Source organism: Mycena indigotica (assembly GCF_014461135.1).
Source record: "Mycena indigotica strain 171206Taipei chromosome Unknown Mind.scaff0004, whole genome shotgun sequence".
Taxonomy (NCBI): domain Eukaryota; kingdom Fungi; phylum Basidiomycota; class Agaricomycetes; order Agaricales; family Mycenaceae; genus Mycena; species Mycena indigotica.
The window spans coordinates 1,220,410-1,275,201 of NW_023503003.1; the positions used below are offsets into that span (position 1 = coordinate 1,220,410).

The window sequence follows — 54,792 nt, forward strand, 5'->3', positions numbered from 1 at the left end:
TATGTCTATTTGCAATTAAGCTACTTAGCTAATATTCTATAGACTGCAGATGCATATTATGGTTGCCAGGCTAGGCTTCTTGTCAACCTCAGATGGACCTCCTATCATTCACAAGCTCAACTTTGCAGAATACAAGGGTCAGCTTCTCAATCATGTTCTCCTTTTTGAAGGAAGCCCTGCCAATGTATATCCATGTGTTATACTGGATCAGAATATTCTGGATGCCTTTGGAGTGTCACCAGATCATATCACCAAGATTCATGGTAGGCAATTGCTTTTATTTAGATTATTTTACTCATAATTAAAGATTTAACAAAATCACAACCAAGCAATCCATATGAGCCATCTTATTATGTCAGAATGGAAAGTTTGCTTGAAAATCTGCAAAAAGAGGATCATCAAATATTCTATTCTGGAGATGTTCCTATTAAGACTCCAGATATTATCCCAAGCCCAAGTCTAGAATTCTGGTATGTGTTAGATACACTTTATAACAAGATACTAATTATAAATATAGGAAACTCAATACCAGTAATGCTGCTAGGCGCAATACCTTGTCAAGCTCTGGCTGCCAGATAATGGATCTGCAGGCATTGGACAATTATCTTAGCTCTGGCATCATTTATGCTGCAAAATCTTTCACCCCTATTTTCTGCAGTCCAATGGCTATATATATGTCAATCATCAAGGGTGGTCTTATCTGCTATGTAGGCCGAGACACCCAGGATAGGCTACAGACATTGGATGGGCTGGAAGCCTTTCAGGCAGCCCTGCCATCTTCCAATTTAACATGGAGAGTAGAACAGTTAACAACTGGAGATATTATGTAAGCTTTCTTCCTGTCTTTATACTTTAAGACTGACAGTTTTAGGATTCTACCTCCCTTCACATTTATGGCAGTTATAGCCACCCACAATACTATGGTGTCCAAGCAGCTTATGCTTACAAGAGCAACTCTGGACCAAAGCATCTTCACATGCATTCATGAAAGTCTCAGTGGCCACAAGTTCAACAACAATCAGTTTCAAGATACTGGGATTATGTTTATGCAAATTGCTCGTCTTTGGCTTGATAATCTTAACCGCTTTATCCATGGTATTTCTCTCTCTCTCTTATTGGTTAAAATAGGTTTTGATCTTCCTTCTAGGCAAAGAAATTGGCATGTTTACACAGTCTCATATACCAGAGTTTGATACATGGCATGGCATTTATGCAATGCTGAAACTCTGTGTTTATATCAGCTTCATGGAGGCCTTAGATGGAAGATGGTATCAAGAGAGACCCTCAACTGAAGAGCGACAACGACGCAACCTTTTTCCATGCACAGTATCAAGCTGCAGTTGGTGTATTTGCCAGCTTTCATCAAGTTATTGCCCAGAACTTCACTGTCAAGCCAGTTAATATTAGTCTGAGCATTGACATATTCTATGTAAGGACCTTATATAGACTTATTTGCTTATTAATGGGTTTTAGGAATGCATGGTTCACTTTGGTGCTATGCTGGTCAAGTATAACTCTAGAACCAAAGTGTTCAACCCAAAAAACTTTAAACAAGAGGTGGTAAGGGTGATTGTGCTTACCTGTGAGCATTGGGGAGAAGAATATCCTGCTGTGGATCTTCAAGCAAAGGTGAAACAACTAGAGGAAAAAAAAGAGCAGTGTTTCTTTCCTTTTGCCTTAGATGCAAAGACAGTAGAACCAGCTATATAATATAGCCTTGTATTGACATGTATGTATATTTATCTGTATCATGATGATCCATCAATTTCTAGTTGACCCAAACTACCATCATGAGCCATATTTCAACAGCACCCCAGGTCAAGTTAATCAAAACAATCAAGGGTTATGAAGGAGATAGTATCAATACTCTTACAATCTCTCCTGATGGAAAACACTGCGCTTCAGGAGGTGATGAGGGTGTATTGCATGTTTGGAACATGATGACATGGAATCTTACCAAAACCTTCCTTTTCAAAACACAAGAAATTCGAGCAATTGTTTGGAATGACAATCATATCCTTACTGTAGGGTTAAATACAGGACACATTATAACATTTAATATATGGGTAATTTACTAAGCTCTACATTTTATTTGTTCTGAAATTTTTATAGAATGATGACTCTAAATCTTATTATGAATATACAGTTGAAGGCATTATTCACTGTCTGGCATTCCTGCAGAGCTCCAAGCATATTGCAGTTGGATTTGATGACCGTGTTTTACTTGCAAAACGGAAACAAATTGGTTTGTTTATTTCACCTTTGGAAACTCATAAAACCTATATATATTTCATGGATAGATTTGTGGTCAGGACAACGAACTCTTCCTCGGGCAGGATTAGGTCCTGGAGGAGATCGTGATACAGTCCATACTGTGCTGTTCAACACCAACAACAATACTGTGATTGTAGGCTATACCTATAATGGAATCTTGTAAGTAATGAAGCTATGCATTCTGATCATATTTTAAGAATGTCTAGTGCCTATAAGGTCAACAATGATTACCCAGGTACAGCAGAATGGCATATTCCACTAAGCCAACCATGGTATGTTGAGATGTAAGAAGAATACTTATACTAATAATTATATCCAGTGGAGGACTTGGGCTTTCACCATCTGGACAAGTTCTTGCAGCAACAGTAATGTTTACTGGAGTTGCATGGTATGATACTGCACATCAGAAACTTCTCGCAACTACACCACAACCTCTGGAGCCAGAACTTAATCTTGAGCTTCCAATCATCCTGATCAACTCCAACTTGGCGATCCTTGGCTCCTCTATTGGACAAGTAACTATTGTCAATCGACAGAGAACAGTTTTTCAAGTAGATCATCATCAGGATGGCGAGAACTGTAAGGCTCTTCCTAATTAGCAGAATTCATCTAACTTTTTGAAGCTTCAATTATTCAAGCATTGGTACAATCTCCTTCATTAATGACATAGTCAGCTCAGTCATTTGCTAGGCATATTTCTATAACCCACAAGATCACAGTCATATATTGATTACAGGAAGTTCTGAGGAACATGAAGCTACCAAGATTTTTGTTTGGGCAACCAGAAGGCAAAAATCTTTCAAGGTAAGCAACTAATTATTTTAATAATTATGCTCAAACTCTCTGCATTTTAGATGTGGTATTTGCTGCTTTGTATAGGAGTTTTGTTCATTGGGCTATTGGTAATTGATTTGGATAAGCTCAGATACCATGGACAACAAATATGGTTACAATATAAAGTATAGAGGGATCCAAACGCAGCAGATCTACTAGCTACAGATGATTTGTAGTTATTAAATTAGTTCTTTCTTTCTATATAATGATCAGTGTATTGTGTCACATCAGTCTCTCTCTCTCTATCATGTCATCATTCTTTTCACTGGGGAAAAGTCAATCTCCAAAGCGAATCATTACTACAACTCTTCCTGGAGTTATCTCTCAAGGGGAGAAGATGCAGAATAATGTATGTAGATGGTGGATAGATATCATTTGGGTACTAAATAATAGATAGCCTCGAAGACATCGCTTTAGCAAGCAACACAATGACTTCATGTCTGGTGAATCCATTTCTAGTCATACTACAAGGTGAGCTCAATATTTAGTTTCTTCATCCTATTCATAGTTCTAGTCATACTCCAGCAAGGTATTTTCAGTACTTGAAAAAGGTATACATGACTAAGATAAAATTAAGGGAGGATCAAGACAGGCTTCTCAATGCACAGCTTGAAGTATTGAAAGAGCAACTTAGGGGTTTATTGACTCAGCATCTCGATACTGCAAAAACAATTGAGCAAGCAGTTGATATGTTTGTTGCAGCAGCTAAGCAGCCAATCACAATGGAGCATATGGTTTTCTCTGTCTTGGATATATTTTTCAACAACATGGACACCGAAATCAAAACTGGTCTTCACAAAGATATTACACAACGAATCATGGTTTATCAGCTTGCGTTGTAGGTTATTTTCCACTAATTATAAAACATGAACCTAAAAATGTAATTATAGGGAGACAATACAAACTGCAAGAGTCCCCAATACTGCTGGAGCTTCCTCCTCTGCTAGCCAAACTCCTTCAACCCCCCCAAAGTCATCTCAGCCTCGCTCTGCCAAGAAGAAGAAAGCTGATTTCTCTCAACTATATACAAAGTTTGAGTGGAACTTCAGTAACAGATATCCAGCCATGGGATCTCTCAAGGTTTTCAAGACTAGTGAGCCAATGATAGAGCCTCCCAGTGAGCTGAAGGAAATATCACCTGGAGATATCTTCATTTCTTATGATTCCCCCAAACAAGATAAGGAGAAGGAGGTGTGGTATGTGGACAAAGCTCAGAAATGGGTGAATATCACACAACTATGGACCAAAAAAGAGAAGCTTGTACACCCAACCAATCCAAACCGAGTCCTATCTATCCATACTTCACATCCTAACTGGATTCTCTGGGAAACTATGGTCAAGAAGAGTAAAACTAGTCAAAAGGACAAGGGAAAAAAGGCTTCTTCATCTGCAAATGTAGACAGAGAAGAAAAAGAGGATGAACATGAGCAGGACGGTTGATATGTAGTATTTTTTTTACCCATCAATGTTTGAATCAATCACCCTTTGTCAAAGCAATCATGTCCTGGAGAACCAATGAACCTAGATGTGATTGTAAAGTGAACTGTAATCACCAAAAGCCTCTTATTACACTCTCTACTCGCTTTAATCATCGAAGAGATGACCGAATTGCTAATATCCAGCAGGTTTGGAAAAATAATGCTCAAGGTCCAGAGATGAGAGATATACCTGCAGCCGCCTCCCAGCAGCCATTTTCATCATCTCAAGAGTACCAATACTTTCCATCTAGAAGTGTTCCAAGTCAAAATCAGCCAGGCTCCTCCCAGCAGCCATTTTCATCATCTCAAGAGCACCAACACTTTCCATCTAGAGGTGTTCCAAATCAAAATCAGCAACAGACCTTCCATGAACAGCCTCCATTAAGACAACCTTCTATTATTCAATCAGATCCTCATGGTAGATTTACTATTAAATTAATGTTTTCTTATCTGATCTATAGTTTCAGAAGAGCCACAGGACTCTAATAGTATGATATACTCTTATTATCATACTCAACCATTAACAACTTATTTATAGCGGAACATCCTCCACAAAGCACACCAAGTAGGCTAGACTTACAATATTGTATTACTCCAACTAATATCTAAAGTTGACTATACAGGAGTTCAAGGAATTGCAGAGCAAATTGAATCTGAGCTCAATATTCGAACTTACTTGGCAACAACTTCCTTGGCAACACCTCTAGTCTTTGCAAAAGATCCTCAGTTCAATGGGGAGTTTAGTGAAGATAGAATTAATCCAGCTCCAAATATTGGACTATTCCGGCTAAACCCTAAAAAGAGAGTCAACACAATATTCCTTGAACAGGAAAACCGGTTGCATGAGCTGCTAGGACAAGCTCATTTTCTTCCTCCATATTCTGGCAAGGTTAAATTGGAAGATAGAATTATCCAAGAGCTGCACCGCTGTAAAGAAGAAAAGAAGCTTCACTAGAATTTACAGCCACTCCATATTGTATCTGGCAAGGTAGTATTCAATAATGGTTAGATTCTTTTTTTCAAGATTGAAGGTATGACTGATATAAGCATCCAGATGTTCACTTTGCAAGAGTTAAAAACTGGCCAGCTCCTGTTCTAGCTGCAACCATCACCACATTGATGATGACAAAGTTCTTCCGAGTAACACGAGTAGGAAGTGCTGTACTTCTTGCTGGGTTTAGGGACCTGCTTAATATTTTCCCTGACCTTCAGCATTATGCACATATCATCCCTAAAGATCCTCGAACCATTGTCAAACAGTTAAATCTAGACCCTCAAACTGAGCGCTATGTGTGCTGTCAACAGTGTTGGTCTCTGACACCCTACATACAGCCACAGAAAAACCTTCCTCCAGCCCAGTTGACTTGTACTGAAAAAGCTGCTTCCAATTCTGCTCCTTGTGGAAATCTACTGTGGACACAGGATAATGGGAAGTACAAACCCAACCAGATCTATCTTCATCAGGTGCTGAAGAACTGGATTGGTCGTCTACTATCTCGACCTGGAGTTGAGGAAATCTTAATCAACTATCCCAAGGCTGCAGCATAGGAAACAGGTAGAGTGACTTAACATATGGTCCTCTCCGGAGCTCAAGTCATTGGGAAACTTTATAAATGCTCCAGAAAATGAGCACAGACTAGTGTTTGGTTTGGCAGGAGATGGATTCAATCCATTCTATAATAAGACAGCTAAACAAGTTACCACTTCAACTGGATGGTAGCTTTATGTGCTGAATTTCCCTCCCTCAATGCAATACCAATTTGAAAATGTATGTCTCCTTGGGACTATTCCTGATGGACCTACTGTGGACCGGTATGGCCACTTTCTTCGGCTGATTGTCAATAGTCTTCTGGAGTTCTGGGAGCCTGGGGTGCTATACTCTTGCACCTTCAAGTTTGCAATGACTTGTCTTGTGAAGGGCTTGCTTATACCATTTATTGCTGATATGGGCGCTTTACGGGCATTTCTAGGCTTGACATCTCCTACATCTGCACACTTCTTGTCACGGATAAGACCCGGCCCGTCTGCTCCGGCGCTGGTGTCGGGCCATTGCGGGCCCGTAACACGCAGCACGTGACGACGGGGAACATGCGCCCCAGTAGGAGGAACGCACACGTGGGAAGCACGTGACCGAGAACGACGCGTCGAGCCGTCGCCGAGCCCAACTCGACACCAGGGGAATGGGGAGGAGTGCTAGGAGGTCAGGAGTAGCGCCTGGCCCGCAAGGGATGTGCAATCGTCCCCTCTGCGGCCAGGAACGGGAGCAAGGAGGAGGAGGAGAGGCCAGGGTGTCCGATCACCCCTTTGCGGGCCCGCGTATATAAGGCGCGATAGTGTACCCTGTACTCTATCGCTTAGATCGTCTGAAGAACTACCTTACTCCGTGCGAGGAAACACTATCGACTCATCGGGCCCGACACGACCCGATTCGAACCTTCGACCACCGACTACGGCAAGGGACCGAGTTCACGGGCCCTTTCGGTTTCAATCTACCCCGCCCGCCATACTTGCGGGCCCGACTATCCGTCTGTTCTGTTCCGGGCGCGCGCTCTTAGGAGAAGTCCTCGCACGGCCCGACCCGCAGTCTGAGAGAATCTAAGCGATCCCCTTACGCCCGCACAACAGAACACACGAGAAGGCGACACGGTTCATTGCAAAAGTCCAAAACAAAAAGTACAAAAATAATAAAATACAAAAAAAAAACCCCTCCGACTACGCCCAGCCTTTTCCCTTTCGACCCGACGAAGGACCCGATGGAGGTGAACGTCGCGACCCCGACCCAGGCCGAGTACCCCCAGCAACGGGGCTCGAGCGACCGGCCTGGCGACGGTCCGCGGCGGCCCTTTGCTCCCACAAATCCAGCCGAGTCGACCCCGAGTTGTCGACGGCCCCAAAGACGCCCCGCACCCGAGTGTACAACTCCACCATTTGGGCCGCAGAGAACCGGTGCCCCAGGTAATCCATCAGTTCAAAATCCGCCGGCTGCATCAACATGCGAGTCTCGGATCGGAGCGAACGCAGGATGCCGGTGGACAGGGGGCTATCCTGGGGACGGGTCAGCAGCTGATGCAGCAGCGTCACCCCTACGGCGGAAAACCGGGCACGACTGGATCACATCCGGGTCGTCCAACAACCGGTGCGCCTCGGCGGTGGCCCGAACTGGCGACGGCTCGCCGAACCAAAGCGTCACGTCCGGGTAACCCTCCGGGCGGAAAGACATGTTCCCCATCGCCGAGGGGCCCGCACGGCCGGAACTGGTTCCAGCTTTGGAACGGCCCGCGTCCCTACGCGGCCCGGTGGGTGGGGGGCGGATCGGGGTGACCGGTGCGGAACGAGGGGGCGCGGGAGATCGCACGCGAGGAGGGGGCGCTGGCCGACGGACCGCAGAGGCCGATCGCCGAGAAGAAGGAGAGCGGGAGCGCCGACGCGACGGCCCAGTTCGGGGACCCCGTGACCGAGTCCGGGGGCGTCGCGGAGACGGTTGGCGGCCCGCATGCCGGTTCAGAACGTTGGGACGGGAAGAGTGTCCCTTGTCCTCCGAACGACGCCGATGTTGCGCCCGCAAGGTATTGGAGCGAGGCAGGAAACGGAAGCAGAAGCGCCGGCAGAGGAAATTCTCCGACACCGCTTGAAGGTCCGCGAACCGCGAATCCATCTCCAATAGAGCATACACGTCCTCCTCGTCCGTGCACTCCCAGAATTCGAACCGCCACGGAGACTCGCGCAAGTCCTTGGCCTCGTAAGCGGCCGCGAACGGGCCCCACGAATTGCAACGATGGTGCGAGAGACTGCACCAGTCGCAAGCACGCCGAACGTTGGCCGGGAGTTTGGACGCGAGGTCGCCGGGCTGGCCCCAGACGGTGCAAAGCCGCCCCATCCACCCATATACCCTGTCTTTCAGGAAAGATGTGGATAATTGTCCACAGCTGTAATGCAAAAGATGTGGACAGTTGTCCAGAAGTCACAAGCCTAGAAAGTAAATGTTAAATTAAAGAGCCAAATTGATAGATATGACTAAGCTAATACCATATATGGCAATAGAAATCACCTTTTCTTCAGGTCAATGATTCGTATTATAGTTTGGAACAGTCTGTAATACAGGGCAAGGGAATTGATGTAATCACATGTCACATTGATGTAACACCATCCAATCATCAAAACAATTGATCTCCATCAAAAATGGTTCCACATTGCAAATAATATATAAAAGGCAATGATCCCATCACCAACAGGGCCCTACAAGCCTCTCAAATAATTAATTAGTCCTTTTAAAAAGGTGACAACCATGACCTAGGAGCAGTTATCCACATCTTTCACATTACACCTATGGACAATTGTCCACATCTTTCGTGTAGAAGTAGCTATACCAGCTGCCCCATCTGCGCGCAAAAAGAGCAACGCGGCGTAATGGTCCAGACCACTTCGCCGAGGCGGCGCAACGGTTCACCCGGGAAACGCTCTGTCGCGCCCGTACGACTCAAGGCCGGGGCTGAGGGGCACGTAACCGTCGGTGTCTTCCACGGTCAGCCGCGATACCCGGTTCGACGGGGAGGTGGGGGGCGGCGTGGCGGCGGGGATCACGGGGATAGGCGGGGGGTCATCGTCCGAGATCTCGATCACTGATGCCTCGCGGATCGGAGGAGGGGGCCGGGCAACACTTCCAAACCCGGCGAGGAGGCGCGAAGGTCCCATCGACACATCGTCGGAGTCATCGACGCCGAGCATAATGACGCCGGGCGCCAGGGGCGAGGGACGGGGACGGAAGGAGAGGGTCGGAGCCCAGACGCCGTCCTCAGGCAAACCGACCGGGGCCCGATGTCGGATCACCCCCCGGCCCGGGTGGCAGTAGCCCGGCACCAACCACAGACTCCAACTCCTCAACGACTGACGGATCCGGGAAAACCATTTCGGGAACGTCCCGACGAATGACCAGGGGCGGGGAAGGCTCCGTGCCAGGATCCAACCACTCCGCCCAACGCTCCGCCACACCCAGGAAAGAGAAAGTGGTCCCCAGTTCCGCCTCTTGAAGATTACGGGCGCCCGCAAACGTCGCAGCATCGCGAGGGTCGGGACCTTCCCAGAATCGCACCCCAAACTCCAGTACCGGGTCCCAAGCGAAGTAGTGAGGAACGAGCAAAGGGCGGGGCTGTTGCAAATGATGAAGGAGTGGCTCGGGACCGGCGCGGGACGATGAAGGGAACACGCGACCCACGCAGTCGAGGGCCAGATTCCAGAGGCCGCGGGACAAGAAGACGGGGAGGCCCGCCAAAGACAACGAGAGAATAAAACGAATGACCTCGCGCGCTGCCGAAGGGTTTAGTGAACACAAAAGGAGAGCGGCGGCCGATTACGCACGAGGATGGGCCACAGATCCTCGAACGCCTCTCGGTTCGCCCCGTCCTCCTCACACGGCGCCAAAGCAACGACGAGCTGACGAGCGAGGCCGCCCAAGTACTCGCGCAGGTCAGAAGGACCGCCAGACCCGCGACCAGGGTAGTTCCAATGGCAAGACAAGTCGTAGAGCCATAGGTGTTATATTTTTACAAATGCAACTAGCTACAGCTAGCATAACGGTTGTCAAATACACTGAGCAGGGCTTTTTGTCACATATGTCACATTCCTTCAAAGGCTTATTTTATTTATTTAACACTACTATTATGGTAATTGATGATGGAATTGATGGCATCTAGATAATGTTATCAATGTGGAAACATTTTTGATTGCCATCAAAAGTTTTGATGATTGTAACCAGCTACATCATTTCTGCCCAAATTGGGATTATTAATTATTTTCTATATATATAGTCTTCCAAATTATATAACGGGTCTTCGGCCTGAAGAAAAGGAACTTAACATTCGTTTTATTATATTAATACTGATGTTATATCAAAGTTTGATCAGTCTTATAGGGGAACAGAAGACAAATGGACTAACTGCACTCAGGCCTCAGTGGAGCTAGTGGATTTGACACCAGGTTGACTCAGTGCACTCAGTGCAGTTGTCAAATGTGCACAACTACAGGTGAGTCGTAAGCATCAAAAAGGACGCCGAAGAAACGGTCTTGAGGACCGAACACGGACGGGCGCCAGAGAGCAGCCGCCATGGCCGCGTCAAACGACGCCTGTAGCCAATCCCAGAGGCTGGTGCTGGGAGGGCGGACGAGGGGAGGGCGATGCAGGCGGGAAAATCGGTATGCAGGATCCCGAAAGTACCCACGGGAGAAGCGGGGGGCATGGGAATGGTGGAAACGAGGGCGACGCGTGAAGTGAGTCCGGACAAAAACACGCGACAGGTCAACCCCATGCACGGGGAGGCGGATGACCTGACGAGCGGGGAGGTCTGCCAAATCGGCAAGGCCCGACTGTTGGACGGGGAACAAAGAATGGTTGGGGTCGCTGGTCGGGGCGAACGACGGGAAGGCCAGGGTGTCCAGAAAACAGAAGTGCTCCAGGAGGAAACCAGGCGTTACCCGTAACGGCGGGACAGCGCTGGTGTACGGCGGCAGCGTTTCGTCGACAAGGATATAGTGGGGGGCCATGACGGGGGAAACGACGAAAGACGAAGGGGAAAGGAGAATCGACGCAGCCTATATATGGCCCGAAACAGGGAATATTCCATATGGAAACCCTCGCAAAAAAGGAGAGCGAAGTGAGACGCCCCGAGGGCGCCCGAAATAGCAAGAAGAAGACAAAAGACGCGAAATATATTGCCAACACGAAACGCTGTACCGCACGTGACCGCGGTGAAACACTTGATGGACAGGAAGAATCGATCTGCGGACGCCACGAGGCGACAGAAGCCGCGGGAGATTAAAATGCGCAGCCGAAGCTTAGCTTAAGCTTATGGGCTGGATGGAATTTGCGATTGGAAGGACGAGCTAGAGTCAGAATTAAACCCGAGAAACCGGGGCGACCGAGCCACGCCGACTCGAGACGAGTCGTTCCTAGGGAGGGGGTGATGTCACGGATAAGACCCGGCCCGTCCGCTCCGGCGCTGGTGTCGGGCCATTGCGGGCCCGTAACACGCAGCACGTGACGACGGGGAACATACGCCCCAGTAGGAGGAACGCACACGTGGGAAGCACGTGACCGAGAACGACGCGTCGAGCCGTCGCCGAGCCCAACTCGACACCAGGGGAATGGGGAGGAGTGCTAGGAGGTCAGGAGTAGCGCCTGGCCCACAAGGGATGTGCGATCGTCCCCTCTGCGGCCAGGAACGGGAGCAAGGAGGAGGAGGAGAGGCCAGGGTGTCCGATCACCCCTTTGCGGGCCCGCGTATATAAGGCGCGATAGTGTACCCTGTACTCTATCGCTTAGATCGTCTGAAGAACTACCTTACTCCGTGCGAGGAAACACTATCGACTCATCGGGCCCGACACGACCCGATTCGAACCTTCGACCACCGACTACGGCAAGGGACCGAGTTCACGGGCCCTTTCGGTTTCAATCTACCCCGCCCGCCATACTTGCGGGCCCGACTATCCGTCTGTTCTGTTCCGGGCGCGCGCTCTTAGGAGAAGTCCTCGCACGGCCCGACCCGCAGTCTGACACTTCTGCATTGGCTGTTTCATCTCAATGGCTTATATTGAGGATCTCAATATGGCTGACTGGCCTAAACGAGATCATGAAACACATCTGAAGCATGCACAAGCTTGGAGAGATGCCAGTTCTGTTGGGGAACAAAAGGCTTTAGCACAAGCAAATGGAGTCAGATGGAGTGAGCTGCTACGTCTGCCATACTGGAGAGTGGTTGAAAAGGCAACAGTTGAGCCTATGTATTGTCTTGATCTGGGGCTAATTGAACATTATGTTCGAGAAGTGCTAATGATTGATCTTCAGCATAATGGTGGGGATGGCAGTGGTGCAAGAGTGGCAAGACCTCCTAAGCCACAAACAGATGATATTCTACAGGCTGAAATGGTTGCAATCATGGAGATTATTAAAAAATATCGACATGAAAATGACTTTTTGAAACTGGTTTTGCAGCACAAAAATGTCAAGTACAGGGGATTATGGTACCTGTGTTATGCACATCGACTTCGGGTAGCTGGAGATAGAAGGGACTGGCTAATTCTGCGTTTGAAAAGATGGGTATGTTGATATTTTTTTTAATTTTTTTTTGCTAAAATTATATCTAGATAGATAATAACAATATTCCTGATGATCAGCTCCTTAACATACCTCCAAGAACTGTGCGCAAAGAGTCTCTAGAAAGCCTCAAAAATGCAGAAATTGCAACTATCCAAGCAGAGATAGCCAATCGTGCACAAGAGCTCAATATTCAACCTGCTGAGAAGGAAGAATGCTTCAAGCTTATTTCACAGCTGTATAATGATGTCAAGTCACCCAGACATCCAAAACGGATTTTTGAACTGCTATGCATATTAAAGCATCTACCATCTGAGGGCACTATTCCAGAGCTTCATCGAAGGCTTGCAGCTGATGTAAGAAATTAAAGCTTCTCTGAATTTGACTAATATTATTATTATAGGTTTCTCTGACTAAACTAGAAACTCTTGAGGTTTCTGAAGATGATACCTCTGACAATAATACTGGTCCTGTGCTTGGAAAGGATGTTATGTCTGTCATTTGGGATGGTATGACTAGAACTATTCTTCCAAGCTGGGTAGGCCATACCAAAGAACTGGGGTACCACAGAACGTGGTAAAATCAGTGCAGCCAACTGGAGAATTATTTTCACCATTCATATGCCACGCTATATGAGTCAGTATCTGGAATTGTTTCCAGAAAATACAGTGCATCCCAATCAATACTGTGGCTTTCACATTTCCTCAGATCTTCGTAACTTTGGGCCTGGACATACTCGTGGGGCTGCATTTTATGAGAGACTCATACATGTCCTTCAAGGACTAAATACAAATATGAAAAAGGGTGAAATGGAGATCACTTTCATGCACTCTACAGCACATAGTGCAAATCTGAGTGCTCTTCTAGCCAGTAATCCTCAAGTTCAATCTCTTGTGAGCAATGCAATGCAGGTTTATCAGCGCCAAGTCAAACAGAATGAAGTGGGGCAGCTAGCAAGGATTTTTGATCTGGATAAGAATACAAGATTTGAATCCTTTGCTCATTGGCTTTCAAGTGCTGAACAAGCATTACTGCAAGCCTATATTGCAGCTCAGTACCAGGACCCAAACTTTAAAATCCAGGACTGGAGGTCTCATTCATTGTTACTGGATTACATTCATCTTGAAGGACTGGAATATGCCCGGACAGGCATTCGTAAAAATGACTGTAATAGTCATGTTTGCTTTGTACATAATGGCCAGAAGACAGTGGGCATCATTCAAACAATCCTCCAGTTCTTCATGAAGGATCCTAGAGGCACAGATCTGAAGCTGACATATTTCATTATTCAACAATATGGAACTGCTGAGGATTTGGGCTTTCCTGATCCATATCGTCAATATGGTATTGTGGGAGGGGCCCTGGTTATTAAAACACCCAATCTGCAGGTTATTGAGCCACACCATATTCTTCAGCATTGTGCAGTCACTCCTATCATCCACAATACTAAGACTTACTTTCATATACTTCCTCTTTCAAAGGTGTGTCTTAATTGTCACAACTGGTTTATACTAACTAGAAGGCAGATTTATGATAATGCTTGGTTAGAGACTGATATTATTCATCATGAATGATTTGATTACTATGAATTACATAATTTATCTTTCTTATTGACAAACCATGACTATGAATGTCTATCAATCAATTGAAGAGCTTAAAACATTTCTCAAACTACTTGATATTGATATCAAGGATTTGAGAAAGCAAATCATACTGGGAACAGTTTATGAGAAAGTATTCCGTGTCTTGTATGTTTTTTACTTTGTTGAAACAATCAATGACAATATTATTAGTAAAATCCCTATTAGTCTAAAGACACCACCTGCACATACTGCAGTCACACTTCGAGCGTACAATATACTAGCCTTATTGCATGACATGCTATGCACACTGGCCAAACGGGCATCTTTATCTAGCATTGGCCAATTAAAGCTCCCAAATGTTTCAGCATTGCTGTCTCATGCTGAGAAACCACTTGAAGATATGCAGAATCAAGGTGCTGTAAGAGCAATAGTCAGGATGAATGCTTTCGTTCTAGGGCTTTGTTTCTATAGGTGGAATGAAAGAAAGTCTGTTCTAAGGCAGCTTCAACAAAAGGGCCCAGAAGATTTTCCTCAACTAGAGGCAGATATTCGGGAAATTGGCTTTGACTCTCTAGATAACTCTCCAGAGGAAAATCAACAGCTGCTCAAAAAGATGATCAATTGGCAAGTTGTATTTGGTTAGTTTTAGCATCCACTCATGGCTATAATAAAGGTCACCAGAGGCTCATTATGAGATGCTAACAGGATACAAGCCTAAGCAAACTGCCAATGAGCTTGGTCTTGAAAATCATATTCAAACACTCCAAACACAAATTACTGCAATGCAAGAGCAATATCAAGGCTTGCAACATCAATATCAACAGAGGCAAAATGAAGCTGATACTACTATTGAAGCTCTTGAGACCAGCAAAGAGGACTGGCAAAGTCAATATTTTCAAGCAGAATTAAAAATGTGGGTTCAATTATTTAGATAGTCTCTTCTTCTTTACTAACAGCTGTGGTAGCCAGCAAATGGAGATCAATCAGCAAGCCTCTGAGGAATCACAGAATAATATACAAAACACAGTTAAATCACTGGAACATGAGCTTGGTTTACTGAGAAATCAGAATAAAGTGCAGGATATGCATATTACTGAGCTGGAACAGAGACTAAAGGAGCAGCAGGCCAAGTCAGAGGTTATCCTGAAAGTAAGTAAGAGAGATATATAGAGAAAGTCATTTATTACTTTTTTTTTAGAAAAGCCGTGCTTTACAGGAAGAAAACTCTGACTATAAAAGCATTATAGAAACACATCAGGCAGACTATGAAAAACTTGCAGACCAAAAGGATGCACTGGCAAGCAAAATCAATACTATTGCTGAGGAGAACAGAGCAGTGGAAAGCAAGTGTAGCAGTCTAGAGCAGGCTGTTGCTCAGCTACAAGTTGACTATCAAGAGGTGCTGGTTGAAAATGAACAGCTGAAGCAGAATGCTATACTCCTATCTAAATCACCAACACCTATTATCCTGCCCGAGAAATCAGAGTTACTCAGTACAATTCAAGATCTAGAGGATGGAAGTCTAGAAACTGATTCTTCAGAATATCAAGTAGTGTCCAATCTAGCTGATGAGCTGGCTAGAGTACCTCTATCAGAATCTTGGGACACAGATCGTTTCAATATGGAAAGCACACAGATTTCAGTATTTCAACAAGAGTCTTCAAGTGAAACTACTGATGATGAAATACTTCTGAAGACATCTCCATCTATCCCTGGACTTATATTGCATCCTCCTACATCTAGAGGTCACAGCCCAGTACAAAGTGATGATGATGAAATTCTGCTGCAATCTACTATGCAAAATGAAGAGGATACCAGTTCTGATGAGCTTTTATTGCGATCAGAGCAAACTGAAACCTCAAGTTCCAAAGACCTAGAGCAGGATATACCAGCTCAGGATAGTAGCTCTTATGAACTGCTTCATCATTCTCACACTACGGACATTGATGCATTTTCCGCCCCAGAAAATGCACAGAAAATTTGAAATTTTCTGAAGATCTTCTGAAGATTTTCCGAGGATTTTCTGTCACGGAAAATTTGGAATTTTCCATCAATCTTCCGAGAATCTTCTGGAAATGTTCCGGGTCAGAAGATTTCCAATTTTCTGTCACAGAAGATTTTCAGAAAATGTAGCACTCGGATCCGTGATCCGGCCGATGACATCTTTTCCGGCATATAAACTGGCTATCAAGGCAATCAGTCGGACCCAATCCTCCATTTGCTGCAATTAGATTACATGAATATGGTATACGATACATATATGCTACTTCATACTAAGTATTGTCTGCGCAGCCTCAACGCGCTGGCTATGGCATTAAGTGGGGCCCCCAGCAAGCACTACTACGCTGGTGGTCCCGTTTCCCAAGGGCAGCATTCAACCCTGTTGCTCGCTGTCGTCGACGTCAACAGCCGAGTATAATATCTCCAATAACGGTGAGAATTGACCTCTACCACTTCAAATAGCACTTACTGTCAGGCAGATCGCAACAACCGACAACTACAAGCTTGTCTGTTGACTGCAGTTGTGGGTGGTTTGCGCTGGGTAAAGAAAGTTAGAAGGATAGGAGATGGAACAATAACACACATTTTAAAAAGCCAGCTGCTCCACCTCGTAAGCGATTTATACCCCCAAAGCCCTTCGCTGATTCTCCAGCTCCTGCTGATGGCTAAAGACGTTCTCGATATTTGCAGCGTGGGTAGGCACCACAGCAGCCGTTTCGTTGGTGTTTCACGTCCATCTCCCACATATCCATGTTGGCCGCCGTTTGCAGAGCTGGAAGCGGCATCATTGGCCTGTTCGGCGTAGGGTCTGTCATGGGCAACCCGGGTCGTACCCAGGTCAATACCCGCAGGTAGTTGCGATTGAGGTCGATGACCCGCCCGTTCTTAATGTCGTGTTGACGCTGAGCTTGAAGTCTGTGTTGGTTGTTTTGGTATTTGTCTTTTGGCAGACCACGTAGAAAGTGGCGGCCGATACAGGCGAGGGAATGCATTGTGCAGCAGATCGACCGAATACTGTCGTAGAAAGACCGCATTCGTCACTGGCTCAGACATTTGTGAAGGGTCGTATAACGGCACTTGAATAGCGTTGATTTCGACCAGCTGGAATATGCGTTGGAGAACCTGGCTTTGCAGCCTGAACCCGCTCTTATGGTCTGCGTCTGTCAGAACAAAGAATATGTCCAAAATTGCACCAACTTGGAGGGGAAAAGAACTTACAACCAAGACCAATATCTGCGATGTCACGCATAGTATGCTTGATGGCCCAATTAATGCTGTCCATGAACAGCTTGAATTGCGGAGGGGTCATTGTAAAAGGGCTAGAGCAAATTGAGCGGACTTGGGCCTGACTATCTAGTAACTGACCAGGGAAGCAGCTCAGATTGATGGCTTTCAAAAGTTTGTAGAAGCCCGTGCGGTGTTCGGGGTACTCGGCGAAATCTTGATTGATCATATTCAACGTTGGCTCAAAGACTGCATCGAGAACGGCTGGCACTTGAGGTGTTAAAAGATTCTGCATTATCGTCAAAACTGACTAATAGACTGCGAAGAACAGTTGCTTATAGAGCAAACTGACGTTTTCAATACACCTGATGTACATCCTTCGCGCGCGCCGACACAAGGCTCGACCTAGAACCAGACAAACTCGACCCGCCTCACGGTACTTTGCTTGCGTTCGCAAACGACGGCGGCGTGAGTCTAAGTCCAGCCTCGTTTCCGTGAAAGTGGCGGAATTTGAGTGGGACCGAGTTGGGCCGTGACGCCGTAGAAGTTTCAAAGCCTGTCGTTGGGGGAAGGCGTGTCGGTTGGTGTGGAAACAATAAGAGTTGAGACCTGTACCGCCTTGTTAAACAGTTTGGGGACAGAACAAGACAAGAGACACACCTTTTTGTCGAAATCTCTTAGCTTGACGATCCCATCGAAATCCACCAACGACAGGAATTGTACTAGGCTTTCCAAGTTAGCGCAAGGTCATTGGCAAACATGACAACTCACCAAACGTCGCGTTGCATCACGAATGTTAAGACTTGCCCTCGATCGTCAAAGGAACGACGGGACTCTAGAGCTTGTTAGTACAGTCCCAAAATGCATCACAAAACTCACCATGTCGTTGTGGTCAAACTGACTTTGCGCGCATGCTCGCTGCGACAACCACCTGGGTGTCTGAAGACAACGGTAAATGAATCAGATGAGCAGAAAAGAGAAGGCGCACGTTTTCTCGATGCGCCGTTAGGCGCATGCATTGTGCTTGCCAGGCCCGCATGCACCGAGATAAACTCCCGCGTACTTCAAGACAACCACCTGGTTATTATTGAAGCGAAGGGAGGTGTCTAAATAGAAGTCAGCAAACGGTAAGTGAAGTATAACTTAGCAAACTCACATTTGCTTGATGCACATTCTCTGAGGTGCCTGACGGCGCATGCTTCGACCGATCTACACCCAGACAAACGAAACGCGCCTAACGGCGCTTTCCTCGTCGCGTTTGCAAACGACAGCAAACCCCCCACTTTCTCCACGACCACTTGGATATTGTTGCGGACAAGGGAGCTGTCTGAAGAGAAGTCAGCAAATGGTAAGTGAAGTACAACGAGCCAAACTCACCGTTTCTTGATGATGCGCCTGGCGGCGCATGCTTTGCGCTCGCCAACCAGACAAACTTGACGCGCCTAACGGCGCTTTCCTCGTGTTCGCAAACGACATCGATGGCGGCGGCGAGAGGGTGAACCTGGCGGATTTTGTTGCCATGAATCCGCCAAGTTCAAGTCCAGGGCGTTATGCACGCCTCCGGCGGCAAAATCCTGCGAAAAAGTAAGTTTTGAAAGGCAAAAAAACGACGCTGAAAGTGCTTACGTAATCGCAGTATATAGGCAAAATTCACCCTGGTTTTCGCGCAAAATTGGGCGCGTTGGTAGCGGAGGTTGAGCCAGAGTCAGGCCGGAGACTGACGTTAGCATCCCAGATAGCTTCCAAAACGTGTCGTTGTTTGCGTGTGGGGCGGGGCGTTTCGGTTGTGTAGAAATAACAAGACCTGGGACGTGGACAGACTTGTGAGAGAAGTTTGGGCACAAAATCAACAACGGACGCACCTTTTTGCCAAATTCTTCCAGCTGAATGACCCCAGCAACCCACCCTTCGCTTGCACTGGTCGTAATCTGGTCGCGGATGTCGTCAGGCATCCTAGCATTGACCGTTTAATAGGCGGGTTGGCACCATACACGGTAACACACCTTAAAAAAAGCCCAACATGGCAGTGGTCGAGCCCTACGCGGGCATTGGACTTGATGTTAGTGAAGGATGAGCGCCGAGCTGCAACATGGTAAGCAAGTGTTGACACGGAGCCAGAAGACTGACCGTGGCTGGTCGTGGTCAAAAGACAAGTCACGATTCGTGTGACGACACGCGATAATCTTGACTTCAGCCTTGTCGGCACTCTCAATCTCCCGCCTCAAGGCTGCATCCGGCAAACGAACAAGCACTCAGGCGCTCTCTCTCAAGCTTGCTCGGGCGCTCTCGGGCCTTGTCTCACGAAGTCTACGGCTACCACGACATCAAGACCACCTCTTCAACCCGGAGACGATGCGAGCTCGGCCCGGCAGGTGTTCAGCGCACCAACTTATCGACCGTTCTCCCGGCAACAACAGCCTTTTGCGATCTCTTCAAGTCCCGGCAACGGCTGCTACCGCACCGGTCAATGTGCTCACAAGCCGAAGAAATGGGAACAGAAGACGCAGCCAACCACCGTCTGCCCGGGCGTTGACTCAGACGACGATCACATTCTTCTTGGGAATGAGCCCAAGAACAGAGTACAACACCCACAACTCGCCGGAGAACAACTTCACCGACTCGTCGCCAAACCCAGCGACCATCATTACCGCCAACGAAGACGGGGACAACGACGAGCGTTGTAGGCGATGAGAAGAACGCGCCGAGTACGGAAACTTGCCAGTGAAAGGTCAGTCCATACTGTCAATATGGGGAACGACCACTGACCAGTTTTGCAGGGCCCGAACAACGCAAACCCAACCCCGACAACTCTGCCTCGTCCTCGTCGTCTACAGCGTTTACGACCACCCCAACGCCTGCTGCAATCCATCGTTGGGTTGTGTGGAGAACTTGCGAGCAAGGTCAGTCCAGCTGTCAATGTGGACAACAAACCACTCACCAGTTGTGAAGGTCGCGGCGACGTCAACATCTTTGGCAACACCATTGACTCTGTATGCCCCGCCATCGTCTCCAGCTTTCACAACGAAGCCCAATGGCGCTGACAAGGAGGGCGGGAACTGGTGGATGGATGGTGAGGACGATGGCAGGCTCGGGCGTTCGGTTGTGCCTCCGAAGTTGGGCCTCCTGGGTGCTCCCCACCGCCTTCTACTTCCTTTGCTACTTCGACATGCGGGACATCCTCAACTCGCCCCAGTGGCCCCTCCTCAGTCCCGTCGACCAAGAAACGACCATAGTGAGCTACACCAAACAGCGCCTGGCCTGTCCCCCTATTCTCCCATTCCTTCGCATCCCATTTGTCAAGGGCTGCACCAGTCTCAAGGAGTGTGACGATTACCGCATTCAAAACCTTGCAAACGTGCATAACTGGAATATTTCCGATCCCCTGTGGAGCTATCGAGACTGGACGCCGTTCGAGAACCTTATTTGCGCGTACTGCCTGAAGCAGGCGGAAGAGTACCATCGGCAGGCAAGGAGGAAACTTTGGGACAAGTTGCCTGAGATCTATGGGCTTCCTAGCTGGGAAGAGTTGGCGTCACCTCCTTACATTCAGACTTACGACTCTGCATTCAGTTCACGTTTTGCGTCGATCGGAATCATCGGACCAGGTCGACATGAGCGATCCTCGCAACAGATTTCAACAACAACGTCAAAGGAGAACAATTTAGGAATGGAATGGAGTCTGTACTGGGTGTGAGTGGTTTTTTCGGCTGCATACCTAAAAGTTAGACGAGGACAGACAGGTGTCTTCAACTTAGACGGCGACCTGTGGTCTTTCCATCGCTCCATGTCCAGGTAAGACTGTTGGCTTTCTTCTTCATAATTTACTCAACTCCTCAGGCCCTACTTCAGCCGGGATCGGGCTCGCCACTTCTAAATTTTTGACCGTCATGCTACCCAAGCTATCTCGCTCATCAAACAACGCATGCGTGAAGGACTTACCGTAGACTTTCAGGTTCAGCTACTTTTAGAATAAACCTTGTTCCTCTCTCATGCCGCTGACAGGAACTCATTAGTCGCTTCACCATGGATTCGGTCCAGCTGGGAGAGACACTACAATGAGCGGTTTGACCTCCACCATATACTAGTTGGTTGTCGGTTTTGGATGTGGCACCATCGACTGATATAACTTGTCAAGCCTCACACGACATTCCAATGTGCTCAGCCGCCTTCGAGGAGAGATATTGGACTACATTGGTCCGACGAATGCTCCGACATACGATGATATCAAGAAAATGAAGTACCTCCGAGCCGTTCTCAATGGTACTTTTTCTCTCGATTTAGCTTCTCAAATGCTTACCGAATACCAACTAGAAACAATGTGAATATACCCTCCGAGTCCTGTGTGCGTGGGAATCTCATGATCAGGACATCTTACGCACCCACTGATTGCCCTTCAGGCCATTCAATGTTCGGTAGGGCATCTGCTCATGCATTGGAGGAAGGACTTGTGGGGAGACGGTACGATACCTTTCAAATAACATAAAAATCACTCAATATCGCTTGCTTCAGCGGAGGAGTTTGACCCCAACCGATTCATTGACGAACGACTTCAAAAATATCTGGTCTCGAATTCATTCCAGTTTCTCCCGTACGTTGTCGATGCTGTGACCAGCCCAAGCTTATAAACATCATGCATAGCTTCAACGCTGGGCCACGGATCTGTCTCGGTCAACAATTTGCCTACAACGAGATGTCCTTCCTAGACAAATACGGAGATGAATGCTCGAGGGTGGCAGCATACAGCCAGCAGCTGCAGCAGCCAGCCACATCTGCGACGCCACATTATCCAGGCAAACACATTGGTCATCTCCACCCACGCGCGGGAACCGGATTGAATCGGGATTGAAGTGTGCTCAGCTGGCTATGCTGAAATGACACAAGCGATGGGGGCCAAAATAAGCGAGGGATTGGAAGGAATTTTGTGACTAGAGTCTGGACATGGAAGAGGATAGGCTGGACACCACAAAAAACGTCATCTGGAATTACACTGACGCTGTGTCGACCTTGTGTGTCTCCGACGATCATGTACATAATCGTCCCAAAGCTCTACTTATCTTGATTTTTATCAGGCTTGCGAGCGGGTTCGAACAACATTGGACCAATTGGAGCCAGAGGTGGACATTTTGGGTTTCGTGCCGGGGAATATCATTCCCCAACTCGACTCTTCCAAACAATGCCACTACCAGTACTCTCGCATTCAATTCAATACCGCCTGCCCCGCGATACCAGTCAAACCAGAATTCACCGAACAAAAAAGATGTGTTTCAACGGCCCCGCGAAGCCAATGTTGAGGCAGCTACCGCCAGACCTGTACCCGTTCTGAAGACCGTGCAATTACGGATTAAGTAATCAGTGTTTCAAGACAGTGTAACATTGTGACACACGACTCACAAGTCAACACCACGGCAACTTCCGCCCACATCCTCAAGCAGGACTACCGCGCACCACTCTTGCCGTTGAGCAGGATCTGGGCACATGCTATGCTCGTCCGACTTTACTCAACGCCCAGGCAGCGTGCCTTGGACCAGGGCCGGGAACGTGTCGCTGACATGCTGTCTTGCCCTTCTCCCGCTCTGCCATGTCTCCCGCCGCATGAAAAACTGGCTGCAATATCTATGCTGCTGTGCCCGGCAAGGTGGCCGCCCGCCCAGGACATATCAAATCGACGCGACTTGATACATAGTAATTACAACGTCGTTAACGATGAGCAGAAGGACCAACTTGCCAGACGACTTGCCAGACGACCGCCGAACTAGGGTCTGTCACGGTCAGCATCTACCCAGGCACCTGCTGGTCATCACCTGCGGGTATTGACCCGGGCAGGGCGGGTACGGGCAGCCCCTTGTGCAAGCTCAGCACCCACCGCTTTTATCGGCCAAAAATTCGGGTGCCTGGGTAAATACCCACGGGCAGTCTACCCAGGTGTGTCCGCTACCCGCTGAGCCATACCCGGGCGGGTCATCGACCTCAATCGCAATTACCTGCGGGTATTGACCTGGGTACGACCCGGGTTGCCCGTGACAAACCCTACGGGGTTAGCAGTGCGTCTTCCCATCTTCTTATATTTGCTTGTTGATGAGTTTTTCAATAGATTAGCGCGACCCATCTCCAATGACAGTGAACAACGAGACATTCCAAGAGGCCTACCAATGTAGTACCATAGTGCGTGGTTCTCCAATACTTGTCAACTCATGAATGACGGCTTGCACCAGTCAAGGAGTGCGACTGCTCCAGCCATACGGTCACAATTCGCTTGACTCGCTCGCTCGACTGATATTATTCCGACGAGCCCACTTTGATCCTGCAACATCCTTTCGTCCTCGCATTCTACGCTGAAATCCTCACCACCTGCGTTTGTTCTCCGAGACCACCCTGGATCTTGTTTGAATACCGGAAACACATCTTGTTCTTCTTACCTACCGGAGGTGTCGAGAGGCATCAGATCCCGTTCCTTTGACACTTTTAATATACTCCCCCGCCATGTCTTTTCCTGATACAACTGGCTCCATCGTCGACGCTCGATGTTGTTGTTCTTGTCGCCATCTTTTCCTACGTCACGACACACATCCTTACTGTCAGCGAAGCGATTTTTGCGTATCGGACGCTCGCGAGGCGGGTCATGCCGCAAGCAAAGCGTATACGCTTGCTGCCCGTGCTCGGGCCAGAAGAAGAATGGCGGGTGGTAGCAAACATACGGGAACGGGAACTGGAGAGCGCCAAAGAGGAGGCGCGGTTGAGCGATCTGGTGGTGCGGGAGTATGCGGGTTTCGTCAGGACGCTCGAGGGCCGCAAAAGCACAGCATCGCTTGCAACAAGCCCGGTCATCAAGACTTTTCATGACAGACTATGTACCACCGTGGTCGAGCCCAAGGAGACTATCGAGTCGCAAAAGACCCAGTTAGCGGAGTTGAAGTCCGCTTTAACAACGCAAGCTGCTGAATATCTTGCTCATCGAAAAAGACCGGTACGAGACAAATGCCAGATTCGGTGCCGCCATGCCCTCACAGTAGAACTCGGGGATCAGTCCAAAGTCAGTCCGCTAACGCTAACTGGCAAAGAACGAGACGACTCACGATACTTCCAGAATCCGGAGTCAACCTCACGCTCGTCTTCTTCGATGGGTGCCGCCCGGGCCGTGCCGAAGCCTGGAAGAGCAAGAGAGAATTGAGTTTTCAAATTTGTGCGTGTGCATTGCTCAAGGGTTTGCAGCTGACGGGACTGTCATGCCAGCCTGAGTGCGCCGTTGTAGTTCGATCCTGGCGGGGTCAACGGCTTGCATTTCCTTGGGCACATCGCCAACACACGCTCGAGTTTGACGGCGCCGCCACTCAGTGGGTGAACAAGATTGTCCACATGAGACAAGGCTAAGTAGTAAGCTGAAGAAGAGTGAGAGCGGAAGCAAACAGTGCGTGCTGTCACATCGCTCTCTCTTTTTCGACCACAGTCTCCTAGGTTGCAACTCTTGCGACTCGCAAGTGCCGCTTTTACTCGAGTCAAAGTCGGGCGAGCAATCGACACTGCTTCTCAGAATGCCCAAACCTTGCCGCCTGAACTCGACAGCAATTTGTTGGCTCAAACTCAGCCCTGCGAATCAAGAAACGGCCAACGCCAAGACCCGGGCCCTGACTGCTGGGCGACGCCGGCCAGGCCAGCACAAACCCTATAAGGTATGTTATTCTTTTGCGGCTTTTCCTATCTGGATGAGGAAACTCACCATTCATTCAGCTTGCGAATGCTGCCCGGCTCCCTCAACGGCCAGCGAAAGCTCACAAAGCATATGTAGGTCACACCCGGCTGGCTTGGCCTTTACTCGTGCACGTGCAACTCAAGACTGCCGCCTGCCATGTTTCCAAGTCTCTGCGGCACGAGTGTTTCCAGGGCAACTGTTAACTCGGCGGTATGTTATGCTGTCGTTTTGAAGGAAACTCATCCTTAATTTCAAAGCATTGCCCAGGCGTTACCTTCGTCAAAACCAGCGGCCACGCAAACGGCAAAGCCTCAGCCACGGCCGGCTGTCTTTACCTTCCTCCGTGCGTGCAACTCGCGACTGAACGACTAGATACGGACTACTCGGACAGCACAAGCCCCGGCCCGCGATATCCCAAAGCAACACATTACAATAAAAGGGATTGGTTTGGCTGCGAAGGCCGTGAGGCTAATGCGTAATTTCCCACAAGTCAGCTGACTAACTCAGAGGTTTGGCAGCACCTGCCGGGGCCGATTTGAGCATGGAGACGGGCCTGTGCATACTCGATTTTTTGTCAGTTTGACGATAAGTACGACCAGCCCGCAAACTGTTCGGTTCAAGTTGTACAGAAACATGTGGTCATCGAGTCGCCCTTCGCTGCTTGGAAGGCGCGCTAGTATCCGCATTACAACGCAACCCCGCGAATCCGAGCTGTAAACAAGCCCATGCTGCACAAATCAACTCACCGGAAAATCAGCATCCCGGGCACGTGTCACTGACACGCTGTCTTCCCCTGCCCTTCTAAGTTCTCTCGCTCTGCCATGTCTCCCCGCCGCAAGCAAGACCGACCGCGATATTTACGCTGCCGTGCCCGGCAAGGTGGCCGCCCGGGACACATGAAATCAACGCAACTTAAAACGGCGGTTAGCAACACCGTTAACGATGAGCGGATTCAGTGGCAGAAGGACCAACCTGTCGACCGCGGGCCAACAACGCTGCCTCCAACTCTGTAAACAGCGGCCAGCACGGACATGCGTAGGGGAGATGGACGTGAAACACCAACGAAACTGCTGCTGTAGTGCCCAGAAAACCCATGCTGCAAACATCGAGAATGTCTTTAGCCACGAGCAAAATCAGCGGAGGGCTTTGACCGCACAAATGGCTTACGAGGTGGAGCAGCTGGCTTTTTTAAAACGTGTGTTATCATTCCATCTACTATTAATTACAGTCTTCTAACTTTACCCAGCGCAAAAACCACTCACCGCACCATGCTCGGCTTCGTTGTACCGCCAAGCTGGGTAAATGCCAGCTTAGTATTGAGACGAGCCCTTTTAGCCACCACCTGCTGCCGATAACACATGTTCCTGATTTTCTGAACCCGTAAGTCAGCCCTTTGGCATTTGAGCAGACTTGTCGTTGTCAGCAAGTGAGTTACCGCTGCTCGGCCTTTGGCTGGCCTCTGGAGACGTGTTGTTGGTGCTTGCGCGGCGGAGGACAAAGGTGAGTCGGCATCTTGATCCCCCGTTGTCTTGCTGACTAGTTGTGTTGGCCAGTTCTCCTACAGTCAAAGGACACGGAAGTTGGCAACGGGTTATAATTATGAGTCAGGACCTAGGCACTGGTGAGTTTCAATGTTTCCATGGCCTTTCCGTTGTGATAAAGCGAGTGGCGACACCTTCAGGAACTGGGTCGCGCCAGGCATTCAACTGCATGGCCAAATTGCCAGGGCCCGGGGCCTGCAGCCGCTCAAATTCCCTCGAGCATCTCGGCGCCAACACCTGCCGCCCTGGGATGTGTCTATTCACAACAACTGCGGGTGGGACAGCAAGCTACATAGATAGCAACAACGATAAGACACCGCCCCGGTAACGAGCCTGGCAACCTTCTCACGTTCGAAGCAGTGAGTGTGGCCTCGCCAACGCTGCGTTCCGGCCTCAACCATCACCTGCCATAACCCTGCCCTGCCTCAACTCAAACCAACATGCTGCACAAAGAGACCCACCTGGCCTGGCCAGCAACGTGCAGCCTCGTTGCTGCACCGGTACTGCTTACATCGAGTGCGGCCACGCCCTGTGTCAGTACAGTAGCGCCACACGATTGTTTGAGACAGCGCCGGGACAATGGCTGCTGATAGTGCAACATGGAAAGTTGTAGTTGTCGAACTGTGAGTGGATTCAAGTTCTGAAGTGGCAGAACTTGATGCTCACATTGTCACAGCTTGATATCCAACAGCGACAGGGGATTGACGACGCGCACTCTCCCAAGTTGTCATCGAGCATGGCGGGCGGGGTAGCAGCACTTGCTAGGTTCATGGTCGTTGCAGTGGCACATAGGTGGTGGAGAGTCCAGATGCTGTGTATAGGGCACTAGTATGAAATAGCGCTGGCATGCATGTGCAAAGCCTTGTTATGCCATGTATTATACCGGTTGCGGGTCAATGTCATGTAATTGCAGCAAAATGGAGGATTGAAGTGGATTAAGTATGGTCCAACTGATTACCTTGATAGCTAATTTGGATGCCGGAAAAATGTTATCAGCCGGATCACAGATCCGAGTGCTACATTTTCTGAAAATTTTCCGTGGCAGAAAATTGGGAATCTTCTGATCCGGAAAATTTTCAGAAGATTCTCGGAAGATTGATGGAAAATTCCAAATTTTCCGTGACAGAAAATCCTCGGAAAATCTTCAGAAGATCTTCAGAAAATTTCAAATTTTCTGTGCATTTTCTGGGGCGGAAAATGCATCAATGTCCGTAGTGTCAGACTTCAACTTCTACAGAGGAGGAGAAGTTTCCTACATTTCATAATCCACTTATGCAGGTATGCAAACTTAAAAATCTTCACATTAAATAGTCTAGTGCTGATATTGCATATAGGAAGCTTGGAGAAAGACTACTGAAATGTCTGAAGATATTATCAGTATGCTGTCCCAAGCAGTGTCTATGGAAGATCAAGATATTGAGCTACAAGAGTACATTCAGACACTTGAGAGCCAACTCCAAGAAGGTAAGATTATATATGTCTACTATTATCGACTCTGATCATTTATAAGCCAATGTGTGTTCTATGCTTCTGAAAAGAGCAAGCCTAAACTGTTGTAGAATGAAATCAGTGCTCTTGAAGCAAGACTAGCTGAGGAACAAGATCGAGTCCAAGTATGTCAATGCTCAGAAAATTATATCAGTCAAACTTATCTATATTCAAGACTCAGCAGCAAGAAATATCCCAACTTTCCATCCAATTAGAGCAGACATTATTGGGCTATAATGCACTTCAGGTTCATTTGTTCCAGTTTATTCTTCCAATTATCATTGACTTTGCTCAGGGGCAATATAATCAAATTGAAGAAAATTTTTGCAGAGTACAAAGAATCCTCAGAGGTAAGAATATCACATAAAGAAAGAAAATCTAGAGTAGTTGATAATCATAGATGTCTACTGCTAGCCTTCAAGAACAGTTACAGCGATCTCAAATTAGCTATGATACAACAGTCAAAGCATTGGAGAAAAGCTATAAAAAGATTCATATCTTAAAGGTATGTTGTACACATTGGGCTATTATAACAAGCTCACTTAGTATATATGTTTCAGAGTAAAAGTGCAAAGACAGAAAAAGAAATTGAACTTGCACTTAGTAGTGCTCATGCATTAGGAATGTATGAGCAGCGTGAACAAATGAAGTAATACATCAATATAGTAATCATAGCTTACTTTCTATCTCTCATCATGAGCTTCTTACTGGACAAAGTTTTCCAAGCTCTGCTTGCATTGGATATAGGCCAAGCTGATAACCAGAGTATGTCTATGCATTGCTTGATTATATGAAGATAATTCAGATCTCTTATATAGCTGTAATCCGTAAAAATATTGAATCTATTAATACAGCAGGAGATACACTTGTCCAACTGCGCAGTGTACTATCTCAGCAGCTTTGGAAGCTCATTCAAGATCAGATTCCAAATGAAATCTGGCTTGAAATCTTTGAACATTATGCAAAGGACACAGATCCATTTACTCTTGCTCTTGTCTGTCTTAAATGGAGGAATCTTGTTCTCTCAACTCCTGCCCTTTGGAACAACTTTGATAGTGATGGTTATCACACCGGAAAAAGCAAAATATCAGCTCGAACAGAAACTGTAATTGATTTTAGACCAATCTGAAGTAGAATTAGGCCGACTTAAATGCAAAGTTTTAATTGAGCAGAAACCTACTCAGAATTTGGACAAACATGTACAAAAATCAGCTCCAACAAAACCCCTTCTTTCTTCTAACCTGAAATGGCTACGGAAACTATGCCTATCAGCGCTAGTTTCCGCGCTATTGAAAGTGGCAATTTATGGCTCACTGATTCTTGCACAGAAATAAAGGATTTCTGTTTGTTCCCAGGTCACTGATTCTTGCACAGAAACCCTTTGTTTCTGTGCGCACATTGCCGCTGGATAGTAGTGAGGAAGAGACTGGGCGCTCCAGGAAGGCCATGCAGCTGGCCCCAACCTCGTCGGAAATATCATAGCGCCCCGTCGCCGCAACAAGGTGAAGAAGGGTGTGGGATATCGAGCACAGCAGCGAGCGCAGAAAAGTCGCTCCCGGGACCTCAATGCTGAGCTGATCGCCTTTCAACTCAAGGCTCGAAAGAAAGAGCAGCGCGTCATTCTCAAACTGGCCGAAAAGTACAAGACTCGAGCAGGCGCGGTTGAGCAGAGGCTTAAGAGCTCTAAGCAATGGAAGACAACGCGCGCAACGTCGAAACGAAGCGCTCTAATTGGGTATTATACGCGGAGCATCAATGCAGGTGATTCTATTCTTGAAGCTCCGTTTCGTCTTCAAGTTGCTCACTCAATCCTTTCAGAAAGAGAAGCTGCAGGGAAACCGGCTCTCTCATTTTTTACCGCGCAAGCACGAGTCAAACGCAATCCCGAGCTTATTAACTTTGGAGCCGAGAAGATAAAAGACATCATGGCCGAGTACGAGGCTCGGAAGAAGCTCAAGGCAACTGGTCGTCGTAAAACAGCGCTGGGGGAAGCGAAGGATATTCATGGTACAGTTGATGCTGTTGGCGGACTTGTAAGCTTTCGTGCTGCTTCGTTATTGTAGAGCTAAGCTCGCTGCCTTTTCAGATGGCAAATCTCAAAAAACGGACTGATGCTCTATCATTCAGTCTCGTTGCACCATCAGATAGCACTAACACGCTCGCAACTCCGGCAATTGTCGATGCTGGGGGTGCCCGCTATATGTATGAGCGACACGGATTGACGGAGGCAGAACTTACGGCGGACTTTGCGGACTGGGCAAAAAGCGCGGGCAAAGGTAGAATGATATTTCAGAAGGATTGAGCCGACTACATGTCTTCCAGGTGTCCAACGCATGTCGACCACGCAGCTACGGCAATACTGCCAAACGTTTATCAAGAATGGCCTGGGTATGTCTCACTTCAAACGCTACACGCATGTGCTTAGTGAAATATAGCTCGTACCTCTGGCAAAGAAACTCAAATGAATTACGATAACTATCCAAATGCTATTGTCGCCAACCTCCGCGTCCACATTGTGGGCTGGCCAGACGATTGCCCTTGGATGTCACCTTCGGCCATCGGCAAAATTGCCGAACTTCGGTCTCTAGCCCGAGCCATTGACCAGAAGGAATGCTATTGGAAGGATGTCGTCTCAGACGAGGAACAGGAGCAGATCGAGAAAGAATACATGCAGCTTGTCAAGGCGGGAAAGCGCCCCACTCCAACTGGGAAGAATCGGGCAACGCGTTCAGACAAAGGCAAAAAGCGGGGCAAGCAAAAGAAGAACTCAGCTGCTTCGTCATCTGATGAGCGCAACTCGGACTCGGAGCATGAAAGAAGCGAGGATGAACGGAACAGGATGGCAAAGGGTCGCAACCGTGGGGCTGCTTCGGCGCCAGCGAGAAGAGGGGCCAAGTCGACGAAGGAATGCTGACCAGTCGCCCTCCAAAACGTTGGCTTCAAAACACAGCAAAACGAGCGTGCAACGCAAGGGAGATGGGAGTACTTCTCGCGGGAAGAAACGCAAATCAAAGCGGGCATCGGATGAGGAGGACGGCAGTGAAGACAATAACCCACGTCTTGCAAAGAAGCGCAGATCACAAGGAGAGCGGGGAGAGATGGGCCGAGGGGGAAAGCGCAAATTAGGAGAAGCGTTTCCTGGAGACGAATCAGAGCTGCCTCGCCGAAAAAAACACCTATCGAACGCTGCGCATAGACGACTTCTAGTGCAGATGGGCCAACCCAAGAAGGCTACAAAGGCAACGCCCACAGCGACCCGGGTGACAGCAAGCGCATCCGCGGCAAGCACGTCTGCAGCAAGCGCGTCTGCAGCTGTGGCAACTGCGTCTAAAGCAGCCACCGAGCCTGGCAAGAAGAACACCGTCAAGGGGAAGAAAGGCGGACCCCCAGGTAGCCAAGCTTAATGCTCGTGCGTAAACGGTATAATTGCTCTCGTTTTTTTTTTGTACATTCCTCATCTGCTCCCTGCTGTGCCCCTGCTTGTCGTTGCTCAGATCCACTACACTATTATCACTTCAATCATTCAATACTACATACTTGAATATCACTGTCTACTATACTGACTACATCTGCATTACTTGTACTTACTTACATATTTGCATTACTTGTACATACTTTCTAGTTACTAGAGTATATAGATAGAGAAGACTATAATAAATGACCCATGCTATTCATAATTATTTGCAGCGTGGTATTACTGACAAGACACGATGCCTCTGACTTGGGCGCTGAAAATGGTGTTGGACCCTAAAATTATCAAAGTTATTCATTAGTTTAACCAACAATTATTCATTTGTATGGCCATGAACGATAACACCGTGGCTTGTCGGGTCCAACCTGCCACGGTGGACCCGACAATTCACAGCGTATACCGGGACACACAGGTGTACCTTCACAAGGAGAAGTGCGACTTCGAGAAATCGTCAATCGAGTACCTGGGGGTTATCATCTCTCACAACCACGTCGAAATGGATCCCGTTAAGGTCGCCGGAGTCTCCGCATGGCCTCCGCCCGAAAACAAGAAGGACGTCCAGCAGTTTCTGGGGTTTGCTAACTTCTACCGCAGGTTCATTCGGGATTTCTCGGCCCTCGCGCAGCCTCTCTTTGCGCTCACCAAGAAAGACCAGAAATGGACCTGGGGAGACGCCGAAGCCGCCGCCTTTCAAGCTATCAAAGACGCGGTCGTCTCAGAGCCTGTCTTAGCGATCCCGGACGACTCTCGGCCTTTCCGACTTGAAGCGGACAGCTCAGATTATGCGACGGGGGCGGTTCTTTCACAACAATCCGCCCCGGACGGGAAGTGGCACCCTGTAGCATTCTATTCCAAAAGCTTAAATGATGTCCAGCGCAACTACGAGATTCACGACAAGGAGATGCTCGCGATCATCCGTGCACTCGAGGAGTATCGGCATTTCCTCGAGGGCGCCGCGCATCCGGTCGAGATCTGGACTGACCATAAGAATTTGGAGTATTTCCGAAAGGCACAGCACCTTAACCGTCGGCAAGCCCGATGGTCGTTGTACCTTTCTAGGTTTGACTTCACGCTGCACCACGTCCCAGGTCGCCAGATGGGCCGCCCCGACGCTCTCTCCCGCCGGCCTGACCACGGCATCTCCGAAGACAACTCGGACGTCACCCTCTTACGCCCTGAGCTTTTCCATGTTCGCGCGCGCTTTAGGCCGTCACCGTCTCTGGGCCTGGGTCCGAGCTTGTCTGTGACATCAAGGAAGCGTTATCCGGTGAGCCTGATCTAGAGGAACCCGTCGCACTTGCGGCCCGGCAACTCTTGAAGGTCCGAGGTCAAGTTCGGGGCCCCCGCTCATCACGTTCGGACGAGTGGGCCGTCTCGGGCGATCTCTTGTACTTCCGTGGCAAGGTCGTAGTCCCCAAAGACAAGGACCTAAGGAGGCGCATCATCGAGCTCTGCCACGATACGCGAGTCGCCGGACATGCCGGGCGGTTCAAGACCTTAGAGTTGGTTTCGTGCAACTACTGGTGGCCGCAGATGTCTCACTATATCGGGCGCTATGTCGCGACCTGCGACTTATGCTGCCGCACGAAGGCCCTCCGAAGGCTTCCGCATGGAGAGCTGCATCCGACCGAAGTCCCGCCCGAACATTGGCACACTGTCACTGTGGACTTCATTGTCGAGCTGCCCAAGGCCCATGGGTATGACGCGGTTATGGTAGTGGTTGATGCCCTTGGGAAGCGCGCTCACTTTACCGAGTGCCATACGACCATAGACGCGGTCGGAGCTGCCCGCTTGTACTATCGGAACGTCTGGAGGCACCACGGAACCCCCGAGAAGTACATTTCGGACCGTGGCTCGCAGTTCATCACTGACTTCACGCGCGAACTCTGGCGCTTAATTGGCGTCAAACCGGCTACCTCCACGGCTTACCACCCGCAAACCGACGGACAAACCGAACGCGCTAACCAAGAGCTCGAGCAGTACATCCGGATCTTCACCAACTACCAACAAGACGACTGGGACGAGCTTATCCCTGCCGCTGAGTTCGCCTATAACAACCACGTTCACTCCTCCACTCAACAGGTACCCTTTATGACGGACACTGGTCGACTCCCCCGAATGGGTTTCGAGCCAGGCGTCCGCTCAGAGTTGGAGTCGGTGAACGAGTTTTCGCGATCGGATAGCTAACGGCGTCTCCAAGGCAAAGGCCGCGCTCGTTAAAGCCAAAGACGAGTATAAACGGTACTACGATCAGAAACGTTCGGACGCTCCGAATATTCAAGTTGGTGATAAGGTTTGGTTGGACGCTTCTGACATTAGAACGACTCGGCCCTCCAAGAAGTTCTCCCACAAGCGCCTCGGACCGTTCAAGGTGCTCGCGGAGGTTAGCAAAGGTGCCTACAAGCTCGACCTCCCCCCGCGTTACTCCAAGCTCCACCCCGTCTTCCCCGTTGTTAAGCTCGAGCCCGCTCAGGACGACCCCCTTCAATGGACGACCCGGCTACGACGAACCGCCCCCGAGCTAGAGGACGGAGTCCCCGAATGGGAAGTCGAGGAAATCTTGGATGCCAGGATAAGGTATAAGCGGCTTAACTATTTCGTCAGGTGGAAAGGCTACGATGCTTCACATGACTCGTGGGTTCGGTTCGACCGTGTCTTTGCGCCAGACAAGATTGCGGACTTCTATCGGAGGTACCGGGTAAACCACGGCACATCGCCTCAGCGACCTTCGACTCCTTGCCCTTTCGAACTATGCGTCGGGCGCCGCATTCAAAGGGGGGTGATGTCAGGGGAACCCCCCTGGCCTCCTTCGGACCCTCCGAACGCATCCGAGGCGCATCCGACCGGCGCCCCTCGGACGCTCCGACCCACCCCGACCATCGTCCACGGCCTCCTTCGCCCGCACAATCACCGATCCGTCAAGACCCTCCCAACGATCACCTTGGGACAGAGCCTGCGACGCTGCTCAGGCCTTCTGCGCTCACGTCGGCAGTTACGGACGACCAGTATATAGTTGGCGCCCTAGCAGGCGGACCCTTAGAGTTTCTTCTCTTTGGATCCTCCCCTGCTAGGTCGGTCCCTCTGTGTATTTCCGTAGCTTCTATTCACGCTTTGGATCCTCCCCTGCTAGGCTTTCGTCAGAGTCTCCAGGGTTGCCCTTACAAAAACCATCTGCGACTTAAAGAGCGTTCCTTACCGACCTCACCTTCGAGCGCAATTCTCTATTGCCTACGATCTGTACCTTGACCTTCGCCGTCTCGCACAAAAAAAAGTGCTCAATCTTCTTGGCCGCAATGGCCTGGGCTGGCGAATCCAGCACGATTGTCCTGCATGCTCATATAAGCTGGAAGGAGAGGAGGCGCTCGAGAATTCGACCGTCTACTCACTATTGACGGCAACAATTCCCTCAAGCGCGTTGACGGCAATCGAACCACAAAGCAACGACATGATGATCGAGATGGTGGTGGGGCATACTTCCTGCCGAGGGCAAAAGTTGACATTTGGGCCAAGGACCGCCAGTCACCAGCGGGGGAAACAGAGCCCGAGTCAAGGCAGAACCCGTGTGAAGACAGGTGGCATAATATGTCGGACAAGCTTACGTCCAAGATGTGGGCCGTCTTTGACCAGACGGGTGTCACGGATAAGACCCGGCCTGTCCGCTCCGGCGCTGGTGTCGGGCCATTGCGGGCCCGTAACACGCAGCACGTGACGACAGGGAACATGCGCCCCAGTAGGAGGAACGCACACGTGGGAAGCACGTGACCGAGAACGACGCGTCGAGCCGTCGCCGAGCCCAACTCGACACCAGGGGAATGGGGAGGAGTGCTAGGAGGTCAGGAGTAGCGCCTGGCCCGCAAGGGATGTGCGATCGTCCCCTCTGCGGCCAGGAACGGGAGCGAGGAGGAGGAGGAGAGGCCAGGGTGTCCGATCACCCCCTTTGCGGGCCCGCGTATATAATGCGCGATAGTGTACCCTGTACTCTATCGCTTAGATCGTCTGAAGAACTACCTTACTCCGTGCGAGGAGACGCTATCGACTCATCGGGCCCGACACGACCCGATTCGAACCTTCGACCACCGACTACGGCAAGGGACCGAGTTCACGGGCCCTTTCGGTTTCGATCTATCCCGCCCGCCGTACTTGCGGGCCCGACTATCCGTCTGTTCTGTTCCGGGCGCGCGTTCTTAGGAGAAGTCCTTGCACGGCCCGACCCGCAGTCTGACAGAATCTAAGCGATCCCCCTACACCCGCAACAGAATGGACACTACCACCGTCATCGCACTCCCGGCGTGGGCTACGATAGTGGCTATCGTCATCGCCTCCCTTGCCTACCTATACGGACGCACTCTCGAAGCCCAACCCGTGGTCTTCAACCGCGTCCTCTACGGGAGAAAGGAGCCCGCCCTGAAGTGGGGCACCCCTAGGCGGGTCTCCTTGGACGAACACCATCGGCACATGGAACACGCTTGCCCGGCCCACGGTGCCGGGCCCGCCGCAAAGTGCCGACGCCTCAACAACTCCCCGCCCCTCCCCGCGTACGGCCGAACCCCGATCCGGATCGTCTCGGACCGCCCCGGGCCACCGGCACACTCGGCCTGATGAAATGGGGCGCACCTCCCTCCGCACGAAGGCCCTGGGGGCCGTTCTTATCTCTCTCGTAAATCTGCTCTACTTAATCTGTGGCGGGGCCTCTGTCCCCTAATAATAAATCTCTTTCTTCGCCCATCACACAACGGACGAGCACAAGACAAATCGATCGATTACAGACAAGCAGGAAAAAAAAAAAAATAATACAAAAAAGGGGAAAACACGCAGACAAAAAACACGATACGGTCCGAACCACCATGGGGGCGCCCCTACGGGAGAGGGCCGACTTGACAAGGTGCGCGAACGATGACAGCAAACCAGAGGACGGGGATACCCGAACGCCGGGGCCCGAGTAGACGGGGAATCCCGGCTGATGTCGCGAAGAACGACCAACGAGTCGCCGAAGCCTAATCCAGGTCCATCATGTCGAAGCTCAGGCCGTCCTGACGGCACACGTTCGCATACACCTCTCGTTCGGCGGCCCGACGCTCTAAACCCTCCGGCGTTTTCCAGAATCCCGACCTCTCTCCTTCGGACCGGTGGATAGCCAGAAGAATGGCGCCCAGATAGCGGCATACGTCGGCAACGTCCCGCGAGGCGGTCAGGGACTCCAGCGAGTTCACCAACCGGAGGTCTGCGTCCAGGGAACGCATCGACGACAACTCCGCGAGTGCGCGGGTCCGAGCATCCGGGAAGCCCCCGTCGGCCGAATGAACCGCCGACTGTTGCAGCAACAGCATGCCCAACGGCGACAAGCGCTGATCGGCGGGTACCGACGGGTCCCCATGCAACCGGCGAGACTCGGCAATGGCCCGATCCAAGTCCCATCCCCTCCCGAACCACAGGGAGACTCGAGGGAACGAAGGCACCTGGAAACCCATGGTGGGATAAGAAGGAGGGTGGGTCTTACCCGCAGGAACGGATGGCCGGGACGATGCCTCTCCTAATGAGCGATCCGCGACAGGGGAGGCCGGCCGGCGGAAAGTGGGGCGGGGCCTCGGCGGGGGGCCGACTTGACGATGGTGGGGAGACGGCGGAGCGGGTGCGAACTGTTTGCACGGGGGGGGAGGAGTCCGAGAAGACGCTGACGAAAGGACGACCGGGCGGCGACGACGGCCCGACCGTCGGGGTCGGGCTCCGCCCGAACCGATCCTCGTTTGAACGGGGCAAATAGGAGAACAAGAAGGATCGGTACGGGACCGATGCGGACAGCCCGACTAGATCAGCGAAGCGGGGATCGGGACGTAGCAGCGCAAACTTCGCCATCCTCGACTTGACGCTCCCAAAACTCGAAGGAAAAATCGTGCAGATCCGCGGAGCGAGCCTTGTACGCATCTGCAAAAGACCGCCAACGCAGACAGGCACGATGGAGGCGGGCTGCACGCGTCACAAGCCCCGACGCACGGGACCAGGGAGTTTCTGGGGAGAACTATCTGGGACGCCCCACACGGTGCACAAACGATCATGAGCGATGCAATACTCGCAGCGAGGGGAAAGGGATCGGATCACTGTTCCCGGTTGACGAGGGGCTCCCCTCGGAAAGCGCCAGCTGTCCAGTAGATTCGAGACGAGGGGCCAAGGGGGTGCCGAAATCCCGTTGCAACGGGGCAGGCGACACGGCTGGGGAGAAGGAAGGGTCGAGGGCATCCGTAGCCGACTCGTGTTCAGAGGCGTCGATCCCCACCGAAGACAAACGACGAGGGCCGGCGATCACCTCCACATCCGAATCCGAACCCGAGTCGGAAGGTAGGAAAAGCAGGGTCGAAACCGGCGGGGCACCATCCCGTTCCACGTCAACCTCCATCGAAGACGAAGACCGCGCCCGAACCACCGGAGTAGGGGGAACGCTTCATAACCGGGGCCGTCAACTCGGAACCCTCCGGATCACCTCGGGGCTCGGAAATTGATCATCCAACCAGGCCGCCAACGGGAGGAAGCTGAACGAAACACCCGCTTCCGCCTCATCCAACGAGGGGCCGCCCGAGAAGGCAAACTCCTCCCGAGGATCAGGCAAGGAAACCACCCGGATGAAGGACGACCACCGGTCGGCATGAAGGAACGGCGGCACGAGAGATGGAGGGAGAGGACCCAGTAGTCGGGCCAGCGTATCGGGCCGAGCTACGTTCTCTTCGGGAAACACGCGAAAAGCGGCCACGTGGGCTAGGACGAGGAATCGGTCTGAGACGAAGGAGGGGAGGCCGACAGAAGCGGCGCAAGACAAGGCGTGAAGGATGAGGCGCTGAACGGAGCCAGTCAGCACGCGGCCGAAAGCGCACAAAGAAGGAGACATACCACCCAACGCCACAGACGGGGAAAAAACGAATCACTGGGCGAAGCCGCGTCGGCAGCGAGGAGGTGCGCAAGGAGGCTACGGCCCAGTTGTCCAAACAAAGGGCGAACATCCTGAAGAGAGCCGTCCTCGCGACGCCAGACGAGGAGGAGGAGGGGAACGCATCGAACAGAACACCAAAATAGAGGTGATGGGGCCGAAGACAAGCGGCTGCCACAGACCGGCCTTCATTAGGCGGTCGGTCGCACTGCCACAAGATTCGGCGGGAAGACGACGGCCGGGGGCGCTGGGGGGGACTGGGAGAGCGGGAGCTCGATGTGAACGGACTACGGGGGCCAACAGAGGGAGCAGCTTGGAGGAATAGTCGTCGGCTTGAGACGGGGGCAAGTCCTCCAACAGGCGTAGGGGCTCGAACGACTCCCGGTACGACGGGTCTCGCCCTTGCGCGATGGGCCAGGAAGCAGGAAACTCGACGAGAGACATAGAGGCGAAGCGGACGAACAGACGACCCGGCTCTGAGGATGGGGGAACCATCTGAGAGCTGAGAGGGGGCAATAACCCGGAGCGGTACAAGTTGGGGGACGACATAAAGAGGATTAGAAGGGGAAGCCCCGGCTTATATGGGGGAACAAACGTGTTCTATATCGAACTCGACCGAGGCGCGCAGCACAGCCTACTCGCAAGCAATACGAACAAAGGACGCGCAACTGAATTGAAAAAGACCTACGCTATGCCGCACGTGACCGCGGTGAAACACTTGATGGACAGGAAGAATCGATCTGCGGACGCCACGAGGCGTCAGAAGCCGCGGGAGAATAAAATGCGCAGCTGAAGCTTAGCTTAAGCTTATGGGCTGGATGGAATTTGCGATTGGAAGGACGAGCTAGAGTATCAAAATTAAACCCGAGAAACCGGGGCGACCGAGCCACGCCGACTCGAGACGAGTCGTTCCTAGGGAGGGGGTGATGTCATGGATAAGACCCGGCCCGTCCGCTCCGGCGCTGGTGTCGGGCCATTGCGGGCCCGTAACACGCAGCACATGACGACGGGGAACATGCGCCCCAGTAGGAGGAACGCACACGTGGGAAGCACGTGACCGAGAACGACGCGTCGAGCCGTCGCCGAGCCCAACTTCGACACCAGGGGAATGGGGAGGAGTGCTAGGAGGTCAGGAGTAGCGCCTGGCCCGCAAGGGATGTGCGATTGTCCCCTCTGCGGCCAGGAACGGGAGCGAGGAGGAGGAGGAGAGGCCAGGGTGTCCGATCACCCCTTTTGCGGGCCAGCGGATATAATGCGCGATAGTGTACCCTGTACTCTATCGCTTAGATCGTCTGAAGAACTACCTTACTCCGTGCGAGGAGACGCTATCGACTCATCGGGCCCGACACGACCCGATTCGAACCTTCGACCACCGACTACGGCAAGGGACCGAGTTCACGGGCCCTTTCGGTTTCGATCTATCCCGCCCGCCCGTACTTGCGGGCCCGACTATCCGTCTGTTCTGTTCCGGGCGCGCGTTCTTAGGAGAAGTCCTTGCACGGCCCGACCCGCAGTCTGACAACGGGGATCTTTCTCTGCCTTTGTCGGCATGGGTTTTCACAAGTCATCGTCGAGATGATCAAAAGTGGTGAATTGTCCGTTGCTCTCCTACATTTTGCTCTTTTTCCTAACGCGTTTTAGATCGAAGTATCCATTAGCGGTCACCAAGACTATACTCGAGTATTTAGGAAAAAAAACCTACTCGCATACGACATCGGCTGCAGCATTGCAACGACAATTGCACGAAGCAATCTGGGGTCAGAGGCAGAAGAGGCTGAGCTCAGATGCATCGTTGGACTATTTCACGGCCACGCCCATAACCGCACCTGCCAGGTGTCGAATCTCCCGCTCTATGTCAAAGGCGCAGGCCTCGAAGACTTCGAGGGCTGCGAACGGGCATTCTCTCGCTCTAATGCATTGGCCAATGCATGTAGATACGCAACTCCTTTCCACTGGAAGCAAGAGATTTCGTCGTACTTCGAATACACCGACAACGCCGAGACTTACGCGAATCTAAGTGGGTGGAGCATCTGTGCAGTGACGCGATCCAAAATTGACGTTCTATAGGCACATTTCTCTGCAAGAACTACATTCAAGCCCTGGATATCCTCGACGGTGAAGATGACCTTAGAGAGGCGATGGCGCGGCAGCAGATACACGCAGCTCATATGGCTGCATCTATGCAAAAGATGTGGGTAGCATCCTAGGGGGGGTAATGCAAAAGATGAGGGCAACTGCTTGGAAATTAAATTAAATAACACTGTTTTCTTGTTTGTGGCTGCTATATCAAGGTATCAGTGATTGGATCAATGGCATATAGGTATGTTGATCAATGTGGAACGATTTTTGATTGCCATCAGAGCTTTTGATGACTGCATCTTGCTACATCAACCTTACTTAATCGATTATTAATTTTTTGGTCCCTGGGCTTATAAGTCCCAAATATAATATTACGAATATTCGGCCCAAAGAAAAGGTGATTTATCTTCCTATATGTATTTTTATATTAGTCATATCTCTTGATTCCAGTGAGAAATTCATGAAATACATCTGTCACAACATCTTTTGCATTACCCCCTTGGGATGATACCCACATCTTTTGCATAGATGTAGCTATATGTACTGATACACGACACAAAGGAGTTTGAGGAGGCGCTCATTCGGGAGCAAGAGTATCTCGCAATGCTTCGTGCAAATTCAAAGGACAAGACGGAAACTGGTTCGATGGAATACTTGCGCAAACTACAGCGGCTTGAAGAGAGCAAGTGAGTGCCGACTTATGCATTTGACATACGCCTAACAAACTGGCCCAGGTCAAAACTCGTGGCGCTCAGGAGAGAGCGGACAATGGCCAATCGTCCCGATGCCCCGTACCGCCCCAACTCAGACAAAACTGCAGCTAGTATTCGACATGCTCAGGACCGACTTCATCGGGATACTGAGGCCGTGGAGGCATTAGAGGCCGACCTGGAGATTCCTGTACGCTGGACACCAGAGTCTCCAGAGTGGATCGAAGCTGTCGACGAGACGCGAAGATTCGAATATCGGAAGGCCATCGATAACATGGAGTTATTGGTAATTCAACGACTGCTTGAACTCACAAAGATTAATCAATCTGGCACATGTACGTTGGCCGTGCTGCTACAATCAGTCTCATTTACAAATCTTAGGTTATAAACAATGCAGACACATTGCCAAGTCCTTGCAAACCCGGTCCACGGCGGTGAGAACTGCTGTCGAACGCTACAACAAGATTGCGGAGTCGATGATCCCTCCCAAGCCCAGCCTGCCGTGGACTGATGTTGTGGAGTATGCGTTCTTATCCGACTTCGACCTCCTCCGCGATGATACCAACTCACTCGAAGGTGAAAAATGGGCAACACGGCCTTTCCGTCTCCTAATGGACCGCTATTTCAAGATGGAGCGGGCAAGGGAAGAGATCAAACGTCTAAACGCTGAGATACAACGAGTTGTTACTTGGATTCGGGATGAGAACCGACTTCTTTCCCAACACGAGCACAACCTTCGAGAAGCGGGAGATGTTGCGCTCGCCGTACATAAGTCCGAATATATCGAGAACGATGAAGCATTTATGATGCCAACCACCTTGCCAAGTTCCGCGCCCTTCGACGTAAATACGGCCGTCGATTTACAGGGAGTCTTCGAGCTGGAAGCGCTGCGGGAGTAGATCAAGTGATAGATGTGGAAATGAACGACGAGGACATGGGAGAGGAAGATGATGAACGGGGTATGATGGAGGAGGAAGGGGATGATGATGATATTCAAACAGCGTCTGGCTTAGCCTATCGACTGTCAGTCATAGGCCTTGATCGAGGAGAGAGAGGGAACTTGCTAGATGACTTGGTTGATGATGTCACTGAGTTATAGATTGCGCAGCATATAGGTAGTTGTAGATGGAGAAAATAAATGACCTTTAGTATTCATAATTATTCGTAGCATGGTGCTACTGATAAGACACGATGCCTCTGACTTGGGCGCTGAAAATGGTGTTGGACCCTAAAATTATCAAAGTTATTCATTAGTTTAACCAACAATTATTCATTTGTATGGCCATGAACGATAACACCGTGGCTTGTCGGGTCCAACCCGCCGCGGTGGACCCAACAATTCACAGCGTATACCGGGACACACAGGTGAATTGGTCTTGCGACCAAACCCCCGTTCACCTTCAACGGCGACCGGAAACGCAGCCATGCGTTCCAAACGATGATGAATGACATTTTCCAGGACCTCATCCTCTCCAGAGATGTCATGATCTACCTTGACGACATCCTGATCGCCCATTCCGACCTCCGGAAACACCGGCAGATCGTTCAGGGAGGTCTTGCGGCGACTCCAAGAGCACAAGTTGTACCTCCGAGCGGAGAAGTGCGACTTTGAAAAATTGTCAATCGAGTACCTCGGAGTCATCATCTCCCATAACCACGTCGAAATGGACCCTGTCAAGGTCGCAGGCGTCTCCGCTTGGCCGACTCCAGAAAACAAGAAGGACATTCAGCAGTTCCTTGGGTTCGCTAATTTCTACCGCAGGTTCATTCGGGACTTCTCGACCCTTGCGCGCCCTCTTTTTGTGCTCACCAAGAAGGACCAGCAGTGGACTTGGGGCGACGCGGAGGCCTCCGCGTTCCAAGCGATCAAGGACGCGGTCCCCTCGGAACCGGTCCTGGCGATTCCGGACGACGCACGGCCTTTCCGACTTGAGGCGGACAGCTCTGATTATGCGACGGGGGCGGTTCTTTCACAATCCGCCCCGGACGGGAAGTGGCACCCTGTAGCATTCTATTCCAAAAGCTTAAATGATGTCCAGCGCAACTACGAAATCCACGACAAGGAGATGCTCGCGATCATCCGCGCACTCGAGGAGTATAGACACTTCCTCGAGGGCGCCGCGCACCCTGTCGAGATTTGGACTGACCATAAGAATTTGGAGTACTTCAGGAAGATGCAGCACCTCAACCGGAGACAGGCCCGGTGGTCCCTGTACCTCTCCCGGTTCGATTTCACGCTGCACCACAAGCCCGGCCGCGACATGGGTCGACCTGACGCCCTCTCCCGGAGACCCGACCACGGAGTCGATTCCGACAACTCCGATGTCGTCCTTCTGCGGCCTGAACTCTTCCATGTCCGCGCACTCGAGCACCCGTAGCTGTGCACATTTGACAAATGTCCCTGCCCGTGCAGGCAGACCATTTGTCAAATTCGCCTGCCCGTGCAGGGATGGGCTCTGCAGGGACATTTGACAACTGTCCCCCTCGTCAAATAGCCTGCCCTATTGCGGGCCAGGCTTGTGACCCTCGAGTGACCCGTGAGCGTTCACCGATGCCATCACCGATAGTTCCAAGCCATCAATATTCTACCGACCCATCATCGCATCATTCCGCACCGCCTCACATATCAGATGGTGGAAATTTGATCCAAATTCTCTATTATCTAACATCGCCGATTACCCGCCTTATCTATCTATCTAGCTCTGATTACGTCCGCACCCACATCTTCCCAATCCGCTTCCTCCTCGCCCTCCTCCTCGGCGTCATGCTCCCGCCCCTCATCCAGCACCGTTCACACGCCCTCCGCTGCCGACGCACTCCATCGAGCTTGGAATTTGGCGGAAATCCGCCCATATACGGCTGCTTGGTGACGCGCATAGGCCTTCAGCCCTTCGTCTAGTGCTACATCCACCTGCATTGCGCACATTCCTCCTGCATTGCGTTCAGGCTCCGCAACACCCTCCGCATTTCCTCCCTTAGCAACCTGACCTCCTCCGTCCAGCGGTCACGCCGAGCTCGCGCCTTTGTCCATTGCACACGTAGAGCTATATAAAAGTCAGTCAACGATGGTGATTTCCGCCAGAAGCTTACTCACAATCATGTAGACCTTGCGGCCCAGAGCCCCTCCAAATCCAGGACACAGGAATCGGTCGTTCTGGTATTGCTGGCTCATTTCTGAGACGTCGATTGGTTCCCGCTCGGCCTAAAGCTGCTCTTGCTGCCGCATCGCTTTCCACCTCGCCCATTACCCGTATATCCTCATCCTTCAGCGTCTGGAACTCCGGGGCAAAACCCTCCTCCAAACGCTGACCAGCCTCGTATGCTGTCCTATACTTTATCGTTTCCCGCTTCACATGTCCGTTAATCCGAGTTATGACCGTATTGGACCGGGTTGACGCTTCGTTGCCCCACAGCATTAGCGTTTCGGTAATCGATTATGTGCATCTTGCTCTGTAGATGGCCGCGCAGGTTGTCCAACGCGTCTGCACATTGTCCCTGCCACAGTTTCGATTCCGTCTCCGCCAGTCCTGCCCGACAAGCCAGCCGCCGTTCTTCTGCAGTAAGATCCGACGGTAACCACAGTTTTATTTCTTCGGCCAGTGGAGGTGGCGCCTCAGGATTCCCTTTTCTCCTCCTCCTTCAGGCGTAAGGCGCCAACCCCCGGCATGAATACCCGTTGATGTGTTTCCCAGCTATGAAGCTTCTTGTAGAACGATGCTCGTTGTTCGTCAATCTGACTTGAGCGCTCAGCAGTCAAGTTGGTTGATTCCTTGACCTCGGCAGTGATGCGTCGCCTGCGATAAATCGTTAGTAATTTTCCCGCCTGCCATTTGCATGTTACCCACTGCATATCCTCCAGCTGCAAGGCCGCCTTGATGAATGCGACAGCAGTCATGTCTCCGAGCATCGCAGCCTGACGTCCCGCTCGCAGGTCTTCCAGTTCGGCGCGCTTCAAATCGGCAAGTATTTGTGCCTCCGACCGACCTGTTTCTCCTTGGTTAGTTACCATCTAACAGTTATATCGATTGCATACCTTGATTACCATCGAGGACATAAGGATTCGGAGCAGATGGGTTGGCATTCCAACGATCCAGTCTTCCTTGCCAATCCGTCCGCATTGCCGGGGTCAGGCTGACATCGACCTCTTCGAATTGCTCCCTTTGCCTGTCACGTTCCGCCATTGCGATGATCATCTTCCTCGCCAACGTGTCCCCTGGCTCTAGGTCAGTTTCCGTCCGTGACAAATAACTGGATTATAGACATACCCTCCTTCACGTTCTTCTCAAAGTTCAAATAGTCGACCTTTTCTTCGATCACATCATGTCGGCTCCCCTCCCCCATCTCCTTCGTCGAATATCCGATTGGGTTCAAAAGAGCCCACGTTCTCTCGATGCCTTCCCATTGGTACGCCCAACACCAACGGCATGGCTCAAAGAATTTGCCGCCTGGCAGCTTGTTTCGTGCGCTGCTGCTGCGTGCCAAACGGGGAGTGCAAATTGGATGTCATAGTTATCGAGGTCGGTGCCGATGGCCTTCGACCCAGCCCAAGGGAACGGGGCCTTGTTTGCTGCTGCTACTCCATCCGTGGTCAATGGCCCAGTCTTTGACCCGCTCTTCCTCGCCCTTCACCAAAACCTTGGCCCGCAGTTTCAAACGCTGCTTCCACTGATAAGCGATGTCGTAGGATAACACCAATCGCCGTACGGTGGTCCAGCGCAGAGCGGATAGCACTACCCAATCCATATTGGCGTAACTGAATGAATATAAATTAGTACCACTTCCCCCCAAAAAAACTGAGTCAAGACTTGCCGTTCTCCCTTCTGGAGATCCCCCAAACCAAGCGGTCGCACTACTCCATGTCGCGCGCAAACACACCCGCCGACTCCGGATACACGTAGCCCAGTTGTAAGTTTTGTCTCTTTTTGCATGAGGGCTTGGAAGGCAATACACGTGCCTCGTCTGAGACGAGACAGTTAATATAAGTCTGTTTCTCGAGAGTGACGCCACGTACATCCTCTTCAGCCACGTAGTTACGCAGATGATGCTTGTAGGGCTCGTTGAGAACGAAATAGCCCTGGCCCGCACATAGCGACGGGTCATCACGCTCGTTAGACCGAATGCGGTTTTTGAGCCTAAAGTTGGCGTCGATGGTGAGCATTAATGCATAGAGGAATCTGCTCTTAGTTAGCCCATTTGCGTATGAGATGAGATACTAGTACTCACGAGTCGCTCTGGGGAGCGTCTTGCCACCCCTCCGGTAGATTACGTTCGGGATCTGGACAAGCCCAGCATTGTACGGCCAAACCCCCAGCTCCAGTGGTTTGAAGACCATTAGGACAATGTCCCCGGCCAGCGCGTTTAGCTCTGATGAGATAGTCGTATTGTCTTGACATTCGAAGAAAAGATTTATAGCGGTCCTTCACCATACGTGTCAGTGGCGCCTCTTCACGCAAAAAAGAAAGGAACCTACAGGCATTTTTCTTGTCAAGGTCGCATTACTCAATCGCTCCAGGCTGCGAACAAGGTCGTGGGTGGTGACATTCCCCACAACCTTCAGCAGTCGGAACATGTCGAGCAGTTCGAATGTCGCGCATGTCGATGGACTCGAAATTGTCGCCGGATACCACGCATTATCGAGATGATGAGGGTGGATGACGGGTGGGGAGACCGGAGATGAGACCGACACTACACAACTAAAACTCAACAACAAAACAACAAATAGTCGTTCTGTCTGAGCGATAACCGTATAACACCGTTCCAAAACGTCCAACAACCACCAATAACCATCTCCTAATACAAGTGCAGAACCCTGGGAACAGAGCCTGTACACGGGTGTGCAAGGTTGTAGGGTAGATCGAATGAAATCTTGTTAAAGATTTGTTTTGTGGTCGTCCTTAAGCGTACTATCGACGAAATCCAGCAATAGGAAAGCGCCAATACGATGCCCAGAACCGTTTATACTCGTTTGGATCAGGAACTAACTGCCTTAAACCCAAGGAGTCGTCTCAAGTCAGGAACTAACTGCCTTAAACTCTCGACCGCCAACCGAAACCAAGTGTACTCCAACCGAAACTCTCTTATACGGCAACCGGAACCCTCAACTCTTTGATCACAACGCCTTTTTACTTGAATGAAAGAGCTAGCAGGATGATATTGACAAGCTAGATCCCCAGATGCACCTAGTAACGCGGGGCAATCCGTAAATCGCTCAAATACAGGACAGAGATATAAATACTAAAACAGAAAATGATAAGATCAGGTAAATCGCCACAACAGAATGATGGTCCATGTGCATAATTTGTAAGGTATCGTTTTGCCATAAGGCCCAGAGTCGAAAATCCAGGTCTAGATGACCGGTAGCGCGTGTTTGGTGTCAATGACCTTTGTAAATCCTCCTTTATTGCGACCGTCTATGCGTTTTTGTGAACGGTCCGCTAACCGTTGTTGTTATCGTCGTGTTGCTCCACTTCCTAGCTTTCCATCAATATCCATGACTTGAGGTTAACCGCCAGACACCGTTAGGCAAATCTCTTAACGAGATAATCGCAATCCATTGTCGAGTTGTTCGGTTGGACGGTTACGGGTTAAGGTCGCCGCGATCTGCAGCCAAGCCCTCGTTTCCACTGAGTCATGCTTCCCGTTTAACCGCACCTCCACATGTCCTTATCCTTGCGTAAGTCCGAAACCGCGTTCCAATGCTGTCAGGGACTGATCCGTTCGAAGCCTGGTTGAACCTTCGTCGGAGCGTTCTGAGTTCGAGTCCCAGCGCGTGCCAGACCGAATATGCCTTTTAGTTTATACTCCCTTTTGGTATATATAAAGGATTGGATGGATCCTCTATGTTGGTTGGGCTCTGCTGTTGTTTTTGGTTGTTGTAAGAGTCGTTCTGAACGGCCAGTTGCTATCAACAACGGTCGAATCAAAACGCCTCTTCGCAGATATCTCCCTAACTGGCCATTCGGGACTCATGCCAGTTCCTAGACGTGCGCTGTAACCATGAAACGAACAAAAATAGTGGTTTCCTATGTGTGTTCCAGAATGCGGCTTATCATCGAGCAGCTGTGATATGTGGCCGTGTCGATGGCGAAGACTCTCAGAGCATCCACAAAAACTTTATGACATTCAGCGGACGACGCTTTGACCTTCATTGTGGGCAGGCTTACCGGCAATCTAACTTGGTGATTCCCCCGACATCTAAAATGACCAGGGTTCGCACCATGGGCTCTGGCGCCGCGCAAGGAAAATCGTAATGTCCGAGTTGGTAGCACATTCCCAGGCGCACATCCGCGTCTGGGTCGTCGTACAGAGAACATGTTGTCCAAAATAGGCCATTCCACATCTGGCTCGTCGTTAGCTTAGACAGCCTCAAAACGCATGCTGGAAATCTCACCTGTGGACGATGTAGAGGGAGTTGTTCGTGGCGCCGTTTGAGACAGTCTTCGCATTGCAAAAACTGGCCACAGTGAGGGCACTTGAAAAAGCGGATGGCTTCTTGTCCGCACTGGGCGCAGGTAGGTATGTGGAAGCCCCCACCCAGACCTTCAGCTCGAAGTAACTCGTCCAGAAACTTCGCCTTGTGTTTCCGCCATACGGCCATTGGGTTGTCCTGACCCCAAGCAACTCAGCGGTGAGCATTTTCAGGCTGAATCATAACTTACCGAGCTCAGATACCGTTTCCTTATGGGCGGGATCTCCACCACGACTTCGTCTGCCAAAGAAGCAGACTGCGCCCATCCCTCCTCGGTAAACGGTGTCCAGGACCCAAGAGCATCGTTAACTCCAAGGCGAGGACGTTTCGCAGGCTGGACGTTGACGAGCCTCCCGACAGCCTCGCCATTGGCGCGGAAATGAGTCCCATGGTCACCGTGTCTCCCCGTCCGATGTAGAGCCCCCACTCGGAAGGTATTCTTCTGCTTCTTCTTGCTTTTCTGCGAAGACATGATTAGCTCGTGCGGAAACAACGATAACCGCTCACCTGCAAGAGTGAGGCGATGAAAAAGGAGGACGTTGTCAGGGAGGAGTGCCAAGCGGACACGTGTGACATTGACGTGATCCACCGGACATCAAACCCCGACGCATCGGACGATCGGTCCGCTTTCAAGTACTCCAGTTCTGAGTGCAGCGTTTCTTTGTCTTTTAGTTATTCCTCGTGCGCCTCGTGCGCCTGCCTGAAAGCGCGAGGACAGAGAATACTATACTGGCCCTGTCTGCCCATCACAGCGCAGTTCACCGTCGGAATTCGCTTTGTTATGACAAATTGCAAAATATTTACCAAAGCTGGTTTCCTAGCATCATTGCGCCATATGGTGGCGAATTGATGGTGGGTAATCAGTAATAACTAGACCCGTGGAGCTTGTCTCGGCTGGAACAACAGAGCGGTTTTGTGGCTGCGACAAAAAAAGGGTTTTTTTTTGGGGGGGGGGGCCTGATGGGCAGGGCAGTAGTAGGCTACGATTGTATCTACTCTACAGTTTGGAACGGCTGAGCGTCCGCGATTTCTCAGCCTGTCGAATGATCAGACAGTGAGCTGCATTTTCAGACCACCTTCAAGCTTACCCAGCGCTCGACTGCCTCCCCATCGATCTTCAATTGGCGAGCCGGTGCCTCATTAGGAGCTGTAAGCTGGTAAGGTCTTGCGTCCGAATGCGCGCGTGCATGCCAGCGTGGCACGAAAAGTGGCGGGAGTCGAGGGAATGCAGGCCGGCCCCGATTAAAAGCCCATTGGCATGCGATGTCGTAGCTAACTTGAAGGGAGAAAGGGATGAAGTTGTGGCGCCTGGCCTGTAAGTAGTCGCTATTCGTCAACCTCTCGCCTCGCGCTTCAAGAACGGCGTCAATGGAGCAAGAGAAGAGGAGAATAGGTCGGGGCTGACCTATGCTAGTCACTGCGACCGTCTGGTTCTGGCGGTCTTGCTTTTCGTCGCGCGAGATGGTGGTCATAATTTGAGATGTGAAAATGGTTGCTTGCCGACTGAGCGGTTGTGTGTTCATGACATTTTGATAAATCCACAGCTGAGCTAGGACCTGACTCCGGATAAACAGAGCACGAAGAGTCGGGTACCGGTGTTATCCGAGACGCTAGTCGCTTTGCACCTTTTCTCGTTTTTGATTAACTGTGTCGTGCTCGCTATAGCATAGCCCAAGTATCATCACAGATATTAAGCAGTCGAATGTGACCTGTGCGACGCCAGAAAGGACATGGCCCTGTAGATATCAGCAGTTCAGCGAATTGCAGGTCGATTCCGACCCGGTGTGACCATCAGGTCACACCATCACTTGTGCTTGGCGCAAGTCAATTACTTATACCTCATGGATTGGCGAGACGGTCGCGCGTAGCCTGTCCTATGAGTGGTCTGTCTTGGTTTGCCATCTGCAGTTTGCTCACTCATGCTCATGATAGCAAAAGCTTCATCCGATCTCGGGACGAAGGGCCAACCTTTTCTTGACGCCCGACCTGCCACCCACTCCCGACAAAGGCGTAGGTCTGCAAGGCAGCAAGGGCAAACCCTTTCTCGACGAAGATCTTCCGCCGACTCCCCAGAACGCGGCGGGTCAACGGCGCCCGCGTAGCCCTCACTCACCCGAATCTCCCTCACGTATGTTTGCTATCTCCAGCCCAGTTTCATGTTCTGATAGCTTTATCCAGCACGGCCTCGAACCCTCCGCCCGAATCTATGAGGACACCAATCCCAAGTTCCGTGATTCGGCCGCCCGCAAAAGAGCGTGTGCGTGTTGAACTCAGCGAGGCACTAATTACTGTAACTGATATCTTCCATTCTGGACGCGCATCTTCGAGTATCGGAGTCGACTTCTGAGATATGTCGCGAACAAATGGCATACGCAGTGATCAAAGCGCTCGAGACCGCGGGACGATCCATTACTACGAGCGTCTCCGGGACCACCTCGCATTCGACCGGGTGGAGGCATTTCTGGCGAAGCCACTGAACAATTTTCGCCCGATGAGGAGGCTCAAATGTTAGAGTGGGAGCAGTCCGCGCTCCTGAATCGGCTTGCGGCGGACGCTGCCTTACGTGTCCTTACCTCGGTTGACCCGGCTGCGTCCTTTGCTATCATCGTCAAACGCGAGTCTCTCTATCTGGACCCATTTCAAGAACGTCCCCCCTTGGCTGACGTCGAAGCTCGTCATCAGTGTGAAGCCTGTCATTTGGTCTTGTTGCACCCTGTTCTGTGCGGCATATTTCCTTCATCTTTCGATGCACTGAATATTACTGCAGGTTCTGGTGTAGCCATAACTTTTGCTTCGTCTGCGCGCGCATGCGCTTCAACATCTCCTTCGAATGCCCTGTTCCCACCTGCAGGCAGACTCAGTATCGGCCCCCATTACCGCGTGTTGAGCTTGGAGATGAGATTTGGGAAACATACGTCGGGTTCGAAGATTTTACTCAGGTTAAGCTCAGTTGGGCTGGTGTCCGTTTTTCCAGCGCCTTCCCATACCCAGAGCATTTAGTTTTATGCCTTATATACAAATTTGAATTAACTATGTCGATTGAAGTGCAGTGACGCGAACTTGAGCTTTGGAACGCATGAGCAGTGAGCAGTTAGTAGCGGCATATGGCGAACTGACGGCACCCTATGGCGAACTGACGGCACGGAGGTCGTCGATGGCGACGTCGAGATTGAACCATTGCTTGTTGTTTTTGACCCGGATTTCGTGGGCAAGCCATCAAGGACAGTGCAAGGTACCATATAGGTAATAATTTGGAGTTATTGGGTAGCTGTGCAAGGTATGAGCATAAATGTGCTGAAACCTATAATAGAGCCAAAACTCACATAGCGCAAAGGTGATTCCGAGTATCACTTTGCCTCTCCCGAATTTTACCGCATTTTTTTTTTGCTCTAGATCGGTAGCTATGGGTCTTATATAGCCGTACCACTTGAAATGAGGCAGATCGGTGAGGAATTGGGCCCTCACTGCACTGTACATTGACATCAGCTTTGGTGTAATGCCGCGGCGTGACCTAACCTTCATGTCCTCTTGCCACCACTTCCCCGTTGCACCAGGCGCCGGGAGTGCTCCGCCAAACCGAACGTCCTGCATAAAACCCTGTCGTCCCATCAAAGCCTCTCCTGCCGCCCAACGAGCGGCCGCAACCTATCGTAATAAGTGAGTTGACCATTACATAGAGCTTAGCACGCACCAACGCCAAAACACAGAAATGAAGACTTGCTGAAAGAGAAAGCCCGCCTCCGGATGGCTCTGCGTCGGGAACGCGCCTTAGCCAATGACTCCACAGCTGCTGAGGCCAGAGCCAAAGCTAGAAATGCCAGTCGCAAGTACCGGAGAGCGCACAGTGCCAGTATTTCAGAACGCGCTAAACTGTGGCGAGAACGGTATGGGACAGACTACCAACAAACATGCCTCTAACCTCTGGGTACCCTATTAGTGCATTTGTGGCCTCGCATGGTGCTCATGCCTACGCGGAGCTTTTGGCCAAAAGGCGGGAAAAGGCGGCCTATATTTAATTGCCAAGTATCCATTGTTTCACTCAGTGAAATTTGAATCGTTTGAGCCACCAGTTTGTTGCGAGATGGATAAGATGATATTCAAACTATACGACACACGCCTGGACAAAACCCTCCTTCTGCGCCCAAAGAAACTCGGCGACGGCTGCCTCAAACGTATCGCGATGATCATGCAAGTTGTCCGGCACCCCCAGTGTGTTCAGGGCACACTCGAGACTAACGAGGTCGGTCAACAGCTGTATAAGCCCCCAAAACAGACACATACTAAGAGGAAAAGACTCCAGGGTGAATGCCGACATAGCAAATGTACCACGGGTCAGCCGTTTGGCGAGGGGGTCGGCCGTCGAGATCCTTTTCGTGGAGACAGGGCCACGGTACCAATTCTGGAGCGACGGGACATGCCGCAAAGTTCAGGTCCGTTGAAGTCCATCATTTGGCCCGCGCAAAGTCGACGAGGGCGTGCGCTTCCTTGGTTGACTTGCAGCCAAATTGCAGCGCAAACCGAAATCCTTTGATGAGGTGCTCCACGTCTGCCCTACTTATATTGTCATATCAGCAATCGCTTCAAAAACACAGAGGAGGAGGAATGACCAATGAGTTCTGACGCCAATCTCACTGCCACGAACAACTGCGTATGCCCCGTAGCCTTTGCGAGGCCTCTTCTTCTTGTTCTTGCGGAGGGCTTGGGCAAAGCCAAGACGCTGTGCAGCTGCAGCTTGGGGCCTAGACGCCTAGCGTAAGCCATTTGTTTATCGACATTAAACGACACTGACCAATGCGTGGTGGAGCCGGATTCCATGAGAGTCTTGTAATAATAAAGGGCAGTTTTGGCTCTTGCTGCCCGGGGCGTCAAAGATGGCGGGCGCGGATGTAGGAGAAGACCGTGGTGGCCGTGAAGACTCAGCAGGTAGAGGCGGAGCTGCCGATCTGGAAGCCGACGAGGGCGGTGGGGGCGGTGGTCGGGCAAGGAGTCTTGCACGCTCTTGAGGGGGGAGCAAGGAGAATGGGGGCCTTATTGGCTGGCCCGGTGGTCGCGAAGGAGTGGGGTCTAAATTGGCGTTTAGCGAATGGTAACAGGAAAGCCTTGGACTGGCCATGCACATGTAGATGGGCGAGTCGGGCGTTGAGCTGATCCAGCTCGTCATCGCTGCTGTCTGGGATGACGATAACGTCCTCGTCGTCTTCAGAGGAACTGTAGTGTCAGGGATGATGCATGGAGAAAGACGAGAGTGGTGTTACATCACCTGGCGACCCGCGTGCTGCCAAGCTCTCCAAGAAATCATGTGATTGTCTCAAGGGGGAAAGTCGAAATCACAGGCGCAGATGGAAAGAATCATGGGATTGGCAGTGGCATCGTCGTTACATACACGTCAAGAGAACTACAAGGGTGAGCACCAGTGCATCTCCACGTTACCAAGGCCGCAGAGCCATGGGCAAAACAGTGTGTCCATCGGGGGTAGAGAGGTGCAAGGCACTTTCGAATTGCACAAAGTAGCGCCAGCCGAGTGGATGATCACTGAGAAGATCCAACACGCTTGAAGATCACACGTGAAAAACAAGCCGGAAAAACAAGAGCGTGCTTACCGGAGGAGGTCGGTGTCAATCTCGCCCTCGTCTGCCTGGTGGACATCACCCAGAACCGAGTCGAAAACAGACATGGAGGTTGCTTCAACCTCTGGCGCGTTGGGCACCCGATCATGCTTGACAACCAGGACACTGCCAAGAGGAGAATCACGTCGGCGAGAGAAGCCGGGTGGATCTGGAATGACAGCCTCGATTGTCTTGTTCGCCGTAACTTCCTCGGCGTCGTGAGGATGATGAGGACAGGTGAAGAGAAAGGTATAGCCGCGGGTGCCATGTTTGAAGAAGGGACGCGCACAGTAGTCACAGGCGGCCGGGTTGTAGTCGAAGTGCGGGATCCACGAGCCGTTCTGA

At 50.7% G+C, this 54,792-nt stretch overlaps 3 protein-coding genes across 3 annotated transcripts; 1 reads left to right on the forward strand and 2 right to left on the reverse strand.

The window, feature by feature from the left end:
• Window positions 1-20,472: 20,472 nt before the first annotated feature.
• MIND_00421100 (BTB domain-containing protein) lies at window positions 20,473-22,326 on the forward strand (the record flags this gene model as incomplete). Its single annotated transcript, XM_037361028.1, has 12 exons — window positions 20,473-21,168; window positions 21,236-21,272; window positions 21,318-21,364; window positions 21,425-21,432; window positions 21,483-21,564; window positions 21,616-21,674; window positions 21,719-21,740; window positions 21,792-21,822; window positions 21,878-21,887; window positions 21,919-21,938; window positions 21,990-22,068; window positions 22,119-22,326. The coding sequence occupies 12 exons, from the start codon at window positions 20,473-20,475 to the stop codon at window positions 22,324-22,326; spliced, it is 1,299 nt and encodes a 432-aa protein (XP_037221320.1).
• A 22,660-nt stretch (window positions 22,327-44,986) lies between these two features.
• On the reverse strand, window positions 44,987-46,942 carry MIND_00421300 (CxC2 domain-containing protein; the record flags this gene model as incomplete). Its single annotated transcript, XM_037361029.1, has 9 exons — window positions 44,987-45,167; window positions 45,219-45,357; window positions 45,407-45,586; window positions 45,639-45,680; window positions 45,755-45,946; window positions 46,003-46,126; window positions 46,385-46,547; window positions 46,597-46,790; window positions 46,844-46,942. The coding sequence occupies 9 exons, from the start codon at window positions 46,940-46,942 to the stop codon at window positions 44,987-44,989; spliced, it is 1,314 nt and encodes a 437-aa protein (XP_037221321.1).
• Window positions 46,943-48,567: 1,625 nt separating this feature from the next.
• Window positions 48,568-49,417, reverse strand: MIND_00421400 (CxC2 domain-containing protein; the record flags this gene model as incomplete). Its single annotated transcript, XM_037361030.1, has 5 exons — window positions 48,568-48,712; window positions 48,764-48,826; window positions 48,876-48,979; window positions 49,032-49,301; window positions 49,349-49,417. The coding sequence occupies 5 exons, from the start codon at window positions 49,415-49,417 to the stop codon at window positions 48,568-48,570; spliced, it is 651 nt and encodes a 216-aa protein (XP_037221322.1).
• Window positions 49,418-54,792: the final 5,375 nt, after the last annotated feature.